General features: G+C 37.5%; 1 long non-coding RNA gene across 1 annotated transcript; it reads left to right on the top strand.

The window, feature by feature from the left end:
• The first annotated feature begins 39,834 nt into the window (after positions 1–39,834).
• On the top strand, positions 39,835–67,934 carry LOC131485066 (uncharacterized). The gene is made up of 4 exons (XR_009248615.1): positions 39,835–40,741; positions 45,557–45,685; positions 65,679–65,739; positions 67,855–67,934. It is a non-coding gene; the product is annotated as an uncharacterized LOC131485066 (long non-coding RNA).
• Positions 67,935–72,089: the final 4,155 nt, after the last annotated feature.

The following is a 72,089-nucleotide window of genomic DNA, read 5'->3' as shown; positions in this document are numbered from 1 at the left end:
ACTCTTTTGTGAAATGTCTGTTCAATTGCTTTGTACAGCAATTGGATGGTATGTCTTTTTTTTAACTGAGGTGAAATTCATATAATATGAAACTAACCATTTTAAAGCAAACAATTCAGTGATATTTAGTACATTCCCAATGTTGTGCAGCCACACCTCTATCTAGTTCCAAAACATTTCCTTTGCCCCCCCTCCCCACACACCCAAGCCCTGTATCTATTAAGCAGTTATTCCCCATTTCTCCTTCTCCCTAGTCTTTGGCAACCACCAATCTTCTTTCTGTCAGTATGGATTTACCTATTCTGGATATTTCATACAAACGGAATCACACAATATGTGACCTTTTGTGTCTGGCTCCTTCCACGTAGTATAATGTTTTCGAGGTGCATCAGCGTGAGTGGTAGATTTTTTTTTGCTATCAATTTGAAAAGCTATTTGTGAACTCTAGATTTTAAAACTTTTATGTCACCTGGATTGCAAAATCTTAATATATTATCTGCCAATGGATTTTGTGTACAGAAAGAATCATTTGTCGTTCAAAAATTGTAATTTTTACATATTTGCATGTATCTTGCTTTCCTTTAATCTCTGCGTTGGAAATTCAGCCCTTAAAGTTTCTTCTAATATTTTTATTCATTTAGGTTTACATTTAAATTTTTAAGCAAACTGGAATTTTAGTATATGATTTTTTTTCCCCTCGGAGGGATAGCTATTGGCAGTGTTGTTATTTTTAAATAAATCATCCTTTCTTGACTAGATTGAAATCGCATTTTCCGTATATTCAATTCCTGCTAGTGACTTTTTCTGATTTCTCTAGTGTGTTCCACTGATATCTCCCACTGTTCCCATTCTGATACCATACTGTTTTGATTACAGTGGTTTGTGTTGTTCATAATTTTCTTTCCCTGCTACATTTTTTTTTCTGGGTTTGTATTAACATACCTAATCTTTTTTTTTTTATCATAGACAAGAAAAGTTACTTTTTTTAATCAATTTTGAAACTTAAAAGCAATACATTTAAGAATTCATTCTGAAATAAATAATTAGATAATTTTCTCATATTTCTGTTGCTAACTCTGTAAATTTTAATCCCGATTAGCAAGAAAAGATTGCTATTCGACTGGGCTTCTTCTTAGGGAAGATACAAAGATAAGACCCTTCCCATCAGGTCTTCTATAAGTCACAAGTGTTTCATACTCGGGTCCAGCACCACTGCATTAATCTGTGAGGAAAGCAAGTACGGAGTGATATATAAGCTTCCCTGGGAAAGCTGTGTGTAATCTGCTTATTAGCGATTCCTTGCAGAGCCTGTCACTATGACTTTTTGCCCCATGATTACCAAAGACCATTGAACTCTTCATTCATAAAGCATTTGTAGGCAACCATTGTGTACCCATTACTGGGTAAGACCTAGAAAAGAAGACATTACTTGTTTCAGCTTTGAAAAACAAACATAATTTTTACTTCACTAAAAGAAGACACAATCTCTACCCTTGCAAAAAATCACAGCACAGTTGGGAAAATATAAATATTTATAATTATATCTAAATACATCTTCAAATCAACATTTATACACACATATACACACATATCCCAGTAATAACTTACATTTGTATAGCATAGCTCTTTATAGCTTAGAAAGTGTGTTCATCAAAATTGTTTTATTAGAATACCCTACAAATGTGAACAATGTCCAGTAGCTATTTGTACCCCTGATTTACTGATGCTCAAAATAAGATGTGTAAGGATGAGCAAGGTCAAACACCTTTCAGAGAAGATGGTTTAGTTCCTGCTATTCTTTACTCAGGTTTGTTCTTCGGTGGAGCCATCCTGGGCTCCCAGCACCAAAGCTATGGAACATTTTTTCTCCCAGGAGTGGAGGTATTCTATTCCAGTTTGGTGGGCATTTATATTATGTAGTGTGAACTGTTCTTATAGCTGGGAGATCCGGTAGAGAACAAGACTTCCATGGTCCCTGCCTAACAAAGTTGATGTATGTAATGTGTTTTGGGAGTGACCGACATGTAGAGCAGGGGAGACAAGGATAATAAACATATAAACAAATAATTAGGATTATGATAATTATATAATGGACTGATATATGATAGACATATTTGACCTGACAGAGCTGGATAGCAAGCAAACTTTTGTAAGCAAGAGATAGTTAAACTGAGTATGCCATAATTTGGGGAAAAGCATTGAAGAAGAGGGAAAGCCTGAAGGTCGGAAGGAGAATAGAACATCAAAGGATCTGAAATAGGTGGGAAAGGCTGGATTATGAACAGCAAAGTTGGATAGAAATAAAGCCAGAGAGTGAGGCAAGATTCTAAAGGACTGGTAGGTCCAAGTGAAGATTTTGGAAGTTATCCCTGCAGCAGTGAGAAGTTCCAGAGAGACATGGTTATGTTGGAATGCTCTGACTGGTTCCGAGTAGGGCATCAGAAGAGAGAGCAGTGAAAAGCCTGTTGACAAAGTGTGGTGCGAAATGGGGGCGACTTGGACTGAGATGTTGGTAGAGATGGAGAGAAGCAAACATATTTGAGAAGCATGGAAATAAGATTCGCAGGTCTGGGTAAATGATTCCTGGTGTAGGGAGGGTGTCAAGAGTATCTCCCAAGCTTTAACCTGGGCTTGAGGGAAAGATGATGTGAATTTAAAATGACAATTCAATTGAGGGGTCTTGAAAATTGTTTTGGTTCTTTCTTCGTTGGTGCAAAAGGAGGAAAAAAAAAAAAAAAGAATGTGCCCTTGTAGGAATTGGAGCCCCAATGACACACCAAACATTTGTTTTAACTACAGAAGCTACAGTTGTACAGAGCTGAAGTGAATGTGATACACTAGTGATAATAAAACTGAGGTCCTGCCCTCTATAAAAGTTAAACTAATTATTATACACTTGCATGTTCACTCATGTTATTTATTATTTTCTATTTAAAACTATTATTTTTATTGCAAAAGAGGCATAATTTTACTCTCAGCCTATAAACCTTACTATAACTTATCTGTATCTCCTAAGCACAGAGCCATTTTTGTCCCTTTAATAAGTGTAGTAATTTACATTGGCTAATGGTACAACTATGATAATTAGCATAATGTAGTTGTATTCTTAACCACTGCCTTATTACAACAATTTTAAATCTTGCTATTTTTTCCTGGTGGAGTGGAGTTTATGATTACCCATGATTTTTTTTTTAAACTATGTATAAAAAAAAACAACAACTTTGCTTCCTTTATTTCACTTCTATCTGAATCTGGTCAGCAGAATTTTACATGTGGTTTGGGGATTTTAATCACTGTTGAGTGAAATTGAATACTTTGTACTTTTTTTTCTTGGTTCTAGATTTATTTGGGTTTTCTTCCTAGGTCTTTTGCTTCCAGGCTAGTGTATGCAGTTTTTCATGACCAAAAGGAAATTTAGTCATTTTTTTCAACTACGCCATGATAGATAGTTGCGGAGAGGAAAGTTTAATGTTAATGATTAAAATTCTGAATAAAAATTAAAGTGCACTCTTTTATCTGGCATTATTATAAAATAAAATACTTTGTTTAACCAAATATTCATATACAAACTCCATAAAATTTATAGAAATTATTAATTTCTAATAATCAGAGCCAAATTAACTTGCCTAAAACCGAAATCAAGTTTAATTGTATTTTTGGCCTTTGGAGAGTCAGAAGGTTTTTCTAATCCTGAAAGTTTTTCTAATTCTGACCAGCACATGAGTGGCAGCCATCAGCTCTGTTATGCTTACTCCAGAAAGTTGCAAAAGTTAAGAGTAATAGAACATTTTGAGTATTCCAAAAGATCTTTATTATCTATTTCCAAGATATGGGAAACTTCTCAACTTTTTAATAAAGCATTTTCTAAAGTCTTAAAATAAAGCATTAGAGCTAGAGAGGCCAGGTCTAGGAGGTAAGGTAAGGCATAGTTAAGATAATCGACATGCAAAGTTTTAAATTTTGATATTATTTAAAATTCCAATAATCTGGATCCTAATTCAAGAGAACCATTAATTAAGTGGATTTATTTTTCAGCATTGGCCTCTCCCTCCTTTAGTGTTGAGGTTGTTGAACTCAGTCTCATCATCCACCTGCAACCCCAGGTCACCAATGATCAGAAGACCTTTCAAGCTGCAAATTATGAAAAAATATTAAATTATGCTTACTATGCCCAAGTTAATCTGAAAACTTACTAATCAAATATCTTGAATATTTCTAATATTTCCAATCAAATACCTTGAATATTTCCATGTAATAATATCTCCATTATTTAATTTGAAGAATTTGGTAACAGAAACAGACAAGAGCAAAACTCAGTGTTTCAACAACCTATGAAATTCAGAAAATAAGGAGACCTTTTTTTTTTTCCTTTTTAATTACCCAGAATCAACTTATGTTCCTCCTCTTTTGACTCATAAAGCTCAACCTAACATGGGTATTCCAGGGGACAACAACAAGGATACTTGCTGCATTACTCTTCTGGTGCAAAGTGTGTCAGTCTGTATCACTTATTAAAGATTTTTTTTAGTGGAATGAGATTTTACATAGATCAAATAATTGCATCCATTTTCTTCCTTGTTTATCTCCCTGAAGTTGCTTAATGAAAGGTCAATACAAGTGCTATTAACAGCAAGAAATGAGGCCAGAGATATGAAACACCTTTGTAAACTGTAAACTGCTCACAGATATATGATGATGAGACAATGATAACAGTGGGTGTTTTGAACAAGGCTGACAGTTGAATAGTCCCTACGCAGTGACTGGGAACCAGGGAAGCAGGTTTCCTGGAGGAGACTTTAGTATGTTAGCTTCTGCATTAATTTGAATCCGTTCATCTGCTCTGCTGAGATCTTGCACATTGTTTGGCCCATTTCACTCTCTAATGACAGGTCTGGTGCATTTTGATGGAGAACTTGCCAAACATGTCAGATTTCAGACCAACAGGTAACCAGCCAACCCTGTCTCTGAGACATCCTTTCTACATGTTGATTTCATTTGTTTTGCCTCCTTCTACACAGTCCGACCCCAGGCTGATTTCTTTCAGAAGGCCATTTCTTCACTATTCTTACATGAAAGGCCTTTGCCTTGGGGGTACTTAATATTTGAACTCTTATTTTGACAACAAATTTATTATCAATATTGTGACATCTCTCCTTTGGCCTTCTGGAATCCTTACTTCAACCCATGTATTTTCGGGTAAATTTCATGTGTATGTGCTTTATATTCCCTTTCATAACGTAAAACTATATATAGTATATTGTATAGTATGGTTTTGAGGTATGTTTTCATGTCCAAAACCATGCTCTTATATCTCTTTAGATGCTTCACAGTGCTCAGGATTCATGAAAATATATGAGTTCAGTTTTTGTTGATAATGATTTTCATGTCCAAAGAAATATTTATAAAACTTCTTGTGCTTAGGAAATATATTTGATTTGTTTTATTTTTAAAAAAGACACTTTTTCATAAAAAGGGCTGTATGGGGTATGGATGAAGGAAAGATACAAAAGCATTTTTTTCGGCAGTTCTATCTTTGGTTGATTCAGTTAGATCAAGGATACTTAACATAGATGGGATTCATAGGGTCCTTAAACTGCCTGAAATTGTATGAATATTATTTTGTGTTTGGGGCCGTTTTTCCCCTGTGGGGAAGAGTGCAACGTTAATGCATGTATAAAATACTCAATACAAAAAAATGCAAATTTATAAGTTGGATGTTCATTTTATAAAATGATTAGATAGGATTTTGTTTACTAAGCTCTCTTCAACATTTGAAATTATTCCGTTTACCTGTCACTTTTCAGAAACCCATGTTCTTTGCTCTGGACAAAGTACACCAGGAATTCTCCAATTTACAGTGGAATAAATAATTCCACAAATGTACTGCATCTTTCCGTGAGACAGACATAATTTGGAAATGTGAGTCTCATGGAAGTGAAGGTGTTTCTTCATTTGTTTGTTTTTGTTGTTTGATTGATTCTGTATGAGACCTCACATGAGACACAACACCGGCCTCGCAGTTGGTGGCTGAATAAAATTGATGTCATGGATTGAATAGCTCTGTTTGTGTATTAGTCACATAAATGAGTTTTTTTAATACCCCAGCCTCCACGTTCCTTGAACTCCTCTCCGACAGCAATCTTGTTTTTCCGCCCTACCTCACCCATGATCACACACCAGACCAGTGGTTCTCAAACTGTGGGCCCCAGACCAGGAGACTCAGCATCACCTGGGACTTAATAGAAGTGCAAATTTGGGAGTTCAGCCCCAAACCTATGGCATCAGAAACTCTGAGTGAAGTCCAACGGTTCCTTTACCCAGCCTTCCTGGGGATTCTGAGAGCTGCTGCCCTAGACCTTGCCAAACCCAATAACTCAACCTGTTCCATCATCTCAACCTCAAGCTTCTCACTCTCCAGTCACCATTTTTATCTTTCCAGCCCTCTCCCTCTAAATCTCAACTTCCCCTAGGATCCATCATTCTTGTTTACTTTTTCTCGTCACCACCCATTGTCCTTGTTACTCCTCTCCTAATTAGACTCAGTTGTCCATGATTAGAATCATTGTCTCACGCTCCTCCTCTCATCATCTTACCTGGACAAATCCAACCCTTCACTCTGCACCCTCACGACTGACTGGAGGAAAACTCACAACATTGTTGGTGATCCCACTTTACCACTATCTGAACTGGGTCTTTAGTGCTCCCTGGAAATCATAGTACATTTTCCTGGTCCGGTCACTTTCATATTCTTTTAGAAGAGTATTTTCACATTCTGCCTTTTACGTGGATCTTCCTGTGGATAAACTTTGCCCTTCCCAAGGCCAGCTTCTACATTGGATTTTGTCCCTTCTCCCCGATGAAAGGAAATTGTTCCAGCAACTCTTTCTCTCTGCTGCACCTTCATTTGTTCCTATTGGGTCACTCCCATCAGCAAAATAAACAGCAAAATAAAAATGCTGTCGTATAATGTGACATTAAAAAAATTCTCCTACCTGCAAATGCCCTGCTCCCTACTACCCATTTCTCTATTTTAATAGGAATACTCCAAGAAAAAAAAATTGTCCCTAGTCATTTTCTCCCAGCACTCTCTCTTGAACCTATTCCAATAAGACTTTTGTTTCCATTGTTTCACCAAAATAATTCTTGTCAAAATTATCTAGAGCTCCATGGTGCACTTTGCAGGCTTCAGCCATCTTTATCCCTCTCACCCCATTCTCTCAGAGAGCCCAGTGTGGGGCTTGAACTCAGGAACCATGAGATCATGACCTGAGCCAAAGTCAGACGCTTAACCAATTGAGCTACCCAGGCACCCCTCACAGGTTATAATTTTAGGAAGGCATATAAAGATGCGATTAAGAACACGCAAATGTAATCTGAGGAAATATAATCGGGAATCACATTTTTTTTTAAACCACAAAAATTGTGACATCTTGCAAGGTAGTTAAAATTTCTATATCCATTCTTTGAACAAGTTAACTGAGGGGAAGGAGAAAGCAGTACATTTCCAGAGCACAGCACACATTGGGCGAAAGATCCGGGATGAGCGCCCAAATGTCCCATCTTCCTGTCTCATACTTTTGTATTCAAAATATTGCAATCTGTTACCTAGAGGATGATTAGTGTGTAAAACTGAGTGCTTTAATTTTACTGCAGGAAAAAGTAATGTAGAAAGAGCATAGGCTGCGACGGAGACAAAATTTGTCTAAACAAAGATATCTTTGGTTAATTAGTAAAATGGCAAAGACATTTATGAAAAACAAGACAGGCACATAAATCTCTTTCATAAGTGTTAAATATTTCAATATTCACTCATATGAAAATCTTTTAATGTAATTCTCATATATTTGTAGAAATGATTAACACCATGTGTGAAACATAGGTTTTTTTTTTTTTTGCCACTGAGCTAACATTACTTTTTATCATTATATCTTTGAATACCATATTACTTATCTGACCTAGAACATTTCACATGAAAGAAAAGCTAAGCTAGCAAAAGAACAGTTCAGCTCATAAAAAGATGTGGTATGTGTGAAAACAGATATGATTAAAACGGTGTGTGCTGTTTAAGTGAATTAGGAGTCATCATGGACAGCTCTAGGAAGAAGCCTCCCCATCACACATTGGCAGTTAGGAAGGTAAATAGGGCTCCAGGGGGCATTAAATGAGGGAGTAAATACTATGGAAATATTAAGTTGATGTTATATCAAATAATGATACACGTTCATCTAGAATACCAAGGCTAATTTCAGTCAATGCGCCTTAAGACACGTCAAGCAGAGAATGAAAACATCCATAGAAATGGAGAAAAATGAGCAAGTTGGGGATGACTTCATGTAAAGACAATTTATTTCTAAAAATTAAGTTTTCTTAAGTGGGAAGTCACTTGTTTTCACAAACAGCCCAATAAAGGACATTTTGGTAATTGGGTGACTGATGCTTACGATAAAATAAGTAGTGGCAATAAATAAACCTCAACAATAAATAAAAATCAATAGTAGCATCTGAAAAGTGGAATGGTACTTAAAGCCAGCCGTCTGGTAGAAGCAGAACTTCTACGCTCGTGGCTTCATTCTTTAAGTTGTATACTTGCCTCTGTCCAACCAACACAGAACCCACAACAGTAGGTTGAAACCCTTCTGCATTGACACAAAAAGTATAAGATGAAGTCTCTTCTCTTTTTTCCTAATTAACAAAGTTAATTGTATGTGTGTTTTCTCAGAAAAAGAACATAAAAAGGATATTAGTAAATTTGGGAAAGCTAGAAAAAAGGAAAGCATTCTTTCTGTGAACGACAAAAACTGATCAGTTAATGTTTTCCATTTATTTTCATTTTAGCAAAAACATATTCCTCCATTCTAAGCTCTCAGTGATAATTTTGATACTATAATACTGCATCAATAGATGTACTATAATTTATGCAATCATTTCTGTAATACTGATGATCCCGATATTGACAGTTTTGTACTCTGGGTACTAATCAAGTGATTAGTGAATAGGAAATGTTTAATAAAATGATGAACTTAATGATTGTGCATGTTGTAAGAACTAATAGCTCTTACTATTTTTCCCCCTATGTTTATTTTCAGTTACGTGCATTCACAACACTTTAACATTTGCCCTCTAGAGTATAAACATCCATTGGGTTTGTATGATATCCCCATTAGCCCAGTTTCCTATGCAACTGGGCACTTAGTCAATCATTTCTGATAGCAGCTAACAAGGGCTGATCATTCATATCGTGGTCAGAGCCAACTCTAGAGGCAAATACCTGAAGGACAGAGAAATTATGCCAAAGGAATTCCAGGCTTGGAGAATGTAGATTAAATGAAAGTCTTTTTCACTATAAAGGATACTTTGTCCCTATTACCTAGAACTAAAAATAGCTATAGCTCACTACTGGGAAGGTTGCTCTAAGAAAAGAGATGACATCATTTTATTTTTCTTTTAATAATGTTGGGCATTTTATAACATGTCCAATTTATGTAGTTTAACTTGGTATATAAATTTTATGTCATTTTTCCTCATGTGCTTGTTAAGATGACTAACATTATCTTCATTTCACAGTGAAGAAACAGGGTTTATGGTTGGAAGAATAAAAGAGAACTAGGGTTACATCCTAAACCCTTCACCATGTGCCTCATTCATAGTCTTCACAATGGTATTAATTTTTATCATGCAGGTGACAACTATGGGGCAAACTTGATCCCCATGGACCATTGGATAGAATCTGAGATGCCCTTTATTTATTTTCTGTTTGTTCAAACAGGAAACAGTAGTCTCATAAATCTATAGCTAATTTTAACTTTCTTCCAAAATACGAAGCACGCACCATTACTAGAAATTGGATTTACATATAATCGGGATATGTATATATCTGGTTGGATCAGTGCAGATAGTTTTCTTGAATCTCCAACTGCTTTCGATTAAATTATTTGTTAATGCTTTTCCCTTTAAACATCCATAGCTCTGGTCTTCCCAAAGCTCAAATGATTTTCTGCCTTTTCCATAGGTTACTGTTAGGTTCAAAGCTTCTTTGTTCTGTTTTTCAAATCTATAAGGACATTAGTAAAGACCAACGTTTGGGAAATTTGGAGAAACCAAGCTTATTTCAAAGGTAGAGTTAAGAGAATGAACTCAGAAGGTATATTATTTCACTACCAAACAGGAATTTTCAGGGAAGAAAGAGAGAGGGATAGAAATAGAGTGTAAATAGAAGAACCGAATCGTAGAATCTAAACATTTTAGAGCTTTGAGTGGAGCATCCTTTCTTCTCTTATGAAATGTCTTTAAAAATGATTTGGGGTCTTGATTGCATGTTTAGGACGTCAGAGAACTAAACTGGGGAAGGGAAATTCAGGGCCCTATTCTGCCTTTGCTGAATACTGTAGCTTTCTTCCTACGCCCGACTCCCGCCCCCCACCCCCCCATTGCTAATTATAACATTTGGAAAGATGGGGGTGGGTGGAGAGGAGGGTTTTCTTCTTTATTTTTTTTCTTGGAGAATGCTTTTCTTTCAAAGATACTGAGTTTGGAGAAGATCTTTAGACGAAGGGGTACTAGACATAAGAGTCTTTTTAAGTTCTTCTTATCCCAACATTTGAAAAGGCATTTTATTCATAAAGCTTATACTTTTTTTTTTCAAAGGAGCCATTTAATTCATTATGGAGTAGTATGAAGCTGTTGAGAGAGATATAGCAGCTTGATTCATTTGAAATCACAGGACAAATAGACTTTAAAAAGCAAATGCATCCATTTTGACACTAATTATGTGTCTTTTGCACATGCAGTATCTCATGTCACAAATTGCTCTCATTTGCTTCTCACTGCAGAATGTCTCCAAAATGAGATGAGTGGAAATGGCTTAAACAGGTGGATGTGGAACAGGTTGGGGACTTTGGTAGAGGAGGGGTGGGTTGAGAAAGAAAAAATGAAGGTGTCTTAGAAGTCACTAGAATTCATTGGGAATTCATTCAATATGATATTGACCCACATGGTAAGGTGGAACATATGGCTTTCCAAGTATTTTGTATCCTCCTTACAATCATAACAACAACATAACAGAGCCCACTGTATACCAGGCATTCTGCTAAGATTATTTGATTTATACATACTGTCTTTGAACCTTAAAATTAGCTTATGATTATATTCCCAATTTATAGAGGAAACCAAGGAGGTTGAAGAATTTATCAAAGGTATCTCTAATATGTGTGTTTTTCCCAATAGCGCCAAGTCACTAATTCTGACACTAGCTGGAGATAACACCAGGTCCCACTGCCTAAGTGCTCAGTCCCCAAGACTGCCTTCCCTTCAGACGCCAGTTTCACGTCCAGGTTGCACCTGTGCTTATGACCTCCTGGCTATAGATCAGGGGTTCGCACGACCCTCTCTTTGGGTTTGATTAATGTGCTAGAGCAGCTCACAGAACTCACAGAAACATTTGACTTGCTAGATTAGGGGGTTTTGATGAAAGGATATAACTCAGGAACATCCAGAGGGAAGAGATGCGTAGGGCAAGGAGTGTGAGAAGAGGGCAGAGTCTCCAAGGTCTCCCCAGATGAGCTATTCTCCCAGCCCCTCCACTTGGAAGCTCATCAAATCTTGTTGCTCAGCAGCTTTTATAGTTTACTCTGTAGCCCCTGCCTTCCCACCCCCTTCCCAGAGGTCTCCAGATGGGACTGGAAGTTCTAACCCTCTGAGCAATTGGTCTTTCTCTTGACCAGACTCAACCTGAAGCTACCTAGGGGCCTCACCCACCCTAAAGTCACCTCAGGAGCATAAGCCCAAAAGGGGCTCCTTTGTAAATGATGAAAACACTCGTATCACTCTGGAAATTCCAAGAGTTTGAGCAGCTTTATGCCAGGGATTGGGGACAAAGACCAAATATGTTGCCTGTTACACCACAATATCATAAATAATACCTGGGGGACTGAAGCCCAGACAGTCTGCTTCCAGAGCCTCCAGGAGCTCTCTGGCCACCTTTGTATCTGGACCCCCCATCCTGCACTTCCCCCACCCCCACTCTCCTGGTTTGCTGCCCCTGAATTCTGTAGAATGCTTTATGACAAACAGAAAGTTTACTGAAGTCTACAGAATTAACCTGAGTTTGGCATCTTGCAATCCACTCTTGGATCTATTTAGCACAGGAGGAGAGCTTTATAAATGATGCAAGAGTTTCTTAGAGTTCTTTATAGAACAATTCAAATAGGGCTAAAAACAACCAAGAGGAGAGAGAAGTACACATTCATTTTCCCTGAATATGAACAAAAACAAAAGCATTTGCTACATGGTGTGAATTGGAGGAATCTTATATTATTGAGCTGGTGCTTGTTGCCTGATAATGGAAAAGATTAGCGTCACTTTTCTGTAACTAAGCCTGTAATGGTGTCACAGCCTATTTGATGCCAATTGGTGTTCCTGGGGTCCTTGGTATAAAGCAACCTTTGCAAATGAGTAGTCAAAATGGTTGGAATAAGGAATAAAACCAGAGAGTAAAAAATGAATAGCTAATTCAACACTTAATTTCTTTTAATTTTGAGAGTCTTACATATGTGCTGCAACTATTAATGGGTGGGATGCTGATGATAGGGGAAGAGTTTTAAACTGTAAATTTATTTTCACCTGAGCTGCAGAACTCAAACCTGGCATGCCTTACACGTAATGCAGTTTGACAGTTCATTTGAAATAAATGTGCCGATAACCCTTAAAAGTGGTAATAAAATACTCTTTGCTCTACTGTACAGATGATTAATACCACTAAAGTAATTAAATTCCATTAGGCTGAGGTTCACATACCCAAGGAATTGGTGCCAGGATTTAGCCGTTCTCTAGTGAGGACAAAAGACTAATGCCTTTTAAAGCCGTGTTTCACCAGGAAAATCCCAGGGAAGTCTATATTAACTTAGGACATCTGCTTGTTGTGATTGTTTGAGGTATTGATGCATTGGATCATTAGCAGGGTAGCGTGAACTAGTGTTTTCCTGTTGACAAGGATCTCTCACCAGGAGCTGCTAGCTTTCTGCAAGGGGAGAGAGAAAGCAAAGCAGGGCGGCCAAGTTGAGTCCTGTGAATGGCTTTGACTTACAGAATTATTGCTAACTGTATAGTCTCTGATGGTAGGAAACAGCATTTTGCCCCCAGCCATTTTTCCCAAGATCAAAGCCAAAGTAACTCTGTCTCCTGCTGTTTTGTAGCTGTAGATTCTTAAAGACTGGCATTATTGTCATCGATGAACAGTTTGCCCCCTTTCAGATGGCGGCAGTAATGACCCACGGGGGAGGCAGTGGTTAGGCAGTGCTGACAATGTGACCAGGTGCTGCAGCATAAGCGTTTCATTAAATATTGAAGCAATGGTTTTCAGTTACAGTGGCAAAAAGGGAATTTGGTCTATGTCCAAATATGTGGCTATTTTTTTCCTTCAACCTCTTCTAATCACATTATTTTTTGCATGACCTTTCTGCTGAAATTAGCTGCTGTCCCGAAAAGCATCGTGTGTAATATATCTAAGGTAATTCCGTATTCCACTTTACGTGCTAGTAATCATTCTTAATGGGTGAATGATTTATTTACCATTTTTTTTCTTAAAATATGCAAACCATAAAAAAATAAACCTTATGATTTTTTCAGTTTTCAGAGGTACCAAATGAAAGAATCCTGAAGGATTCAAGCGAAGGATAGTTTGCAGACACTGAGAACAGGATGCAAGCGCATTTAAGAGTTAGTTTTTTTTTTTTTTATGTGTATCATGTGAGAAACAGTTTTAGAGCCTCAACATTCTGTTTCCATTTGGAGACCACGTTAAACTTGTCTGTATAATTTGTTAAATGAATTCACAAGAGAAAAACTATGGTCATTTTGAAAGGAATGTAGCTGCCACTTTATTAGAGTGGGATCTGTTCCTCCACTTACTGTGTGTGCAAGGTAACTAACAAACCGTAACAACGGCATGGGTGTAGAGGCCGTGAGTCCTCTGACAACCTGCCATGTGATTTCCTGATCCTCTGATTCCAGAATCCTCTAAGAGAATCCGCTGATTCTTCTCTAAGAGAAACGGGACAAACCTTTATGAATAATAATCGAACACCACAGAAAACTCACTTAAAACTTTTAGAGGAAAACATGGCTCCTGTTAGAGGATGTGAAAGGTGAACTGAGACCACAATGTACCATGAAACGAAACAAAACAAACAAAACAGAAGCTCCATCTAGGAAAGGACACAGGATCTAAATATTTTCTCCCCACTTATCCCTACCTTGGAAATCCCACTTAGTGATAAATAGCTATTTTAAACTTTCAAATTTTCTGAAAAACCAAATAGAGTTTCTGCATGTTAATTGCAGTTTGCTGGGTTTCCATATTTAAATCAGCTTCCTCTCCTCCTTCAACAAAACTTTGGCACTTCCCTACCAAATATAAATATGGTTTGGATTAAGATTACCATCCATCTGAGAAACAAACCAAACTTTTATTATTTTCGTGGTTATTCTGTACCAACGCACCACCAGATTTGCCCCTGAGATCACCAGCACTATGTAATAATCCTCCTGAAATGAGATCCTGTTGTTAATTTTCACTCTTTTGGTTTGTTTGTATGTAGTTAGGAAGAACTGAATTAAAATGTCGTTATAACCAAACCATTACTCTTCCTCTTCCTCCCTTGTCTCATCTTTATTCCTTTGCTCTTTTTTCTTAAGTTCATAGATGTTAAAAATGGGTGTACCTATAAGGAAAAAAAACTTACTGAAAAATGACTATTACCCAAATAGGATTCTGTATTATGACCAGCATTAGTAAAATATAAAACAACTTTTAAAAGAGATATGAGAAAAATTTCAACCATTGAGGTTTATTGCTATCATTTCCTTTTGGTTGTGCTGTTTGGAACACTTCAGGAAATGACTGACTTCTTTTCTTTGATGAATCCTACAAAATATAGAGGTTTATGTAGAATAGAAAAAAAATGGAAGCTGCTCTAGACAAAGCAAATAATGAAAGGAGAAGAAAACAGAGGGAGACTTGTCTAAAGATGTAACTGCTATAACAAGTTTGTTTAAACCTATCCAAGCTTAGTTGAAGGTATTATCACCTAGCTAGTATTTTCATGTTGAAAATTGTCTGTAGTCCAGTGACTGTTTTAAGAGATGACAATAGGGCCAAATTCTAGGGTTGTACAGTGAATACAAAAATGGATACAAATGTGTCTCTTGTCAGAACCATTCGTATAGCAGGGATAGGCAAAATAATTTCTAAAAAAATGTTATGATATTCCTCAAAAGAATATATTTATCTATTTTCAAGTGCTAGGTAGGATATTTTCTCTGCTTCAAGAGTTTTCACAAGCAGTGTGACATCTTCAAAGTTCAGTCTAGTGCGATAGAAATATTTTTCGAGAAGTCAGTAGGCATTGAAAACTATTCCTTTCTTTTTTTATTGTAATGTGAACATTCTGTTTTGACATAATTTCCTTTTCATTTCTTCATGACAATTTGCATGCACCATTTAAATTACTCCCCATTATTCAACTGTATTCTTTGGGTTTCTTTGAAACACATAAATATTAAGGATAGATTAATGCCAGAAAGCATGTCCAAAATGTTACTTGCAAGTCTAACATGCGATCAAGAAAGAGCTATTTTTGGTGGCTAGAAGAAAGACTGAGATTCAGTTAGGTGGGAAAGGGTAGGGATTTTTTCTTGACTAGAAAATAAATGGCCTCTGTTTAGAAAAAGATTTTATTTTGATAATATATTAAAGGGTTTTTTCTTCTTTAAGCTTTCTTTTTATGAGGAGATAAGTATAACTTTCACATTCTTTCATGGGATTCCTAATTTTGTGATATACAGCCTTAAAGATTCTAAAATTATCTACATTAGGAGAAATTCCTCAATTTCAGAATGTTCTATATGTTGTGAAGTGATTTAATACTATAATGTTTGTTTGTTTGTTTGTTTGTTTGTTTGTTTGTTTTGAGAGAGAAACAGAGCATGAGCAGGGGTGGGCAGAGAGAGAGAGGAGACACAGAATTCGAAGTGGGGTCCAGGCTCTTCATTATCAGCACAAAGCCCAACGCGGGGCTCAAACCCACGAACTGCTGTGAGATCATGACCTGAGTCAGACGCTTAGCTGACTGAGGCCCAGACGCTTAACCCAGGCGCCTCGGAGATTTAGTACTATAAATCGTCAAACATTTATTAAGTAAGTGTAAGCACGTATCCCAGGAAATACTTTGTGTAGGGCATTTGAGATCTGATCTTATGCATTTAATTTATAGAGATTGACTGGTGGCGGCGCTCTCCTTGAGAACTCTGTATGTTCTTTTAAGGTTAAGTCATGGCTAACCCTGTATTTGGTAGAATACTGGCATCCTGTGAAAAACAACAAAGGGATTCTATGCAAAATGGAAAACCGATGCTTTTCCCACTTCATGTAACCTAAACTAATTTTCTAATAAAAATATTTCCATTTTAACTCTTCTCTTAGGACTGCCCCCTTTTTAGATGCTGACTTCCTTTTTAGGCTTCTGAGCTATGCAGCATTGCGAGAGAGAGCCAGAATTTGACCAGCACAGAGAGATTGCAAAGCATACTCAAGCAAAACTTAGGGTGCTAGGGTCATTAAAAATTGGGAACTTCAAAGGATTCAGTAAAATAGAGGTAGAAGAGATATTATGGACTACATACTTGTGTCCTCCCCAAATTCGTGGGTTAAGGCCCTAATCTACAGTGGGATGGTATTAGGAGGCAGGGTCTTTGAGAAGTAATTAGATCATGAGGGTGGAGTGCTTATGGTGGGATAGGATCCTTATAAGAAGAAACAGGAGATGGGGCACCTGGGTGGCTCAGTCCATTAAGTGTCCAACTCTTGATTTTGGCTCAGGTCATGATCTCGAGCTTCATGAGATTGAGCCGCGCATGGGATTCTCTCTGTTCCACTCTGTCTGCCCCTCCCTTGCTCATGCTCTCTGTCTCTCTCAAAATAGATAAATAAACTTAAAAAAAAGGAAGAAATAGGAGACAGCTTGCATCCTGCCTCCGTTTCCCTCTACCTCTCCATCTCTATGTCTCTGCCACATGAGAACAAAGCAAGAAGATGACCATCTATGAACCAGGAAGAGGGTTCTTACCACAACCCAGTCTTGCTGGCACTCTGATCTCAGACTTCCCAGCCTCTAGAACTGTGAAAAATAAAGTCAGTGGGGACACAAGCATTGAAAATTCTGGGGGTATATGTAGCTGAGCCACGTGAGAATACAATGAAGGAAGGAGTAAGGGAGGAGCAAGACATATTTGCTAAAAGTAACAATTTTCCCCTCCAGTTTCAGAGAATGAGTTGAAGGGACAATCTAGCAAAAGCAAAGGAAAAATTCAGAAATGAGTTCATGGAGCTGTGTACAGTTATACCTGAGGAGGACAGTTTTGTTTCTCCTTTCTTTAGAGCTGGCGCTTAGTGAAAGTTAAGGATGATGGACATGTTGATGTCCTGCAACATAAAGAGTCTAAAATTGGCATGGAAAGCAACCTAGAGCTTTCTCTTTATGTTTTGTCTTCTTCTGGGGCCTCTTTAATCATTATGGTGTCATAGAAGTAACATAGGGGAGGTGCCTGATATATTTAAGACTGAAGCATTGTTCCCAGTACTCCACATATAGCATGTTATTTAATAATCTCAAAACCATGCCAGATAGCTCCAGTCAGTGGAACCTTGGATTTATAAGTGAGACACTCACAGTGATGACTCCTCATGAGTCACCCAAATGTCTGCTATATGTAGGATTTTTAATTATACTGAAAAAAGAGTCTAAATTGCTCTGTGAGGCTAATATGCAGGGGTAGGTTCTAGATAGTGAATGCACCTGGCTAATCTTCTAACATCCACACCTTCACATGTCTTTGTTTTCTCATCACTGAGAAGTTTTGTACTTTAAATACTATTGTTTACTGTTGTATGTGTGGGGAAAATAATGCCTAGAGAAAGCCAGGGGCTAGCGATGGGAGTGAAGAAGTCTAGGAAAATTATGTCTCTTAGAACTTCTGGGTACATTTAAAAATACAGTGCTGCATTGGGCTCTGGTTCAAATCTGTAACTGAAGAATCCACTATATGCATTGAAAAGGCAGAAGAAAAAGTGACTCACGAAGCTGTTTCAAAGAGTCAAAAGTTGTTCTTTAAATAAAAGAGGAAACTTGTGAAAATTACAGTTGGTAGAATTTATTTTAATAGCTTCATAAATGACTTAAAACCTGTACTTGTAAGATCATTAAGGATCCTAGGGAGTGGCCTAATTTTTTTTCCCACTTACCACTTACATTATTGCATTTCATGAGGGCAATTATATAATATTGTGGTATCTGAAAATGTAAGGATTTGAGAAAGACTGTGGTTATAGTCCTTATAATTGTCCATAGCATAATCTATTTTGAGCGTCATTTATAAATGAGGTAACTAAGGCATAAAAAAGTTAAAACAAATAAACCAAGGGCACACAAATAGCAAAGGAGAGCTGAGATAAACTTGGGTTTGTCTGACTCAGATGCCTTTCCCACATCAAAACTTTTAGATAAAAACCTGAATATTTGCACCAGACTGGTTGAGTCATGTAACAATCAAGTTACATATGACTTTTCAGAATTTTCAGCATGCTTGGATATTTACTCAAGACAGATCCCACTGGTATAAGGTCTGGGAAAGTCTTCACTGATTTGCAAATCCGTTGTAACCCGTGACGCAATGTCAACTTGGCTCCCAGTGTTAAAGGAAAAACACCCAGTGGATGTGCTGGAGACTGGTTCTGGCTCCCACAAGCCAATTTTTAGATTGTCAGGAATTTTGTAAGTCTGTTGTTTAACACAGTCATGATTAAAAATTAAATTATTACACTTGAAGTCAAATTAATTATATTTAAAATAAAAGGAATAGCCTTTCAAGACTCATCGCTTTGTAATGACTTTATAACAGTTTTCCTATTGTCTGTGGTCTTGAAGTCATTCACATCTGTTGTATTTTCATGGTGGAAATACTATATAATGGTGTGCTACTGCACATCTTTTCCCATACTCTCCATCTAGTATCATCGTGTTGGTAATGTGAAATCAGCCATGGTGGCAGTATTTACACCAGGAGAATTGGCAAATGCTACAGTCCGAGCTATTTTTTCCTCCCTGAGAACTAGCTGTTAAATATTTACTAACGCGCCTCTACCTACAGCTTTGCAAGTGTTTAATTGTAATTCTCTTGCTCGTTCCTTCCATAAAATGAACCTCAACCACACTGAATGTAAGTGGCTCCAATCACTTGTTCATATTGTCTTCATAGGTTGAGAGATTAGGATTGAGGGGAGGTTTGGAGGAGCAAAACATCCTGCTCAAAACTAGTTCTAGTTAAAGGGAATGAAGCGAGGAAATCTTGGCAAACTCTCTTATTTCTAAGACACAGGTTTGCTTGGAATTTTGCCCGAATGTCACATGGAAAGAAATCGAGATTGTATTTTTTTTTCGCCTATTGGGGAAATCAACACGTATGTATTAAAACAGAGGGTAAGAAAGCTCATTTACAATGAATTTAACCAATTGTGGTTCTAAGGGTAAAAACTGTTCTTCTCTAAACTGCCGATGCTTAAAAACAAACGTGGGAATGAAAAGGGCACAAAACAGGCATGTAATTCAGGACAACACTTAATAGCATGTCAATAGTTTTTCAAAGGGAAATGTGAGGAGGGCAGGATCATCTTCCTAGGATTCATTCTGCCTTACCCTGGGTTCTTGGACCTTTCTAGCTCCACTAAAGCATGTTTTAACATTGATGAGCTATGGGCACAAGAGAGAGAGGAATTTTTTTTTTTTTTTTGTCTCAGGGTGCACATTTGCAGCTTTGAAATTCTTTTACATTTTTATTCTTCATGCTGATGAGTCAGTGCAGATTTATATTACCAAGTTATTATGGGTAGTAGAGACTGTGTCTCCTTGAAAGTAATGGCATGTGATTGCTTACTCCATTACTTTCAATGGGACTCAGTCGTTGCCATCCTTAGGGACGCAATCCCATTGAAAGTAATAGTCTGAGACTGCCCACATTGTTACCGGGCTTTAAATTGGATTGAATTTATACTGATCGGTAGGGGCTAGCCACAGAAGTCTCACTTTTAAAAGATGTAGACTTGATAAAGTTTTTTGGCCAGCAGTTGAAAAGTTCTGCCTGCCTGGAGAATGTATTTTTACTGTTTAAAACATTCACTTCTTAATGTTGAAGTGTTTTCACATTTAGCCTCTGAACTATTAGAGAAATTCATAACATTTCAGGAAAATTGTTTTCAAACGTTAATTCTTTCCTAACTATGCTATATTCAGGCATTTCAGGAAAGAAGACACTCTTGCTTGGATGTTAATTACTTTCTTGTTCTTAGAATAATTATATTTTTAGAACTGGAAAGAAACTTCACAGTATCACATTTTAGGTGAGGAAACTGAGGTTCAAGGTAATTTGCCATGGTCAAGGTCACAAGGCAAGTTTTGTCCCAGAGTGAAGACAGTACAGTTCTATTTAGGATTACCCAATCCCATTTAAATCTTTGGAATTAGTCTAATTTTATACTTAGATAACATACTATGTTATTTCCGGATATATTATACATTGCTGTTTACACTTAAATAATAACATGTTTTAATTTTTCTTCATAAAACAAACATTTGCAGATCCTGTAAGTATAAAGTACCTTTCAGGTGAAAACACTCACTGTTGGGGTTGGTGGGAGGTATTACATAGGAGGCCGTATAAAATGGTGCTCGAATATTGCTCCACAGGGCGCCTGGGTGGCTCAGTCGGTTCAACGTCCGACTTCGGCTCAGGTCACGATCTCACAGTCCGTGAGTTTGAGCCCTGCGTCGGGCTCTGGGCTGATGGCTCAGAGCCTGGAGCCTGTTTCCGATTCTGTGTCTCCCTCTCTCTCTGCCCCTCCCCCATTCATGCTCTGTCTCTCTCTGTCTCAAAAATAAATAAAACGTTAAAAAAAAAAAAGAAAAGAAAATTGCTCCACATCTTACCTTTTGTCTAACTTGGCTCCTGTTATTTGTATCATAGTTTGGAAATGCAGCACATAGTTCTTCGATTTCTGCTCTGTTATTAGATTGTTAAAAATGCCCAGTCTTGGTGTATTGCCATAAAAAAAAAGTTTTGTTGTAACTTCAGTTAAATTAGCAAAGTGTTGGGTGCCTGTCTGGGTGGCTCAGTTGGTTAAGTGTCTGACTTGTGGTTGGGGCTGTGGTCATGATCTCACAGTTCATGAGTTTGAGCCCCACATTGGGCTCTGGCTAACGGTGCAGAGCTTGCTTGGGATTCTCTCTCCCTCTCTCTCTGCCTCTCCCTCTCTCTCAAAAATAATAAATAAACATTAAAAAAAATAGCAAAGTGTTATTTTACATTTGGTTAATATTACAACTAAAACATAGATATACCTTGATATGTATAGCAAAAATAATAGTTAATAAAATCATTAAATATTCAGTTTTCACCTTATCATGAAGGCTAATCATTTGTGAGTTGTTGCAAAAATCTTCATTTTCATTAGCAGTGCCAATAGTTGGAAGTATTGGCCAGTCCTAGATGTTCTTATAAAAGAATTCAATGCTTTGTCAATCATGTAATGAAAATGAGGGCGATATTAGCTTTGCAAATAATAGCATAACCAAAAATTTAATTTATTATTTTACTCACTGTCAATATTAGTGTTGACGTATAGATTTTGACCACCTGCATATGTGCATAATGCTTATCTAACTAATATTTGGATAGACAATTGAATTATAAACATATTAGTTATGTTACTCTGAGACTCTGGTGTAGTATGAGGGTGTAAATGTGGATGTTCTCTACAATCTCTTACATTTCTAGAGTCGATGATTATGTGATTTCAAAACTATAATTTTCAGTTATAGCATCTAATTGTCTTTTTTATTGTACAAGCATACTTTATCCTACAATGTTGTCTTTGTTATTTTTAAAAAGTAAACTATCATACCAAAAGAAAAAAAAACACAGCCTATTAATCTGGGTATTTAGAAGTCAGAGTAGTAGCTACCCTTGGAATAGGGGGAGTGGTGGTGATAGTGGCTGACAGGTGAGGAGCATGGGGAGCTTCTGAATGCTGATAATGTTCTGTTTCTTGATCTGAGTGCTGGTTATACAATTGTATTTGGTTCGTGAATATTCATCAAATTGTATACTTTCTGTATGTATGTACTTGAATAAAAAGTTTACAAATGGCATTCAAATATAAGGACTATGGTCAGTTTATGTTTAAAAATCCGATATTTCAAGAGACTTACCTTATTTTTTTAAGTTTATTTATTTATTTTTGAAAGAGGGAGAAATTGCGAGTGGAGGATGAGCAGAGGGAAAGAGAGAATCCCAAGCAGGCCCCACACTGTCAGCAGGCTCGAACCTATGAACTGTGAGATCGTGACCTGAGCCAGTATCAAGAGTTGGGCGCTTAACCGACTGAGCCATCCAGGCACCCTGAGATTTACCTTCTTTAACAAATCCCTCCTAGGGTTTTTTTGTTTATGTTATTCTGTAATAGTAGAAGACAGAGGTCAACATACTATGTCCTCTGGGCCAAACCTGGTTCTCCACCTGTTTTTCTTTAGCCTGTGAGTGAAGATTGGTTCTTACATTTTTAAGTGATTGAAACAAAATCAAAATAAGGATATTTAATGACACATGGAAATGATATGAGGTTCAAATTGCAGTGTCCAAAAATAAAGTTTTATTAGAATGCAGCCACATTCATTCATTTCTGTATTATCCGCTCTTTTTTGTTGTCTGTTCTGCATTACAGCTGCTTCGTCTCACAATGGCAGTTTAGTAGTTGTAACAGAGATCGTAGGATCTGCAAACCTAAAATATTTACTATCTCAACTTTTAAGAAAAAGTTTACTGGGGGGCGCCTGGGTGGCTCAGTCGGTGAAGCGTCTGACTTCAGCTCAGATCGTGATCTTGCAGTTTGTGAGGTTGAGCCCCGTGTCAGGCTCTGTGCTGACAGCTCAGAGCCTGAAGACTGCTTTTGATTCTGTGTCTCCCTCTTTCTCTGCCCCTCCCCTTTCACTCTGTCTTTATAAAAAATAAATAAATATATATTTTTTAATTTAAAAGAAAAAAAGAAAACGTTTACTGGGGCACCTGGGTGGCTCAGTTGATTAAGCGACTGACTTCGGCTCAGGTCATGATCTCACGGTTCCTGAGTCTGAGCCCCGCGTTGAGCTCTGTGTTGACAGCTCAGAGCCTGGAGCCTGCTTTAGACACTCTCTCTCTCTCTCTCTCTCTCTCTCTCTCTCTCTGTCTCTCTGTACCTCCCCTGCTCGCACTATGTTTCTTTCTCAAAAATAAAGAAACATTTAAAAAAAGAAAAAAAAAAAGAAAAAGTTTACTGACTCAGGGAAAGGGTCAGCCTAGGTGTCAAAGGTAGATTAATACTATTACAATCTAAATGGTGTATGAAATTATGATATCAGCTAACTCAGATATTATCCATACTCACTCAGATAGTTCTTTTTGCAGCCTACATTCGGTGTTCATCAAATCCTATACATGAATGGGAAAGGCAAAAGCAGCACAGCCAGCAACTGCATTGAAAAAATATTTTCTCTGAGGTATTGCTACTTTCCCTCATTCCTTTATCATACCAGATTTCACCACCATCATTGCAACATTCCTGCAGACACAATCAGAGTGCTTAGGCTGGTAATCTGGTTATGATTTTGCAACTGTGGGGGAGAAAAACTTTTTCTTCTTCACTTCTAGGTTCTTTGGCTGGCCTAATAATTAAATTGACATAAAAGAGATTAGCAGGAGAAGAACAAATTTAATTTCTTATGTATGGGAGCCCCACAAAATCATGAGAGGCTCTCAGTCATTCATTCAATTGAGGCATATACGCCATCTGGAGCTAAGAAGAAGAGGGTAAGTGTCTGAGACTTCAAAGGGAAGGAAGACAATTCTTGGAAGATGGGAAGAGCAAATGTTTGGTAAACAAATGTTTGCTATGCCACAGATTAGTCTTTCTGATACACACACACAAAAAAGGCTATCTCTTATAATAGGTCTCTTCTTGGCATAGGCCCCCTATCTCAATCCTTTTAGGCAGTTAAAGGAAAGGTAAAAAGCTCTTTTTGAGTCTGTTGGGCTTTGTCTTCAGCCCAGAGTAATCCATATGCCAAAATGGCACATTCTGGGATTGCCTGCCCTGAACCCCCATCACAATCTTCAGTAGGAATGACACCTGCCTTTGTCTTCAAGAAGTGAGGTGCTATTTACCACAAGCATTTTTTTTAAGTTTATTTATTTTTTAAGTGGGGGGGGGGTGGTGTGACAGACGGAGAGAGAGGGAATCCCAAGGTGGCAGAGCAGAGCCCTAGGCCATTTGATCTCATGAACGATGAGATCATGACCTGAGCCAAGATCAAGAGTCGGAAACTTAACTTAGCCACTCAGGTGTCCCTACCACAAGCATTTTTGACCCTCAAATATTTGTCGAACGTTTCTTTACTTAATTGTTTGTGTTTTTTAGGGACCTTTTTTTCAACTGGTATTAGCCATGTTTTGAAAGTCACACACACACACACACACACACACACAGGTGTCCATGTAGCCCTGTAGGCAATTGTTCATATATCATATCTCCTTGATCTAATATACACTTAAAGTTTCCTCACAATGGTCAAAGGTAGCAACCTAACTAATATTCATTGTCCTGTTGCTGATAAGAATCTTTTTGAGAAATAGCCGTGAGTGCTCAAATACAGCTACGGCCTGAGGAAGTCAAACATCATAAGGTGCCAGAAGCTGGAGTACCTTTGTTTGCTACAAACAAAGCAAACTTTTATGCAGCGTGGTGAGAGGGTGAGAAGGAGCTTGTAGTTCCGACCCATCTAAAACAGGGAAATTGGTAAACCAAGCACCCCAAACTGGAGCTGAGCCATGATTCTATAAGTCCTTCTCCTTTTATTTTTTCTCCCATGTATTCCATATACACACATGGAATGAGGGCCTGTGGCCATTGGATAATCTGAAGGTGGCCACTGTGCACAGGAGAATATGGGTGACAGCGTGTTTTGCGATGTTACAAGCATGGTCTCTGTAGCTGGAGTCTCAGGATTCAAACCCAGCTCTGCTACTTGCTGGCTGTATGTTCCTGGACAGGCAACACATCCATCCGCTCAGTACTTCCATTTCATTATCTTCAAGACAGTGGTTAAATGAGTTAATGGAAGTGCTTTGAAAGGTGCTCAGTTAATATCATCTATTATTGTTTCACAGTCATATCTCAGAAGCTAGAGAAGAGTCCTCAATAGGATACTGGAGGCCAGTTTAGCAATAAAGCGGCATCATGATGTATGAAATAACCCTGAACAGAGTTTTTATTTTATCTGAAACTCAACTATTTTCCAACATCTAAAATAAAATTGTTTGTCTTTGTGGATAACATCATGCTCAGAATTTTCAGTCTGAAATATTTAGACCTTACTCAACATCTTGTATTTCCTCATTAATGGAACAAATAGCTACTGAGTACAGGTACTGTGCCAGGCCCTGGGGATACATCAGTGAGGAAGATTCACATAGTTCTAGAGGGGAAGAGAACAGGCAAACAAAAGCAAATAAAACATCTGTGACAGGAAGAAGCATGGTGTTCAAGTGCTGAGAGTGAAAAAGTGAGTGTTGACCTCGAGATGTGCAAGAAGAAATACCCTATTGACAGGGTGGTCAGAGCCAGCAGGGGAAACTCTTTGAGGGATAATTAAGCCTAGATTTGAAGGTTAAAAAGGAAGCTGCTAGGCTGACTCTGGAAAGGAGAGGGTTCCAGGCATACTGCACAGCACTTCCAGAAGTCTTGCGCTAGAAACTGTGTGTCCTGTTGAGAAGAACCCAAAGGGAGTTGAAAGTTGGTTCACAGGGTGGAGACGGGGAATGATGATAGGAGTGGGGAATAGACCAGGGACAGATGTTGAAGGTCAGGATGCAATCTGATTTCTGGTGTGCTTCAAGGAGGTCCAACTGGCTGCTGTGAGGAGAATTGTGGGCAAGGGTGGAACTCAGGATTACAGTTAGAAGGCTGACCAAGAGGTTCCCATGGTTCCTGTTTACAGCAGGAGGACCCATGACATGTTCGTGCATGTGTGCATTGGGGTAAGGGGTGGCTGGGAGTGCATATATGTCATGATCCTCAGTAAATCATGCAGGGAATTAAAAATCTGTATCACTGTGAATGAGGCAATGAGCTTATATAGAATATATATCTAAAATAAATATTATGAGCCACATATTCATATGGCTTTATAAAAGATGAAATGTTTTAAATTTAAAATTCTATGATCTAACTTAATGTGAATACAGTTTAGGATTATTATTTAGCTTGTTAATAATATTTACTTTCATGTTTTTAAAAATCATTTCCAGGAAAAGAAAGTATTTATTTGGTCCCACCAAACCTGTATTTCCATTAAAAAAAAAAAAAAAAGACCTTCTTTGTTTTCTTTATGTACGTGAAAATTCACATTAATAAGCATAAAGGTGAGATTTTAAAATGTAACAGGGATAGTTGTTACTGAAATGAACGTTGGGGAGACCTGGGTGAAAATGGCCCAGGTGGAAACACCTTAGCTATATTCTGCTCAGGCTGTATGATTCTATTGAAATTTCAGGTCTCTCTGGGGTTTGTTTCCAATCAGCCTCCTGGCTTAGAAACTCATGATGTGAATTTTTGATGGCAAAATTAGAAAATAGAGTGCCTTCTCTTTTAAAAATAAATTTTGAATTCAAGAAGTGATCTGGCTAGACACTTGTATAAACTAACTTTACATTCGTGATAAATGAATATAACGTGGACAAGAAGTTTCACCTGGTTTCTCATTAATATGATTATATCCTGAGTTGGTGATGAGGTGGGACAGGTTCTGAACTTGCCTATTCTAACTAATTTATTCCAGAATGAGAACCAAGTCAAGTGCATCCACATGAGAGCCTGCCATGCCATCTAGGAAAACTGCGTAATTACCCTGAAATAGCCCCTTACCTTAGGAATGGGGCACAGATTCCAATGTGAGTCAAGTTATTCAACCTGGAGTTAGCTATCCCCCAGCCCCTCCCTCCTTTGTCCAGGGCTAATGCAGACAAATGCTCTAATCCTCCCATCCTGAGGCTGGCAGTTTGCCAGCTGCAGGGACATTAGCTCCTCATTAGCACCTTGTCATCTGCCCACAAATCCACATCCTACCCAGGACAAAACATAGAGTGGTCTGGCTCATTTGAAGCTTTGACCACTGAAAGAAGGAATGACAGTCCATGGGGTTTCTTATGGTTTTATGAGCTAGGAGTAAAAGAGAAATTCATATGTTATTTAGGATCAAGAGATTAATGGGCATGTTGATCAACAAATCATTTAATCATGTGAGACATATCTTGGTACACTTTTTATAAATTCAGATTCCAGCACTGACCTCTTGTATCCAAATCAATTAGAGATAGTCTTTTCTTTTTCCTCTAGAATATCGTCTTTGTTGTTGTTGATGATGACCTCGGTTTTTTGACAAGGTAGCATTACAAAGTTGCAGAGTAACAAAAAGGAGAGATACATGTTCTGAGAAGTGATTTTGAGATGTTGTGGGCAAACAGAAGAGTTTAGGTTGTTCTAAAATTTTTTGTAGGGGAGCCTGGATGGCTCCGTAGGTTAAGTCGGTTAAGTCGACTCAGGTCAAGATCTCATAGCTTGTGAGTCTGAGGCCCACGTTGAGCTCAGTGCTGACAGCTCAGAGCCTGGAGCCTGCTTCAGATCCTGTGTCTCCCTCTCTCTCTCTGCCCCTTCCCCACTCGTCCTCTGTCTCTCTGTCTCTCACAAATAAATAAACATTAAAAATAATTCTTTGCAATATTGAATAGGTAAAGACCATTTGATAAAGAAGCAATTCCATTAACAGCAACTCTTGCCCTTGTTTTTTCTTCTTGTTTTTGTTTTTTTGTCCACAGGTCCTGTGTCAGTCAATCTGTGGTTGTAAAATGTGTATATCTGAACATGTGCATCAGTAGAAGCTTTGCAGATAAATATTCCCAAATCTGTCTTTGTGGTCATTTCAGCCACCTGTGCCATCAATTTTCGTCACCACATAAATTAATCCTCTGGAATCCATGCACAGCTAACTGAAAACAAGACTTGAGAATTTCTAATTGAGTGTCTTGCATTGGAGTTTGTCCCTGGGTATAGAATGGCTGGGAAACATCTTTGTTTAGATGTCAGGTTTTCACCTTTATTTCCACCCCACACAATATCTGAGAATTAGGCAATTAGGAAAGTAACAGTTAGTTGTTATATTTTGTAATATCCAAGTTAGTTTAAATTCTGGCCTGCAAGCAAGCTTAGTTTCTTTTAGGGCTGATCTGATTTCAGTAGTTTGGGTGTATGTTAGTCTGTGCTTTCAGACCCAATAATATAAAGTTGATCCTATAAGAAATGATGAGGTTGGTCAGTGTCTCCAAACAAGCAGCTTGCTTTGTTGGGATGGAAATTTTAAGGGTTGTATTATCTTTCTAAGATGGCCTCATACCTTGCAGATCACCACAAGATTTTAGGGTGCATAACAGATTCATTTGGGATATGGAGTGTTGAAGATGGGAAGATGTCACATTTTCAGAAAGGAGCTAACTCTCCAAATATATTGTTTCCATCTCTGAAAATATTCAGACGGGAAAAATAAACCTGTCAGTTGAGATAGTTTTATTTTCCCTCCTAGATACCAAAAGGATGCCTCTAATCACTACTTAAACTCACTTCCAGCTCTGTGTAATCCATAAGGCTCCACGACTCTTACCTAATGTTCAGGATTTGCCCTGTGTATGTGTGTAAGTATAAAAGCGTGTGTGTAGAGATAGGTTCTGTATTGGTACCTGTCCTATCTCTTTCTATTTTGCATAGTGTTTTTATGCTGACAGATCAAACCCAAGCCTCTGACTGTATGAGTCTCTAACTGCAGCTGCTATCTGAGTTCCTTTTGGACATAGTCCATTAATCTATGGCACAAATTATGTTTTAATAAAATATATTTTTCCAAAATTAATTAAAAAATAATTTCATGACATGTATCAGGTTCACTGAATAAATGATGGTTATGTGATAACCAACAGCATCCAAACAAAATCTAGTCCTCAGATGTTTAACTGTATTGTTTTTCTACAGGCACAGATTCTTTGGTATCAAACTTTGAAAGAATATTATGATCCGGTTATCTAGTTTCTGTTTCGGTACATATATTGACAAGAAAACCAAAATATATAGCATTCACAATCCGGGCTTTCAAATTCAGAAGTATAGTTATCACAAACATACCTCACAACTCAGCAATGCATAAAAAGTGTTTAAATAATAGATCGAGATGACAGATGTCATAAACATATATGAAATGGATATAGTCAAACCTGGCAAATTTTGAGATGTGGTTTCAATCACAGTATTTTTTGTTGATTTTTATATATGATCCGAGGCAATTTTGAATTAAGGCAGGTGTCACCTTTAATTTATTGTCAGGTGGAAAGCACACTTATTTTGTACTCTAAGGATTTATTCAACTTAACTCTGTAATTGCTAGCAATATACAAGCTCATTATATCACAATTTAGTATATTTGATGCCAGCTGTTATGGAGTTAATGGTAAAGTCGAAAGAAATGACATAAAACACACTCTCCTGTTTAGTGCAACCATCATAATATTACCATTAAAAATCGCCAGTCGGCCTGGGTGTTCACTTTAGTATTGTTTCTAATGTCGTAAGTGAAAAAATAAGAATTTTTTTCATCAAGTGTTGCATTTGATATTTTGCTGAACATTAAACTTTCAGTCTCTCTTTAACGTCTGAAAAACCTCTTGCACCTACTTGCTTTTTCCGAAAGTTATTTTTAGCAAAGCTGCAATTTAAAAACCTATTTTCTCTTCATTGGAATGGGGTTTGAGAGGTGTCTGTATAAAAACTAAGAAGCAAATAGGCTTTTAATTGGGTTATGTGCCACTCAGTATTTTTTCCTCCTGGATGTAAGTTGATTATTTCCTACTTATATTTTAATAGAGCCTGTGTTTCTTAGGGGAACAATTTCGAGATTAAAACAGTATAACAACTCAATAGGAATGCAGCAGCAAAATTCTGAGATTAGGGAAAAAAGATTTTCCTATATTATAAGGAATTATGTGTATATATATTATTTATAAGATATTTGTTTATACTGTTAATAGCTACAATGATTACTATGATAATTTTCACAATTCTGATACAACGTATCAGTCATTACACTCTACAGCATCCCCATATAAAGCTAGTGGTATATTTGTGTCACCTTTGGTACACATGTAAAATTGATCATTGTAGCAAAATTTTCTTAATTTGGGATCATGTAGCTTCTTTTTTTCTAAATATAGTATTTCATATGTGCACAAAAGGCGACATTTCAGGTATTCTTAAAACTGAACAGATGTTAAAATAAGAAATAAGATGACATACTACACTTTAATTCTAGGAATACTTAAAAATATTCCCCCACCCTCTTGTTACCTGATATATTTAAGCCAATAATCATACACATTTTGTGAATTTGTGTATTTAACTTGGGAAAACTCACTCTTCTTCACTGTGTGACACATAAAAAGAGAAAATGCATTTCTAGGAAACAATCCACTTGTAATTTAGTCCAGCTATTTTCAGTACTTAACTTTTGTGTTTTTTCCTTAAGTTCACCATGATATGACATTTCATTATTAGATTTTTTTTTTTTAAATAGTCACTCATCAGATATTAAAGGATGCAATTGGTTTCAGTTCAGGCAGGTTTTAACTGCGTTTTAATTAGCTTAAAACATATGCTTCCATTTATCGTATTACGTGAAGTACATCCTATTCCATTTAGCTGAGTATTGAGGACTATTGTACAATATTGTGCTCAGGCTAAAACAATGAAATACTAATTGGATCCAGTAAAATAACTGTAACATTTCCGATTCCTATTAGGCAGGTTACGTAAATTAGGCTAATATAAAATGGTGCTTAATAGAATTGCAAATATGGTGTGATGATACATTCAGACAGGAAAGACAGTGAAAGGGGATTTTGGAGGAAATCAAATACATTTGCATTACAATAAAACATTTCCTGCTGTGAGGGCTCTAGCAATGCTGGAAAAAACAACACTCCAGCACCACTCCCTCTTATTTACATAGGAATGTCATCTCTACCTCTTTCAGCTCCTAGGAACAGTTGTCTGTCTGTAACAGAGAATAACGTGCAGTGCAGTTTTAAGACTGTTGATGAATATAGTCGTTTTATTATTTCATTGGGCATCACATCTGAGATCTTTATACTGCAATGAGGGAGCATTTCTCTTCATGTACAGTATGTCTTTTTACGATGAGAATGTGCTTTCCAGGCTTGAAAAACTGACTGCAATCATTGCATTGGATTGATATCTCCTATTTGAGCTACTAAGTGTCTTGTGTTTATTTCCTTCTCTTCTTTTAATTACTAGCCACTGGGGTGGATAGCTGTGACATTTCTGTATACTTTAATTATCCTAAAGTGGATTAGACAAGAAGGTCAGGGTATTCCTTTCCTTCAATGTCTTGCCCTCCTCGGACTTTGCTGTAAGCTTGAATAACAGCCATGTGTATTATTTTAAATAAAGAAATTCGAGAAACTGACAACAGGATGGGAGAAAGGTAGAATGATCCTTTTTCTAAAAATCCTTCTAAACCAACACTAATTTTGTCTTTGTTCATTAGCAGTCCCCATGGTGAGTTTCTTCTCTGTTTTTGAGGAATCCAGAGCACTTTCTGGGCTGAAAGGTGTTCCGGGGAGATTTTTGAAGCTGTCCCTCAAAGGAAAAGTTGCCCAATGAAGTGGGGAAAGGACTACATTTTTCCCTTGCAAATACACTGATAAAAGAGCTTTATGCTGAACTCACAAGCACCCTTGAACCTTTCAGTTTGCTCCCAGCGTTCAGATCCCAGTGTTTCTGTGAAATGGCAGAGAGAGAGAGAAGACCATTCTAGGGCCTAGCATGCAAATGAGCAAACCACGTAAAGGAAAAGAAAATTTAAATCTCGTCTATTGTATTCTAAGCAGGTTGCTAGCAAGCCTTTGTGGAGCTGGTGTAAAAATGAATCTCATCTTCTTCCTGCCATGAAAACTAAAAACATACTTTATTTCCTCACTCACATCAGCAATTTTTATGCAGTTTTATCTTCAAAAAGGTTTTGTTTTTCCTGGGAATTTAGTGTGTAACATTTTCATTCATGATACAAATTATTTTGTCTGCATCTGTGCTTCTGATTTAGACCTTAATCTCCCTGAGATCTTTAGTTGTGGAATTTGTCACTTTATTTATATTCACAGGTAGCTCTCCCCCTCCTTTAAAAAGTGTTGGAATTAATACTGTTTGCTCAAAGGAACAGCAATTTTTAAAAGGTACTATATCGTATGGAGCATGCTTTCCTAGTGAAGCAAAGCAAGTTAAAATCCTCTAGCTTCAAATTCCCTTCTCTTTCAGATTTCAGCTGTGAAGAAAAGGATTTTCATCTAGATGTAAAAGATGGTAATTGTACAATAAGGGAAAGGTTCTGGCCAATAGAAACGTGCCTGGGGGATGTGAAAAGAAGAGCAAAGAAATAGTCATCAGGCCTTGCAGGCTGGACTTATGGGAAAGGAATGCTTGACAACCCACATGAAGCAAAATGGTCAGTCAGCTAGTCAACTTTGTCCACCAAGCCAAATAATCCGTTTGGCTAGTTCCCTGCCCCCATTCCCACCTCCCACTCTATTTACTAAAGAAAATTAAGCTGATTTGTTTCAGCCTCATTTCATATAGAGAGTGTGTTAATCCTTAGATCTATGTGTTTGTTTACCTATTTACCATTATTTTCTTTTTCTCTGTCAGTTTTCTAAAAATTGGGATACGCTATAATTTCATGTCAGGTAGGTAGAGGTAGAGGAGCCAATCCATTGCCCATGGAAGATCTCTGTTCTCAAATAAGCCTTTTTAAAAAACAACAACAACAACAACAAACTTACTTTGAGATAATAATTGATTCATGGAAGTTGCAAAACGGATAGAGAGATGCCATGTGTCCTTTGCTCAGTTCCCTTCCCTGGTAACCTCTGACATAATTATATATGGTAGGGTACCGATACCAGGAAAATGAGATTGATACCATTCCTTGACCTTGCTCAGATTTTACATGCATTCATTTGTGTATTTGTGTGTGTGTGTGTGTAGTTCTAAGCAATTGTATCAAATAACTTTTTTTTTTTGTTCTTAGCCTAGTCATGTTTTGTAAAGAAATAGCTAAGTAACTTAAACAACTGATGATGTTTTACTAAATCTCTCATTATTTCAACATTAAATGGTAGCCAAAACTAAATCTTGTTGCTTTGGTTGCTTTGTAGTTTGATAAGTGAACTCTTCATAGACACAGGAACATAAAATGTTTAGATTCGTAAGTGAAGTGCTGTATTTGCAAAGTAGATTATAACCAAAAGAAAAGCCCAGATCGGTAATTAATATGATTTTTATCACAACTGGGACATTAACGTTTAATTATCTCTAGAATTATAATTTTTAACCTTTCACATACATACACATGTGTATACATACAGCTAGAAGCTTGTATATATGCAACCCTACTTTTGTCTCGTTGATCATTACTTTTTATGTGTGTGCATACATACACTTAACTACAGACTCTAATTGCCTTATAGAGTACAAATGCCTTAAATCAGGGGTCAGCAATCTATCTGAAAAGAGTCAGATAGGAACTATTTTAGACTTTGCAGGCCGGTGTCTGTTAAAAGTTCTGAACTCTGTCCTTGTAGTAGAAAAGCAGCCACAGAGGATACATAAACGAATGAACTTGGCTACATTACCATAAAACTTTATTTATGGGCACTGAAATTTGAATTTCACATAATTTCATGTATCACAAAACGTTATTTTTGTTTTGATTTTTATTCCAACATTTAAAAATGTAAAAATTATTCTCAATTCACAGGCCTTACAAAAACAGTCCGTGGGCTGGATTTGGCCAGCGGGCTGTAGTTTTCTGACCCTTGAGCTGCACAATATATGGAATTTGGGGTCATGTTTTCGTGGGTGTGTGCACATGCAAAAGTTTTCTCCATTATAATCTCTAATTTTATTCTCATCGCCACTTGAGAAGCCACAGACAAGTTATAGGGAAGGAGCAGTTATGTTAACATGAAACATAATAATGTATGTAATACATACAATACATACATAATAATGTAGTCCAGTAGCAATAGCTTCCTTTTTTTCCCTCTTTCTGTCTTTCTCTCTCTCCTTTCTTTCTCTTTCATCTTTCTTTCTTCTTTCTTTCTTTCTTTCTTTCTTTCTTTCTTTCTTTCTTTCTTTCTTTCCTTCCTTCCTTCCTTCCTTTCTTTCTTTCTTTCTTTCTTTCTTTCTTTCTTTCTTTCTTTCTTTCTTTCTTTCTTTCTTTCTTCTTCTGTAGTTTACCATAGCATTAAAAGGAACAACTCAAGTTTTTAATTTTTTTCCTATTTTCTTGTCATGGATATATTAGCAGTACATGATGCATACTAATTATAAAGTTGGCTGTAACAAGAGTTCCTCTTGTGAATCCATTTAAGAACTGATTGTTTACTATCTTTTTCTGTAAGTATAAAATTTTAATTATGCCACTGACAGGAACTGTGCGTGATACAGTGCTCTACATTTATCACTGGGAGAGGGCCAGTTGCAGAGCTGTTTGACTTTGGAGAAATCCTGATGCGTTTGCAATGTTGAGCAGCAGGTGCCACATTATTATGTACAGAAAAGCAATTAGGAAGCATATTGGATGAATGGGGAGTGCATTAATATTAGCAAGTACATTTGTCAGTGGTTTTGATGCGAGTCTTTTTCTTTCCTTTATGCAACATTAAGATTGTGGCTCTCATAAATTCTCCCCTTAAATTGCCATCTGTTCCCTTGTCAGGCAGTAGTGAGGTAGAGAAAAGTTTTCTTGACAAAATGAAAGGAATTTCTTTTATTTAAAGTAGAAGCAAAAGAGCCTATAGAAAGTTGCAGAATTGTAGGTTGTACAGCTCAGCTTTGCATGTGTTAAGTAATTACCTTTGAATGTAACATTAACTATGGAAACCCTTTGATTTTTACAAGTTGCTATTTTTTTTCCAGTCATTTCATGTATTTTAAAATTCAATAGGAAAGAGTTATAATTAGATTAACGCAGTGACAGCCAGCAATTGGCCACTGGATTAGGAAGTTTGAGGAAGAAATTGCTGATTTTTTATTGCGATGCATCTTTTCCATTTTGCTGGCCCAGGGCCATGTTCCCATCCTGAAAGGATTTAAGATTAATCACTAGCATGTCACCCCTCTTTAACTCCAGACTATTTCTGAAATAAGCAGCACTCAATACAATAACAATTGAAAGAGATTCTCTGCACACCATGTACTATAACAACTGGATATTATCTTCATGACAAACTCTGATGGATAATTATTGTTAAATTTTCCAAAATCTTCATGAACTGAAAAAGCACAGTGAATAAGTGACTTTGGTTAATTGAGTTTTCTAGTTAATCGAAAGGTAATATAATTCCTTTAACTCCAGCTACCTTAATTGAAATGTTTTTTCTTGAATGCATTTGTTTACTTTTTAACTAGTAATAGAGTGTCTACAATATCATTAAATATATGCTTTTATGTACTTCCTCATCATTTATTATCTTCAGCATTTTCAGAAAGGCCTTAGGAAGAGGGAAGAATTAGGCTAAATTTGTACCTAGCCTAGAGCATAACCTAATTTAAAAAGTGGTTGGTGTTGCCAACATACCTTTTTCTTCTTTTTCCAAAATTCTTTTTTTTAAAGTTTATTTTATTTATTTTGAGAGAGAGAAAGAGCACACATGCGCACAGGAGATGGGGAGAGAGGGAGAGATAGAGAATCCCAATCCACACTGACAGTACAGAGTCCAACTCAGGGCTCCAACTCAGGAACCATGAGATCATGACCTGAGCCAAAATCAAGAGTCAGACGCTTAAGGGACTGAACCACCCAGGTGTCCCCCCAGTCCAAATTATTTTCCAAAGGAAATCAAGTTAGCATATTTTCTGGTTGACTTAATTATCTCATTGATTATAAGCAAACAGGGAGCTTTTTTAAGTAACATGAGGATTCTCTCAGGTCTGTACCTTGCTATTTGTAGTGTCCTCACCACCGCCACCTGTTGACAGGTGAGGTCTTATAATTTCTTTCCTTCTCTGTTCTTGGAGTAACTAAGGTCAGGGGAACTAACAACTTGTGACCCCAGCTCACATGAAACTAATATAATAATTAATGCTTGTTTACTGTATTCACTAAAAACAAAGCTATGTATTGTGTCCACTGGTCGGCTGCTCCTTCCATGCAGGTAAGTCTTGTTTAAAAGCAAATGTTTAGGGGTACCTGGGTGGCTCTTGATTTCCTCTCAGGTCATGATCTCACAGTTTCTGGGATTGAGCCCCACATCGTGGTCTGGTAAGAGCCTGGAGCCTGCCTGGGATTCTCTCTCTCTTCCCCTCGCCTGCTCTCTTTCACGTGTATGTGTGTGCATACTCTCTATCTCAAAATAAATAAATAAACATTAAAAAAAGCAAATGTTTCAATACCAGTCTTTGTTGGTAAGCTAGGCCTCAGAGTTAGTGTATTAATCTGGATCTTAAGAGCTAGTGTCCTTAAGTTCTTTCTTCTTTCTTTCTTCTTTCTTTCTTTCTTTCTTTCATGTTTATTTTTGAGAGACAGAGACAGACATGGGCGGGGGAGGGGCAAAGAAAGAGGCACAGAATCTGAAACAGGTTCCAGGTTCTGAGCTGTCAACACAAAGTCCCCTGCAGGGCTGGAACTTGCAAACCAAGAGATCATGACCGGAGCCAAAGTTGGACACTCAACTGACTGAGGCACCCAGGTGCCCTTAGTGTCCTCAAGTTCTGATAGCCTTGTGGATTTGTCTCCATTCATGGAGTCCAGATGTTTAAGTATCCTATATCCTGCACAGGGCTGGAGATACGTTGATAAACAGTTTGTTTTGTTTTGTTTTGTTTTCAATTTTGTTTTTAATTTTTAAATTAATTTTTAAAAAATTTTTAGAGAGAGAGCACGAGTGGGGAAGAAGGGCAGAGGGAGAGAAAGAGATTCTTAAGCATGTTCCATGCTCAGTGTGGAGCCCAATGTGGGGCTCCATCCCATGACCCTGGGATCATGACCTGAGCTGAAATCAAGAGTTGAACACTCAACCAGCTGAGCCACCCAGACACCCCACCTTGATAAACTCTTAGTTTGAGAATGCATTTATTTATTTATTTATTTATTTATTTATTTATTTATGCCTCTTTGGTTTTAGCTCTATTAGTAATATCCACTTTCTTTGAAACTTGGATATGCCTAAATTTTCTTCATCATACGTGACTGAACAATCTCTTATGTGACTTTATTCCTAGGTGTCTAACCTAATTAATTGGACATTGTTTTAAAACCATCCATAGGGAATTCTAGTCCTACATTTGGGTATCCATGGACTCACTATCTTGTGTGAGGCACGTGGGTGGAAAAGGACAATTTTAAGGTGTAATCTGGGAGTGACTATGCCATGCCTTTCATCCTCACACTAGATAGCTAACCTTGGCCACACAAACAAAAACAAAAATGAAGTGAAAGGAAGGAATATTATCTAGGTAATCAGGAAGCAAACCATGACATTAAGGATGAAAATGTCTTATTATCATTTGTGATGAATTTCCATACCCATTCTCTCATTACCTTCTCTAACAACCCAATGAAGTTCACATTGTTCACACAGCATATTACAAATGAAGAAACTGACCCTCTGCCAGGCTTTCAGAATCCTTCTGTAGGGAGAGGCAGGGGTAGGAGATAAATGAGGACCTATAAATTCTGGATCTGGTGCTTCTTCCTACCTCTCAGCCTTCGTCAGCTTTTCCTATTTTACAAGGAGAAGTTTTTTAACTATAGTTAATCTATTTGCAGGTCTGGTCTCATTGGTTTAGATCTCCAATTTACTTTATCAGGGTAAGTGGTTCTAAACCTGCCTCCCTAAGTTCTTGAGTTTTTTGTTTAAACGAGGCTAAATGGAAGGAAATGTCACGGTGGGTGGAAAATAACATGGGGCTGAGAATTGGGAGAACAGATTTTTACATGAATTTGAGAGATAATTTTGGGCCATTCAATCAAATTTTATCTTATCTGTAAATTGAGGGAGTTGGCCATAGATATCGTCTAAGCCCCCTTCTGGGGATTTTTTGGTCTGTGTCATAAATTCCAGAAATTTCCTGAGCTCCTCAGTGTTCAAGGAGACCAATTCTCTGTTTCTGAGTGTGACCCTCTGGACACACTTCGGGTGCCTAGATTCCAGTCCCACTGGAGCAGTGCCCCAGCTCTGTCACCAAAAGCTAAGCAGGTAGAACCTCTGAGCTCCTGCCTTGTTCACACAATGAGGATGCTCATTTTTGCTCTGCTGGCTTCACAGGGTGGTCTGAGGATCAAATGAGATGATAGTTGTGAAAACATTTTTTTAAAAAGTCCATGAACTTAAGTAATTAGTCTTTGTCTTAATCATCACCTTCCTATAGCAGCTATCCTTCCCTCTATCTTCTTGTTCACCGGGCTTATCTGAAGGCTAATGAGGAGCGCTGAAAGGCTAGTGGTGAGCAGCCTCAGTTGGGGATGTCAGAGCTACATTTCTCTAGGGCATTAGGTCTGTAGGAGTCTAGGTACTCCTCAAACCCTGCTCATTCCTGAAGCTAAAGGAAGGTCTATGAGAAGACTCATGCACAACTAAATCATGTAGAAGGGAAGAAAAAAACAATACTATCCCTTAAAAAAATGTTTTGAAGTGTGAATGCCAGGCAGCCTGGGCATCTAATGGTGGCAAGAGAAAATGACCCTTGAGCTTAATAATTAGATGGCTGTCACTGCCTTTCAGCCATCCAGGCAGGGCAATTCCAAACCTACTCTCTGTCTCTCACTACAGTGAGATCTGGAGCCAAGCTTGTAACCCTTCTTGGCATGTCATTCGGATCTTTTCTCAGTTCCTTAATTATTTATTTATTATTATGAAGACATCACTTTGAATCTGGGCATGAGTACAAAACAGAAGGGGGAAAAAAGCTAAAAATCAGAACCACAAAGGTTAGCCAAGTAAAGAGGTCTCCAAGTACCTTTCCCTCCATTTCCTCACTAGCCTCCCCTTCCTTCTTCCTTCTTTTGTCCACATTATGCACCCTGCAAATCTCAGAGCCACTACCCATCCATAATCAGACCTATTTGCAGGAGTTTAATTCAATGCACTTAATGGCCACGTTTAAAATGCAGCTGAATTTTGTTTTGGACCAATTGCCCATTTTTTTTCTCTCTTATCCTTAGTGACCCAGTCTGTTGAGTCTAATCTTGGTAGAACTTGTCAGAACTCCCTTTTTCAAAACTCAAGCACGACTTAAGCTTATTATGCAGTTCTGTTTTGGATTGTTAATCTTTTGTATTTATTTGTGTTGGATGGGTTTTGTATTTATCTAAATCCTATGTATGGATATTTTCGTATTTGCCTGACTCTTATATATCAGGGACAGTGACATAGGTTGGTTCACTGGTGACCCAGGTTCCTCCTAATGCAGGATCACATTTGTCTATAGTTTCACAAGGCACTTCCCAGAAGGCATATTTGATATGAACAAGATAAATCATTCCTTTGACACATAGATATCAATGTAAGTGTCCCATGTGCCCTTAGGAATTATTAACTTAATTCATTTCCATGGGTATTTTAAAGAACCCCAATATTTATTGAACCTCTCAACAGTGTGCAAGTTACTGGGAGAAGGGAAAAGAAATATGGGAGATGATACCTCTTCTAAAGAGAGTTAACAGTTTGGGAGAAGAGGAGTCTTAACATACACAGATTTTTAGAGAAACAGACAATCAAATTGTGAATTTAGATGCAGAAATTCAGGGATAATAAATAGATCAATCAACTAGAGTGAATGGAGGAGGCTTTATTGAAAAGGAAGGATGTGACTAGGACTATAAAGCATAGATTGAGTTTGAAAAGAAGGGGAGAAAAATACACAATGAGGGAAGGGTATGACAGGAACAAAGTTGTAGAGGTAGGAAGACACATGGTACAATACAGAAACCTGTGGCATTGGGCTCCAAATGGGGTACGGCAGGAGATAAGAGATGTGAGGGAGGCTGGGACCTTATTACCACAGGTTTGTGGCTGCAGTTAGAAGGGGCAGAGGTTTGAAACAAGAGCACAATACGTGGTTTTAGGAAGTCGAAAGTAGCTAGTGGTACACAGGGTAGATGAAAGAGAATAAATGGAACCAGACTGGATCAGCACATTTAAGTTCAGTAGGGAACGTGTCGGAGGAGGTAGGAGACAAGATGATGGCGACAACCTGCTCCCCGCTGGACCCAAAGTGGAGGCTCCCCGTCCCTCCCGCGTACGTGGAATAAAGGTTCCGCACACCTTTCCCGCAGCCGGAGCCCTTTCAAAGGGGCAACCTTGAGAGAGCAACGTGTGGTATGGGTGGTACACGTGACTGAGCCGTGCTAAGGCCTCTTCCTAAACTTTAAGATTCTGGCGGGTGAGTGCGGAGATTTACTGCCCCTCTGGCCAAGGAATACAAGCCTCCTAAGTAAGTTCTATTGATTATTAAACCGCCACTTCTGCATTTTCTCCCTGCCCTCCCTCCCCTGGGTGCCGGTTTCCGATTTCCCCTGGGGAAACTCCTGAGGCTGGGAACCAGCAGAGTCACTCTGTTTTACATCCGTTAAAAGATAAACTGAGGTATACAGTATTACAAATTTTAAGAGTTTGAGTAAAAATCAGTTTGATTTTGGCTGCGCGTCAAACCGGAAGTGGCTAGGGGCGCTCCAGCGGCGGTGGCGGCGGCGGCGACAGCGACAGAAACCCTGAGAATGACTTTTATAGAGAAGATGCGATGCAAAGCCAGGACATTTTTTGATTGGCTGTAGCTTAAGCAGTTGCCTTATTTGGCAAAGCCTAGTTGGCGGTTTGTGATTGGTTACCTTTAGGTTTCGGATTTCTTCACTTGGAGGCATCATAGGCTTAAATCTTGGTTTAAGGTTTAAACCATGGGCTGCTAAGGTATCAGAGCTCCCTCAGTCTAATGACCTCCTTGTTCAGTTAATTTAACACAATGTTGCAGGTTTTGTTTTTGTTTTTTTTTTTTGCTAACATTATCTTGTGTGAGACTGGAAATAACCCAAGAAGGTAAATAGAGCGTGCCATGTTATTCCATTCTCTGTATATAGAAAGTATTGACTCAGTGATGTCAAATATTGTGCCCAAAGAGTGGCACTTCAGAAGTGATGGAATTGGGACTTGAATATGGGGATTCTGATTTTGTAACTGGACGCATGCTGTGTTATTGGGAATCAAAGAAATGCTGCCTTTTTTTTTTTTTTTTGGCTCATAAAATTGGTGAGAAGGAAGTTGGACAAGCAGAACGTTTTTACTCCTGAACTCAGTTCACTCCAGTTGTGCAGACTCAGCTTCACACATTGCAGAGTCAGTTTCCCTGTGCATATCCATTGCCCAGTTTCTTAGAATTCAAACAGGTATCTCTTAAGATGCTTTTTAAGACTTTACCTATTGACCAAGTATGGGTTGTTCTCAAGCCTTTGTGATAATTGAATTTTTTCTTTTCTTTTTTTCTTTTTTTACAACCTAGGATGTCATTACCTGTTTTTATTTTGAGCCTCATTCTTAAATACCCTAGCAAGGATAAACTCAAGGTTTTAGGACCATTGACCATGACTGATGACTTTTTGTTCTTTAGAAAACTTTTTATAGAAGAGTAGTATTCTTCTATAAAGATGCACAAATCATAATTGTACAGCTCAGTGAATTGTTACATGTTGAATATACCCTGATCAAGACACTAAACATAGCAGTAATCCTAGAAGGACCCCCTCATGTCTCCTCCTAGTTGGTGGAGAGTTTATTAAATTGCTTATTCTTTCTTTCTTACTGTTTTGAACTTTATATACTAGTGATTTTTAAAATTTATTTATTTACTAATTTATATTATTATTTTTTTAAGGAAGGTCTGTGCCCAATGTGGGACTTGAATTCATGACCCCAAGATTAAGAGTTGTATGCTCTACTTACTGAGCCAGCCAGGTGCTCCTAGAAATACTAATTTTTAGATATATTATTGTTTTTATATTTGGTATACATATTTTAATGTCTTGAAGAGAAGGGCTCAAATTCTTTGATTCCTTTTAATATTAGTGTTTCCATATTTTTAGTCTTACATGTAAATATTTACTGAGTATGGTCTCTAGCATTATTATAGAGAGTATTGTCAGATTTAGGTAACCTGGAATAATTTTTATATAGCCTAATTTCAATTTTCAATGCTTTATGTACTTTAACAGTTGCTATTTGATTTCAGAGTTTCACTGCCTTAGACATTTTTCAGCTGTTTTTTCCTCTTTCATTCCAAACACAGTCTATAGACCTTATGATCATTATCACCTAGAGGGTTCTCATTCAGTTTGCTTTGCTAGACCTGTCATCTCCGTTAATCCAAGTCAAGGGAATTGATTATTTTTTTTCTAATTCAACATTTATATGTCAATAGCAAGCTCAGTGCTTGATTTCCTGTATTTAGGGTATATCCGTTAATGTCCAATTATAATCCTTTGTTACTACCGGCACAAAGCTTGTTTTTACTTTCACAAGGCTTGTGGAGTTTGTTACCTTCTTTGTACTATGAAATGTCTTTACAAAATACATCTTAGAACAGTACCTGTGTGAATTAACTAGCTTTGTTCTTTTAGCTCTCATAATTAAACCCATGCATATGGAGATATTATTGTTCTATTGGTGGTGACCTGATTCTGTGGTCCCGACCTTGAAGACAGTGAATCTGAGTCCGGAGTCTTCTATAACCATTGTGTTTGACATTTTTAAAAATCTTGGTTCAGATGGCTGATTCTGACATCACTTCCTTTATTCTAAATGTTTTCCCCAAATTCTGCCCTGATCTTGACCTGTGGCTGTTTTGAGTAAGGGCTTGATTTGATACCTATGATCTTAGCTTTCTTCTTCCCTAACTATGATTAACCCACTGTACAGACTCAGTAGCAAAACCCTGGGAACTTCCCGTACAATATCCATATGTAGGACTTCTGTTTTGCTTATGTGAACAGTCCAATTCTCATTCCTTTCTGACCAATGTGTGCATTTCAAGGCAAGCATACTCAAATTAAGGATTCCTTGTAATAAGGTTCACTTTTCTTCTGACCTAAAGAAGGAATGCTCCCTGAAAAAGGGAGAGGGGAGGCCCCTTTCTGCATGTCTTCCCACGTTCTCTCCAGGAAGGAGCAAGAGAGTCTTCAGGGACTTATTTCTAAGTGCAACACCTAGGTGTTGCCTGTGAGGAGTTAACAGTCCACTATCAGGAAGGAAAAATAAATCTTACCATTAGATGTTGAAGAATATAAACACTGGGAGGCTTGCTCTTTTTTCTCTTTCCTTTTTCTACGTAGAGTCTTTCTGTTGTTTTTTGTTTATGTTTCTGCTTCTCTCCAGAGTTCTTTTTCCTAGTCAATATGTTTCTTGATTTTCCCCCTCGATATAGCCAGCTAGATGGCAGTAGCAGGGGCCACATGAGTATTCTTAGTGTCCCTTTGAAAAGGCTTAAAAACTCACTGCAGCTGATAGGGAGGCCAGGAGGAGCCTTGGTACCTCGGGACGTTGGAAGGGTGGGCTGGGAGCTATCAGCAGATGTGGATTGGCTATAGTTAGAAGGCAAGCCCCTGCTAGCTGAGTCACTACTGTGGCTTGGTGAAAGTCTGCCTCCTGCAGGTTTACAGGCACCCTGGAGAGACCTTCATGGACTTGGTGATTCTGTGTCCTCCTGACAAGCATGTGTGCTTTTGCAAAACAGGGCGAGCTTTTCTTCTTTGGGAATGAAGAAAAAATTACATTTTTTGGGTGAGACATTTGGTACTTTAGGTAGAAAGTCATAGTTGCATTCAAATCCTTTTCCTCTTTTGTCTAGTGGACATCCCTATCTTAAGATAAGGCACTTTCCATCAGTTTCTTGCCCACACAACAGACCCTACTCCTAGGAGAAGCACAAGACTTTTCACATAGCTAAGTGCAGAGCTCTAGGGTCCTTTTCCTTATAGCCAGAGAAAGCAGTTTTCCACAGTTGTGCACAAGCATTATCATTGAGAGTGGTTCATTGATCTATTAAAATAACTTATGTTTTAACTTTCTTTGGCAATAACTACAGTCTGAATTCTCTGCACTGGGAGTTGTGACCAACAGTTGGTATTTGCAAAATGGCATCATTTACATGTGCTCATTTTCAGGACCTCTGTCAAATGATTAGTTCACAGGTTCTATTTTTGTTTTGAACTTAGGAAAGATTAAGTTTGAGAGTGTTTATTGTTTTCTAATGCATATTTTTTTTATCAAAGATTTCTTAAAGTTTTTTGGTTACATTTAATTATTATGTGACATTTGGGGTTGAGTTAGTATTTCTAATCTTTGATCTTATTTTAAGAGTTGCTCTATAGATATAGAGCAGACTAATTCTTCATCTAAAATTCCAAAAAAGACAAAATTTTACATTTCCTTACATAACTGTTAAGGAGGCAATACCATTTGGTCCCAGGGTTTTTAGGGGGCAGAGACGGGCTTGCCTTGGAGAGAGTTCATACCGCACATTTACTCAAGAAGGTAGTGGACAGATGAATGTTAAGATCCCAATCTCCAGTATTTATTGAATAGGTTCTGGGGAATTAGTACCTCACTCCACAGCATGTGCGTGCGCATGCAAATACACACCACACACACACACACACACACACACACACACACTCACACACGGAGACTTCAAGCTCTAGCTGAATCTGGTAGCATCTCTCTTCATGTTCTCTCCTTGAAAAGGAGTTTGCCTGTGACAGTTTCTTCTTTCTAATATTCATATAAAAACATTTCTGTTGAGGAAGGGACTAGAAGAAGATTAGGGTACTTCTACAAACCAAGATTTCCTCTTTTGCTCCAGAGTCATCCACATCCTATTTGATTCTGGTTTTGATAAAATACCAAAGCGAAAATGATTTATTTTAAAGATCATTTGATTTTGATTGCCAGTACACTCCTCCACTTGGTAATACTCAGCCTAATACCTTAATCGATTTTAATTCCAGGCTCCTCTGCCCTGTGCATGTCCTCTTGGAAGGGCGTACCCACTGACCTCAGCACAAGATGAGCAACAGGGTTGCAGTGACTGGCCTATGTAGTGACTTACTATGTCTGTATAGGCAAACCAATCCAATTGCATGGTGATATTTGCTTGCCTCAAAAGGGAAATTTTGAAACAAAAGAGGGAAATAAACGTGGGATAAAATTGGTTTTTACTTATTTCATGATTAATTTGTTGATTCTTACCAATAACAATTATTAGGAACATTCAGTGCTCCTGGTGCTGGGATTATGAAGGCAAAGGAGATACACTCCTGCCATCCGTTTGCGTACTCCAGGCAAGAGAGGAAAATGGGTTCATAAAGAGATGATGAGAATCATATGCATTAAGGTTAGTGCTGGACACCCAGGGGCTTATGGGAGCATGGGAAAGGGGTCTGTAACCCTGCCTGAGGTTAATGGTAGAGGGGATGCGTGGGGAAGGCTTCTTGTAGCAGCTGACTCATAAGTTTAATATAAAAAGATGAATTTGAGTGAAAGAGATGAATGAATCAAGGTGGGGAGAGAGGAGAGAATGGTATTATTGGCAGAGGGTACAGTATTAGCAAAGCTTTGGAGTTCGGAAAGTGCACATGCATATGGAGGGAATATCAAGCAGTTTAATGTTGCTTAAGGATAAAGCAGGGAGAGGGAAGGATGAGAGATGAGGCCAGATAATTAGGCCGGGTGTTGTCTGCCATTTTAAGGAGTTTGGACCTTTTTCTGTAGCTGGTCGGGTGCCAGGAAAGTTTAAAAGGGGACACGGCTGGGCTCTTCTTCTAATCTGATCATAACTTCAGTTCCTTCCTGCTTTGAGGAACTGCTGGGTATTTGTCAACCCAATGGTGTTGGAGGTATTTTTCCCCTGATGAGTGGACAAGCCGAATTCTTCAGAGAGATGCTGCCTGACCCATATGGCCCACTGACAGTTTGACAGTTGACAGCTTTTAGTCAGACTAGACTCACTTAAGCTGCTTACCCATCCTGAGGCGTGCATGCGGCCAGAGCCCGGACTTCACATCATTCTGGCTGTCTTAATTGGGCACTAATTAAATGTTTTGGCTGGAAACCTCTCCTTGCCATGGCTGAATGGACTCATTTGAGGCCAATATTTCAGGGAAACATCTTGTTAGGCAGATCTGATTCCCTGTTTAAAAAGAAAATGCACATATTCAGTTGTTTCTTCTTATTTTTCTTCTTTTAGAAAAAAACTAAAAGTTTAAAAGGATGTGTGTATATATGGATATCTATCTATCCATCTATCTCTGTGAGTGTGCATGTGTATATTCACATGTATATGTACATACATATTCACGTATAGATAATATATATAACATATATATGTATGTATATACATATATTATATATATTACATATATATTATATATAACATATACATACACACACATACACACATATGTGTCAGAATAGGAACTTATAGAAAGAACAACTTTGCAGTTAGGAGGCTAGAGGTCACATCTAAATTTTATTTGAGATTTAGTCTAGGCTAAAAGTAGTTAATCTGTTTATGGCTTAGTTTCTGTATTTGTGACAGAGTTGTGAAAAAGACACATGAGAATTTTATCATAATATTTAAGAATGAAATCTGAGGGTGCAGATGATTCATCTCTAATCCTAGGAGATGGGGGAGCCTGGCTTGCTCAGTTGGTGAGGCATGCAACTCTTGATCTTGGGGTTGTGAGTTCAAGCCCCACACTGGGGGGGGGGTACAGATTACTTAAAAGGAAATTAATCCTAGGAGATGGATGGATGGACCAAGATCTGTTTTCTACCTTTTCTTAGCTATTACATGCTGACAAGGATTTCTTTCTCAAATCATTCCAAAAGCAGAGTAGATAGCCAGTGTCTGGGGTTCAAAGGGCCACTTTTCAGTCTACACTGTGAAGTATGCCAAGAATGCCTGCAGTGTCCACAAGAAGAGCAGTAGGTGCAGCAAAATACATTGAAGGAAAAACAATGAGTAGACCATCCGTCTGTGGACCTTCAGGAGCTGGTTATACTGCTATTGAAGGTATTGGCATGGACTATTGATTTGAAATAGGTATCATTATTTGTTGAGAAATCCTTCCACTTGCTGAAACTAAGCTGCTCATGAATTTTGCTTTTCTGGTAAAATAAACCTTGTATTATAATAATTTTTTTTTCTAAAATAATGATGGTATTATTGTATTAAACAATGACTAATGTGAACATGGGGATTTTCAGAGGTTAAAATTAATTCCTAAATTATAATTTTCTATGAAGAAATAGAATTAGATAATAGGGTTGGAAGATGATTTCTCGTCTGGAAAGGAAAAATAAAATGTGCTCCAGTTCGTGTGTCTTCACTCTTTCAGTTAGCTTAATATTTATTAATGTATATTGTATCTGGTAAGTATAGGTTTATAAACCAAAACTTCATCAATTAGCTATTCTTGAATTCATTTGCATTTGATTACTAAGAAGTAACTTGTTCACAATCAACAATTGTAAAACAGCACAGTATAGCACTGCCTGAACTAAAGTAGATCTTCAAAACTTCTTTGATGTGTGTGCTTCTTTAGGTCTTAAGGACACATTAAAGTGTATGTTGAGCTTTCTAGAATTCACTTTATTTAATGAGAAATGTTTTCCTTCTTGTTTTGCCACTACCTTCCTCCTCCATATCCACTCCCCCTCCCTTTTTTGTTCTGAGCAATGATTCTGTGTGTTCTTTTCCTATTTAAAATTTAAAGAGTTACATTTGGGAGAGGAACAATGTAGGGAAAGGAAACCCCTGGAGTGTGTCTGATGTGATCGTTCTCCTCTGTGCCACCATTTTTCCTCCCGCTGTGGGAGCGCTAAATGATAATGCCTGATACCTTCCTGAATAAAGCCTGACACGGTTTCCAGCTGTGAGCATGTGATCAGTTTTTATGTTTGATTTTTGCACACAAGTATACTACTGCAAGCATGTCCACAAACTACTTCACAAATGCTTCAGGGAGGAATTGCTATTGAGTGAATCAAACATTAAACAAACACTGAGTGATTGCATTACAAAACTACATTTATTTTAGAAAACCATGTTTCTGTTCGAACCTAGAATCTTTAAAAATTAATTTCTATAAAATGGTCAGGTATAACCAGACAAGTAACCCTCAATAAATTTGCTTTCAGTGTGAGATTCCAGTGTGAGATGAGTTGTCCAATAGAAAAAAAGATTATGCTGCTCCCTATACTTTGCTATAATGATTAAATTTGATTATAATTATGCAATGGGTTGATTCATTTGTGAGAAACATTGACTAATATATTATGTCATCTTAAAATGGAGTCTCATAGGCTGTAATTTTTAAATCCATATTTTTCTTGAAGCAGGATATTGGATACATATGATCCTCGGTTTAGTGACATATTTTGGCAGTATTATAGTTTTATATTTCAAACATTGTATTTTAACATCTTTTGTATGACAGACAATATATATTTCTTGTTGTTATTTATGAAGTTTGTGGTATGCCATCATGCTTGTTAAGCACTAAAATTTACCATATACTTCTTCCTGGCTCACTGATCAGTATAGGAAAAAAGGGGAAGAGGGTCCTGAAGGAATACACTAGCAGACAAAAAAGAAGCTATTTTACTTTTAGTGATAAGAAAGTTCAAACACTGGTTCCAGTTTAATAGTTTGGACATGGAGGGGAAGCACATAATTTATAAATTAATGATAAGTACCTATAGTATCCACTCTCATGCCAAATTCTTGGTTTTCTAAATCGCACTGCTTGACCTCATGCAAGCACAAGGTCAGGTTTGGGGGCTACTCCTTGTGTATCAGGTGTAATACTAGATTCTGAGGAAGGAATATTACATTTAGAGAGAGTCAAAATATCAAAACTAAAAAAACAATCAAGCATTCTGTTCCAAACTTCAACTTTTTAAGGTGTGGTTGAAATGAATCTTTGCAACATGAAGAAAATGGCGACAGTCTGGCGATAGTTCTGGAATGACTCTGTTAGTGACTACATTTTGTTTGTTTTTAACTTCATATACATCTACTTTAAACTCCAACTGAACATTTCTAGTGATGATTACTTGTTTTCTATTATCGTAGAAATCTGGCATTTCCTGATTAGCCTAATAATTGACAGTTTCTAGTTACGTCTTTACTGTGGGTGACAGCATTAAATCACCGTAGACATTTAGTCATCATCTTCAGGGTGAGTCATTACAGTTCCAAAGAAGGTAGATAAATAAAGGAGAAAAATTGCAGTTAGTCATTAAAACTTCTGCAGAGATAAGGAAACTACGTACCGACATAAGGAAACTACGTACCGACATTGCTTTCATGAATTTTCCTTACTAACGTGCTGGCAAAAGAACAATGCTAGTCATTCACACAAACACTGAATCTATGAATTTCTGGCAATTGAGGATTGTTTCCAGTCTTGTTTTGGATTTCCGTAAGCTATTAACTATTCTCTGTCTCTCAATTCCTCTCTCTGTAGACACATTACACATGCTCACACATGTACAGTATATATGAAAAATATACATATGTAAAAATGCATGTTAAGTATATTTGTTGAATGTACATACATTAAATGAATGTGACATATATTAACATAAATATATTCAATGTATGTTAAATATGTGTATATGTGAGATATTTATTCATCTATCTCTCCACCCATTTATCCCTGTGATTAGCAAATGGACATCTTTCTTCTAATTAGTACTTAGAATTTAAAAATATGTATATGGTGTTTGGGGAATGATGGGACATTGGTGTATGCATTTGCCAAGATTAAAACTTTCAGGACTGGTTGGAATATGGGTAATGGGAGGAGGGAAGGGGCAGTAGAGAATCACCAGATAATTTACAGTAACTGAGGCAGTCTGTACATGAGCAGATTGGACTCTGTCTAGTCATTCTACATTTGGACACTTCAGTCTTTTTCTTCTATTCATGCAGATAATAATATTTCTTATCCCATATATGCCAAGCTGCCATTCCCAGACAGCTGCCAGAGACCAGATATCTTGCAGTTTATAACATGCATAGGCGGAAAAAGGGAATGTCCCTGTTTTATGTACCATTTAAAGAGGGGAAAAGCTCTGCCTGAACCTACCCCCTCTATTCTTCCCCTCATGTTTCATTGGCCAGAGCTGTGGCACTTGACCTGTGTTTCAACCAATTACTTATGGTACACATGACTCTTTTCTGAGGCAGCAAAATAGAGGACTGTGGTCAGTTCAGAACAGGAAAGACAGTCATCTAGAGCTTTTCTTAGTTTAAAATAAGAAAGAACCTTTTTGTCCCATCAGGGTTTAGCATTTTATGGTGCCATTGCAAATATCTAAGTCCTGTCTGATTTAGAAAGAAGACAGTGGCTTTTAGAAATTTTTATTTTAAGTCATTCAGAAGTTCTTTTGAAGTATAAATTAATAAAATATAAACAGTTTACCACCTTATATTTTAGGTAAATCTAGATTCGTAATCTGCTCCTACCACCACTGTTTCCCAATTAAACAGCCAAAAGAGTCAGTCCTTAGAATGGATTAATGACCTGCAAAATTCCATTTAAACATAGCCATTCTTGAGTTTTATTAGTGGAAAAATACAAACTGGTCTGTGGTCATGGATTATTACAGATTCACTCCAGACTGCTGAATTGAACTCTGATGAACCTGTGACACTCTCCATTAAACCTCAAAATGAGCTTTCTCTTAATTGGGGAGTAGGAAGGGAAAAGTAAACTAGTGGCTGGTAAATGCCAGACTTGTGAATCATTGCTTTATTTTGGACAGAGTGTTGAAACATTTTTAGATGTGCATGGAGGTAAAGGAGAGGGAGTGGGGAAAGAAGTTTATTCATTTATTAAGCCCAGCTCTGTTCTAGGCAATAGTATTTAAAAAAATTAAATATAATATGAAAAGAAGGTAGTATTATAGTCATTTTTAGATGATAAGATTGGCTTTAGAAAGGTTAAGTGACTTGTGCCAGACTAAGTAACTAGAGGTGGATCTAGGATTAAAACAGAAGTATTCCATAGATATTTATTGACCTAAGCTCTCGAATTTAGTAGTGAAGAAACCAGATGTGATCTTTGCCCTTCTGGGGCCCACAGTCTAGGTGGCAGAGACCAATATTTTTAAAAAGTCATTAAAAATGTACATGATTATAAATTGTGATAAAGCTTACGAAGAAAAAGTGCAGGGTATTCTCACAGGGGGACATAATTTCCATTGGTGTTTCCATTGGAACATGTAAGTGGAGACCTGAAAATTGAGATGATATCACATAAGTGAAGAATGGAGGCAGTTCTCTTCTCTGTGAATAATTGGCCTATGTTAGGGCCCTAGGTGGGAGCTGACAACTGGCCAGTGTGACCAGGTCATAGTAACTGAGGGCTGGTGAGATGAAGCTTGAAAATAGGCAGGACCAGCTTTTTGTAGAGCTTTGTAAAAAGCCATGATAGGGATTTAGATTTTTACCTTAAATTCAGAGGAATATCATTGAATCAGGGGATGTTATAATGAGATTTACAAAATCATTCCTGATGCCATGTAGGAAACGGATTGGAGAGATTTCTTTCATATCTAGGTAATTTCAGTAAATATTTAAAGTTATATATGTCATAACTACTTGTGTCTAATTAGTGTTAGTTAAATGAATGAATGAATAAATGAATTTCCGGACCAAATGTGGAACAATGCTTTAAAGATAAAAAACTGAAGAAAGAATTACCTCCTAAAATGGCTCTGAGAAATTATTACTACACAGTTCTACTGACAAAATGAAATTTACCTATTTTAATTTTTTTCTACTCTGTTATGCTTTTATACTTTAAGAGATTGAGCTTTCCAGAACTGTCTGCTTAAATTAAATTTGTTTGTTTTTTTGGAAACCTTGGCTTTCTTTAAATTAAAGTTTCCTAATGCTAAATACCTAGCAAGCTGCCAAGTAATTTTAGAGTAGAAGAAACTAGCAGCCCAAAATGTGCCTACAGTTTTTAGAATTCAAAATTATAACTGATTGGTCTGTATTTGTGTCTTTTAAGATATAGAAGATGTATTTAGAAGTTTCCTAGTTCCTTTTCCTTTAAGTGGAGATATTAATGAGCTTATCAGGGATGTAGCAGTGTTTTATGAAGAAATTATTACCAGGGGAATATGCATATTCATGTGTACATAAAAAACCAGCACCGACCCTGAAGGTGTCCAGTACATTTTAAGCGCTTTTGGCAGTTGTGTGATCCACAAATGAACTATCCATATCCTTTAAAAAACAAAAATGAAATAAAAAGCAGAATTGGAAAGCCTACACAAAAGATCATGTAACCCACCCATGTTTATATTGCAAGCAGATCATCACCTAAACTTTTTGAAGCAGGTGAGCTCATTTTCAAGGAGGGACAATGTCTCTCCCCACTGGACATGCAAATATGCTAAATCCAGATCATAGAGCGCCTGTGATAATCTCCTTGTGAGAAGATCTAAAGCAAGTGACTGTGTGGGCTTTGTACTCCCAGGTACCCCCAGGTTCAGACATTTAAATATGCTGTCCTCTCTGTTTGGAATGTCTCCTCTCCACCTTATATTTACCCTTCAAAATGCAGTGATGCTACCTTTTCAGGGTAGCCTCCCTTGAATTTTCCTTTAGGTTAAATTAGATTACGTTCCCTTGTTATGGACTCTCTGAGCACCATGGCATTTATCACAGCTGAAATTGTACAAGTATTTGCTTAGTTATTTGATTAATATCTAGTTTGTGAGCTCAGTAAGGTTAACGACAGTGTCTGTTTTTGCTCAATGGCATCTGGTATATGTGAGTGTTACCAAGGTGAAGGCAATTGCTATCTCCATCAGTGTTGTAATAAAGTAGTGTTTTCAAGATATTTCTCACCAAGATTAAGTTTATTATGAAATATGTCTCATTACTTTTTAGAACTCCATACCAGTTCCTTCTCCTTTTTCAAATAAATCAACCAAAATCATGACTTTTGAAAGCTTTTAAGCAGTGTTTGTGACCTATGCATAGAAATTCATTTACATCATGACCCATACCTGTATGCATCATGCATGTGAATAAAAGCTTCACACAAAACTTCTGTTCTGCTGCAAAAACTTTTAGTCCATTCTTAAAAAAAAAAAAAAGAAAACAAAACAAAAAAGAAAAAGGATGCTGATTGTAAACCAAAAAACTGATTGTATCTTTCACTAACAGGTTGTGAGGCAATACTAGAAAAGCACTAAACTGTTGATCCAATTAGGGTTCTCTCTATTACAAAATAAATGACTCGAAATTAAAATTTTCTATCCATTGATAGTATTACACATGCTTCTGATTTTTCTCCTTTATTCTGCGTCATCCACATTTTTGTTTTACAATCAAGCATATTGCATTTGTCATCAGAAAAAGATTAGTAAAGGGGCGCCTGGGTGGCGCAGTCGGTTAAGCGTCCGACTTCAGCCAGGTCACGATCTCGTGGTCCGTGAGTTCGAGCCCCGCGTCAGGCTCTGGGCTGATGGCTCGGAGCCTGGAGCCTGTTTCCGATTCTGTGTCTCCCTCTCTCTCTGCCCCTCCCCCGTTCATGCTCTGTCTCTCTCTGTCCCAAAAATAAATAAAAAATGTTGAAAAAAAAAAAAAAAAAAAAAAAAAAAAAAAGAAAAAGATTAGTAAAATAAAATTGGTGTCCAGTTGTTTTGTCACTGATATAATATATACTTTGATATTCTAAAATTCTAAATCTTCTAACTTCTCAATTCACATTCGTCCCATCTTACCAGGATTTCTCTTCTTCAAATCTTCATACAATCCTTCAACTTTCAATTTGTACTCTGAAGAGCTATTATGTAAAACTGGTTTCCCAGCCCTTCTTTGCAAAGTCTCACCCACTCACATCCAATATATAGATGCTCTGAAGACAAGTACTGTGGGTGTCGCTTACAATTTAGATGATCAGCTTCTACCCAGGAAATACACTTATTCCAGTATTCCAGTCTGCATGTATAGTACAAAGTACATTGTGTTGTTTGTGTTTAACATTGTTTGTTAGTATCATTATCAACATAGTAATGTTATTAATAGTATTGTCAGAAACAACAGCAATCACCAAGATAACAGCCTTAACAACAGTGGCATTTACAGTATGCCATTATATTAATTATCACAATGGATCTGACAGGCTGCTCTGAAGAATTCACATTAGTGAGTAGTTTATGATTTTAAACTCAAGAGGAAAACTAGAAGCTACATCAATCCTAATATACCCTTGTCTTCATGTACCTCCCACTTTTTCTAAGTTTAAAAAAACAAAGAGGAAAATGATAAAAACTATTACCAGACCAAATTTATTAATGGAATTAAATAACTTGTTAGCTCTGTAATAAAGGAATATGACAAAGAGTGGTTTTTTTTTGTTTTGTTTTTTTCCTCTCCATAATTTGATCAGTGTCATTGTCTGGATACAAGCAGTTCATCAGAAGGGAATGTGCATGGGGCACCTGGGTGGCTTAGTTGATTAAGCGTCTGACTCTTGATTTTAGCTCAGGCCTTGATCTTAGGGTCATTAGTTCAAGTCCTGAATTGGGCTCCATGTTGGATGTGGCCTACTTATAAAAAAAAAGGGAATATTCATACTCAACAAGGGGAAGCCATGAAAGGTAGGTTCTTGCAAATTTAATATTTCTAAATATAATTAAGTTGAGAAAATATTTTCCTCTGTTGGAGAAAAGACTGGCCTGTTACCTATAAGTTAGTTTTATAATTTTGCTTGCTGTGGATTTTGTAGTCCTGAACATTAGAAATGGGATAAAAGTCATTATCAGTGGAATGTCTTCCTGATCTAAATAGTAGAACTGAACTTCACAAAGGAATTTTATTCCTTTTGTGTAAATGAAAAGGTGATTGTAGTTTATGAAATGAACTTCTAATCCTGATTCTGAAAGCTTGTTCATTTACCCATCAGTAATTTACTTATTAATTTCTGTGGCACTGGACAGATATGAATACTTAGTAATTAAAGTGTCCTAGTGATTAGAGGTTCCTAGAAAGCATGAAGTTATCTGGTTGATTATTTACAGATTTGGTTACCATAGAGGCAGTTGTCTTTACTCTTTCTTATCTGAGATAATTATTAGATCAAAATAGACAAAATTTACCAGCTGTCTTCTTTGATGGTCTGCTATTCAACTAGCTTTTTTTTTTTTTTTTTTTTTTTAAGTGAGCACTGTGCCCAATGTAGGGCTTGAACTCAAGAGTTGCTTACTCCAACAACTGAGCTAGCCAGGCACCCCTCAACTAGTTTCTATCAGAAGCCTGCATCACTGACGGCCTTTTGAAGGCAATGAGTATGTGATATTAAATGCTAGAAATAATTACGGTTAAGCAGCAGTCTAAAGTACATGACACATAGCCATTTCTAATTTCTAATAGGATAATCTTATTTTGTATTTGTTTTTGGTGTCATAAGAATTAAAATTGGTTAAATAAACTTTATTTGTATTGCTAGGTTTTTGTTTTTAGTTGTGTCTTGTATTTATTTATTTAAGGTATAATATATAATTGCATTGGATTTGTTGAAGATACTTAACCTAGGGCTAACTCATATTATGGCTAATTTGTAACACATGGTTAGTGAGGCAAACGACCTTTATCTCAGATCTTAGGAACTAAGTAAGATTCGGCATATTTAATACTGTGCTTGAATTGTAAAAAAAGTACTTAGATAACTAAATTAAAACACAAATGCAGGTTCTTTGTCAAATCAATATGCAAGAGTTGCATCCAGCTGAAATGCTTTTTAGGCAAGATGGCTGTCCATAGTCATTGGCCTTATATGAAAGGAAAAACAGTCACTGATAAGCTAAAATAAGTCATTCTTCTGAATCTATTAGAAGCAAATGGTGAAGAGACTTTTCATTAGACATTTTTAAATTTTTTTTAACATTTATTTATTTTTGAAGGAGAGTGAGAGACAGAGCGTGGGCCGGGAGGGGTAGGGAGAGAGGGAGACACAGAATCCAAAGCAGGCTCCAGGCTCTGAGCTGTTAGCACAGAGCCTGATGTGGGGCTCGAACTCAAACCGTGAGATTATGACCTGAGCTGAAGTCAGACACCCAACCGGTTGAGCCACCCAGGCACCCCAGACATTTTTAATAAAAGTGAGCAGCTCTTGGAAAACTCCAAAGGAAATATGCACATAGCATCAGATGGAATGCACATTATAGATGGCTGTGCCAACTTTACTGGTTCAAAGACGGCAAAATGTTAACAGAAACTATCATCTCAAGTCAAACGTTGAGGCCTAGTAGTTAGTGCTTTAACATAAAAAAAGATTTCTAGACTTCCTCTTATTTTCAGCTCTTTCTTGGGGAGACTCGGGAATCATAGTGATGCTCCTCTTCCCTTAAAATATTGGAGGGGGGACACCTGGCTGGCTCAGTCGGTTTAACGTCTGACTCTTGATTTACGCCCTGGTCATGATCTCACAGTTTGTGAGTTTGAGCTCTGCTTTGGGCTCTGTGCTGACAGCGTGCAGCCTGCCTGGGATTCTGTCTCCCTCTCTTTCTGCCCCACCCCCCTGTTTGTTCCCTCTCTCTCTCTCTCTCTCTCTCTCTCTCAAATAAATAGAAACATTAAAAATAATATTAAGGGAATTTGAGGCTTAGGTGTGTTCACATGTCTCTCCCAGTATGACAGAACTGGGCTGAGAACTCAGGTGTCCCCACTTCCAGTTCTGGCCTTCACCCATTATGTCACACAGCATCTAACATTTATTTGCAACCTCTGTTTGTGTGTTTGTTCCATTAAAGCACTTTGCTGACTGTGGGGATTCAAAAGATGAAATGAAAAGTGGAATTGTGGTAAGTGAACCCGAGGGACAACATCCTGTGTTCACTTTGGTCTAAAATTCTTGAATTTATGGGAAGGAACTTAGATAATTCTAATGAGTACTTACACCTTTTTATCTTTTTAAAAACTGTGCTTTCATAATGTGTAATAGAATCTGTTTTTTGAGACATCTTCTTTGAGAGAAAACCCAGATTCTCCCCAAATCCTCTGAAACCTTTCTCTCAGTGTTCGGTCACTGCTATTAAGTAAAATGTACTTTAGTCTAAAGAACTGGGCAGATGTTAAAGACTTTCGTGGTCCCCACCAGCCAGGGGGTTCCTCTGTTTGTTATTTCCCGGCTGCTTGGCACGTTCTTGTGACATACAACAAACCTCCATTATAAAGGATTATATGATGAGTCAACAAGCATGTGAAAGATAGCAACCAAATGGTGACTCCCAATTACATGAAAAATTACTATAATCACCCCTGCTGTAACACCCGTCTGTTGGCAAAGTAGTTGATCCCCTTGAAAAGCTTTAAAAGAAGGCCCAGCGCATTAAATAAAAATCTCAGTTCTGTGTGTAATCATAAAAATTAACACTGTCACTTTAAAAAAAAATCTAATTGGTGTCCTAAAGGGAAACCTACTAGGCTATGTAAAGTAGCTATTATGAAAATGTTTAGCCTTTGGAATGTATTTCAGACAGCGTTTGTGTTGCCAGATTTGTCAGCCAAAAATTCACTAAGCAGATTTGTCAGGGGTTGAGGCCATAATCTGTAAAAAAGACATTGGCATAGAGATTAAAGATCAAGAGAATTATATAGGTTTGTTACCATATGCCAAGATTCCTTTTTAAAAATAAGTTTATTTATTGTGTGGGCTGTAACCAGAAGCAAGAGCTATCTTTGTTTGATATTTAAAACAGTAGCATGTCCTGCTGGGGAAGGAACAAAACTGTTTCATTCACATGCTTGTATGTGGTACTAGAGGTGGTTGGGAGGGGGCAGGATGTTTCTGACATTCCTCCCCTCGGTTCCTTTCTCTCTTTCTGCCCTATAAATCTTGTATCAGAGTTGCAAATGAAAAATCAAGGGAAGGAGGGCTGTTGAGTCTACTGTCATAATCTTCCTGGGTGGGTGCCATAGGACCTGGCTGGACACCTTCACCTTTCAGGGAATATGTCCCCAACACAGAGGGTACAAATATTGTAATCAGGCTTCTCTTTTCCTGCCACAGGTGATATATTCACATCTGTGAAGTTCCCACTCCGCACTCTTACACTTAGAAGCATCAGTGACCAAAAATGACTGGGTGCGGGACTTCTGGGTTCCTGCTCTAGCCTTCTGACAACCTTGCCATGTGGCTCTGAGCAAATCATGAAATCACTCTGAACTCCCCATTCCTTTATAAGGGTCTGAATTAGGTGGTCTCTGAGGAGCCTTGCCCTTTAAAATTCTGTGAATCTGTAAAGAATCCCATCTCATGTAGGTTGCAGCCTACCCAGGTGCAGCAGGAAAACGTGCTTTTACATATTGCTGTAATATATGCTTCAAGGTTTAATAGAATGGTGGAGTGCTTCCCCAGAACAACTGGTGTGAAAGCATTGTGCTAGAAAAGCTAGGAAAATAGCCAGTGTCTCTTGAAGTTCCAGTAAGTCACGTATAAGGATGCTTTTCCTAGAATGGTGCACACTGGGACAGTTTGGGGTGTTTATAACAGCCAAACATAGTAATGGCATTCTGGCACATTTACACTTTTGAGATGATCATGGATAAAACTCCCGGTAACACTTCATAATTTTAACAATGTTTTAACAGAGAGGGCCTAGTCCATAGATGACTCTGGGACACACAGAAAATTAATTTACCTACATGGAAAGGGAATCACATACAATTTTTGTGGGAACTTTCAAAGGTGCTTACACTAAAGCTTTTCCATGCCACTTTTAAATTATATCTTCATCATACAAATGAAATACTGCTCAAAGAACCGCTGACTGAGAGAAGTAGCAAGCAGTTTTTCCCAGACTTTATTCAGTATTCACATCCAATCACATTGGTAAACATAAATACATCACAGAACTTATTCAAACACTCACAAGTTATCTATATAAAGACAAACTACCACATATTCTCTGAAATAGATTTTTCCTCCATTTCTCTTTTGCATTTTTCATTCTGTATATTAGCTGTGAAATTCATCTTTTTTGGGGGGGGGGAGCAAATTATAGACCCGTCCTGGTTCCACCCATAATTTTCCACATTTTCTTGACACAAAGTCTGCCACATTCAGACAAAGTTAATGGCAAGCAGAAATTCCAGAAGTATCCAAAAGGGGTTTTGAGTCTGATACCTTGATTCCTGACCTGAGAAGAAAACAGATTCCCCACCAGGCTGGAGTCCTGGGTCTTTAGGAGCCAGACTTGTCATTCTTCAATGTAGCAGGAAAGGAAGGGATACCTGTGAGATGTTTTCATGCGCACATAGACACTAGGGGGTGTCCAAGGACTAAATGTGTTTCTCCTTCCCTTCAGATTTGTCTCGTCGGTACTCCTAGGTCCAGCTAACTTAAAGTCCAGGAGCTGAGGGAAAATCCATCCAATTAATTCCTGTCTTGTGCTGAAATGAATAATGTGGGGTCAGTTTCATCATCAGGCCCCGATTCCCTTGGATCTCTGGCAGCAATTGTAATCTCAGGGTTCAGAACCAGGGACCATCCCATAATATAAGCTACAGGTGATGGGGAGCAAGGTGCTCTGTTATCAAATGCTCTTTATCGCTGTGTTCTCCAGAATTTGCATGTACTTGAAAAGGAGTCACCAATTTTTCTTTACTTCAGTTAGTTTCAGTTTTGATCTGTCCACCCTGAACTGGAGGCAGGAGCATTGTGAGAAGGTAGAACTCTGACTTCTCATTCTTGTGAGGTCTGGTTTGTTTTTTAATGTAGATTATTTGTTGATTATTACATATTAGAAAACATTTGCCCTTGCTGTTGTAGACATCTTCAGGCCTTTGGGCATGGGTCTCTTTATGAATACCTATTACTTCTTAATTATGATGGTTTAATAAGATATGTCTTTCATTTTCATCTCCTATCTCTCTTCTCCTGTGATTCTTCTCCCTTCACTATTGGTCCCTAAGGGCATGTTACTGGCTCCTTTTCTTTATTGCTCCCGTCTTCTCTTCGCCCCTCCTGGCGAATTAAAAAAATAAATAGAATGCATTTTAAGGATGACAACGGTAATAATAAAGTCAGGAATTGCTTTCCAGCTAAATGCACTGATTGGAAGTGCCTATTGAAAATAGCATAAACCTAATTGAAGTAGTCAGCCCCTCCCATACAGGTCATTCTGTGCTCTATTAAAATGAAGGTAAAACAAAGCTTGTGACATTTCTGCATTTCCCAGACTCACTTTTCCTAAGACATATCAATAGTATTGACAATAGTATTGCATTGTGCTCCCCAGTGACCTGGGCTGTCATCTTATGGTCCTGGATAATTCTTTCATAATGGAACCTTATTGTATACTTTCCCTGTAACAATCAACAGAAAAATAATTATGTTTCAACATGTAAGATTTGAAAATTTGAAGCAAATCAAAATTGTAGTGATCAGCCTAGAACACTGATCATTTAGATCATGTGGATACTCACTACCACCTAATGTACCTGTTAAAGATGCTGATACATTTCCTAAACTTAAGAAAATAAATAAATTGCTAAAGAAATGTTGAAAGTGAAATTATCAGAAGAGTTGGGATTATATCTAAGGATGTGTTATTTCATTGCATTTTGAACAGTTTAAGCAGACTCCTCAAGAGTCATTAGTGGGTTCTAAGCTTTATTACTAAAGTCTCTTGTATTAGATAGAACTATCAGATTTGATGGCAAAGCAGTAGCAGCTGGGAAACTGCTCTTTCTCTCCCCTCTCATTTCCCAAACAATGTTTGCACTGATTAATACTATGCAACAAGACATGACGCAGAGATTGTGTTGGCATTGTGTTCTGATGACCCCACACATTGTGTGCGCTCTGTGGTTCCTTTTGCTGTTCATAGTTATACGGGTTTATCAGAAATTACATGTCAGACTCCCAATGAGTGTAATTGTATACTGATTGTGTATAGTTTTTTAAACCTCATTATTAGCCTTGTATGCAAACCAAATAAAAGGAAAGTTTAAAAAAGGAAAAAGAAAATAGCCTCCACCGGACGTCATGTCAGAGCCCAGGTGTTTGAGCCTGGATGCAGGGGGGAAACAAAATGTTCTCTCGGGGACATCTGCTGTAGCCATGTGCTTGAAAAAGGCCCTAATGAATGGAGGGGAAGGAGCAGAGTGGCGAGGGTGTTGGGGAAGAGCTCTGTGGCTCTGCTTTCTTCTTGCTCTGTTCTCCTTGCATGCACGATTCATTTAATAACGAGGCAGGAGGACACTGAGGGATGCAGTGTGCATGTCCCCATTCATGTCAACTTTCATTAATTGGTGCCCCCATGGCAATTTCTCTGCATTCTGACCCTCTCCTTAGAATCACTCTTTTAACAGAAAAACAAAAATAAAAATACCTCAACTCTGTAGCCACAAAGTCAGGGGGAAGTAGACACAGGAAGAGTGATGAAATGAACAGTGCTTTCTTTCCCTTCCTAGGGCTCTGCCCTTCTGCCCACTTATACCTGAGCATTTGTTGGACATTTCTAAGACAGTTATTACCCTGGGTATGCGTTCGTTGGATTCACGAGCAGGAATCTCAGCAGGGAATCTTGAAGTATTACATACCAAGGACGAGGGCCATTAGAATTAGACTCATCCCTAATGTGGGAAGTACTTAGTTCTCTTTTAAAAACCTTTAATCAGTATACAGTGGTTCAGTACACAGATGTTAGCACCAGTGTGAGGGCTCTCTAATTGTAATTTAAGTTATCCCTGCCTAAGGGCTCCCAATCAAATTATTAGACTGTTGCAGTGAGTCTGTGGCTCTTGGTTGCACTTTGCAAGGGGGTATTTTCTGGAATGATGAGAAACAGTGGTTTCTCCTGGGAAGCAAATGTACCATTATGGACTTATTAGGTCCTTGATTAGATCCACAGCTGATAAGTGAGTAGACTTTTCAAGAGAAAATATTGCAGTTTATTTCAGTCTGCCTTATTCAGCCATTGGGTAGTGGAAAGGAGGTAAATGAAATAGAACTAAATGAAACATGCATGCAATTTTCTTAAAAGTTGTGGTAAAATGGGGCGCCTGGGTGGCTCAGTCGGTTAAGCAGCCGACTTCGGCTCAGGTCATGATCTCGCGGTCCGTGAGTTCAAGCCCCGCCTCGGGCTCTGTGCTGACAGCTCAGAGCCTGGAGCCTGTTTCAGATTCTGTGTCTCCCTCTCTCTGACCCTCCCCCATTCATGCTCTGTCTCTGTCTCAAAAATAAATAAACGTTAAAAAAAAAAATTAAAAAAAAAAGTTGTGGTAAATTTATTAATCAATTTTTATAATTGCCATTACCCCTTTAGGCATTGGAAGTAGAGGCTTTTTGAATTTGTTTGTTTTCTTGCTTTTTCTCCAATGCCCAGACGAGCTTCCTATTGGCAATTTTCTGACTGGACTGCCCAGGATTAAAGAGTTAAACATTTGGAGCGACAATTAATTAATTAAGAGGTCGTAGAAAGTTAACCTCTCAAGTTTCTTTCCTGAAATGCATGTTTATCTGATTTGCTTTAATAAGTGACTTGCTATTGAACTAGTTTTATATACTTTAATTTGAAGATAATTATAGTACTATAATTCATATTTCAGATGCATATTAACTTTTCAGAAGATATCCAGCTAGCTGCTTCTACCTAGCATTGTGCTTATTTTAGTAAAGTATAACCCAAAGAATAATTGACTGGTTGTAGTAATATCTTTTAAGTCTTTCTATTACTAGGCATTTATTTGATTTTAATTGTGGAACCATTGGTCATATTGAGTTCATTTCCTGTTCATGTTGATTTCATGAGTCTCTCCATTAGTATTCAATTGCACAGTAATTAGTCATTAGTTCACCGTGATGTCTTCAAGCATGTGTACACTTATATTCTCATTTTCCACTCAGTTTCTGCAGTCGTATTTGAATTCTCTCTTTCTTAAAGAGACGAAGGCCACGATAAGGAAGATAAAATGCTAGATCATGAATTTATTAGACTACATATTTTGCCAAAAGGCTCACAGTTAAGGCATGCAAAACTTGATGCATTGAAAATGAAATAAATGGCAGCTGCCTAACCACAATACTGAAGTCACTGAGATGTCAAAGCCTGGGATCTGAAGCATTTATGATCAGAGGCGAGATAGAAGCTATTTAGCGAAACTTCAGGATGGCGCTTGACCCCAGTATGCACCTGGCTAATTCTGATTAGAGCATCTTCAATTTCTGAAGAAAGGTCAAATTCCCAACTCATTACTAAGCTCCAATAATGTATTGGATTTTGCCATTTTAAATAACTGTTTGGCCTTGCAGATTTATTTTCCTTTACAAGAGAAAGTGTTCTTTAAAAATATATTATCAATGGTTTCATTAATTTCAAATTTGCTGTGTTTTTAGCACATTTTATCTAACATATTCGTTTAGCTTGTATGAAAAGTAAATATGTCATCTGTCATAGTCTGTCACAAGCTCGTAATTTAAATCCATTAGAAAATTGTCCCTGCTTTTTATTTGAGCTGGCTTCACATTGTTGTCCTAATTAAATTGGAATCTTATATCATTTAAATGTTAGACTTGAGAATGAAGTTATTTTTATTCAGTGATAATGGTGGTCTTCTTCACAGAGCTCAGAAACTGCTTTCAGGTTAGTTGAGTCAACGTTCAAGAAGTCATAACTGCTGATATAGGTTCCCGATTAACATTTACTCTTTACACAAAATGAGAAGCAGAAGAAATGGGGTCCTCAAGATAGAGTCTCTTCTCTTCCTCTGAATATATCACTGCTATGATAGCTTATTCCTATGCCCATGTTTTTTCATTGTCCAAAGGTAGTTTAATTCTTCTAACTAAGCAAAAATATTTTGCTCAATAGTGTGCATAAATGCTTCTCAAATTTTAATGTGCATATGCATCTCTTGGGGACCCTGATAAAACTCAGAATCTGACTCAATAGCTTTGGGATGGCTTCAAGATACTGCATTGCTCATAAGTTCCCAGGTGAAGCAGAGGCAGCTGGTCCATGCTTTTCACTTTGTGTAGCAAGAGTGTTAAAATGCTAGGAGGCAAACAGGGGATGAATCAGAATTAATATGTTTTCATCTAACCCTTTTTGAGAATTGAAAAATCGTTCTCAAATTTTAGAAGTAGAAATGCCAGTTGTTATTTTGACTTAAAATTTACTAAAGTACTGCTTGCTTGCTTGCTTGCTTATTTATTTATTTATTTATTTATTTTTAAGTGTTAACATCTATGTTTGATCCCTTTAGAAGCAACTGGCTTTTGTAAGAGGAATATGTGTGGCTTCAAATTCACCCTCCTGACTTAAACATACCCATTGGAGTATGTGTTTTCATATAATTAAACTTAATATTTAGAAGTTAGTGGAAGGTATGTTATTTCTGTATCTTTTTTTTTTAATTTTTTTTTAACGTTTATTTAGTTTTGAGACCAAGAGAGACAGAGCATGAACAGGGGAGGAGCAGAGAGAGAGGGAGACACAGAATCCGAAACAGGCTCCAGGCTCTGAGCTGCCAGCACAGAGCCCGACGCGGGGCTCGAACTCACGGATCGTGAGATCATGACCTGAGCCAAAGTCGGACGCTTAACCGACCAAGCCACCCAGGCGCCCCCTGTATCTTTTTTATATTAAAAATTATCTTTAATTTTGTTTAAACATCTAAGAATGAGGAATTTTCATGTCTAAATTTAATAGGGTGAATCTTTCTATAGAAAATAATATCCAATACTAATAAAAAGGGATGCCAATTTCAGAATCACAAATAACTGTGGAAATCTGCAGATGTTCAGAGTGGCTTAATTAAGGTAGATGCCCACAGTGTGTGTGTGTGTGTGTGTGTGTGTGTGTGTGTGTGTGTGTGTGTATGCTTGTGCCTTCTTTGGAAACAAATCAGATCGACAAAACTTAGTTTATTTCATTTCTGTGGGCACAGGGTATGAATTTCTTGGCTTTTGGGTTCTCTTCACATAGTCTCAATTACAAACTCTTCTCTCGACTGAATTATAGTCTGTAAAGGTCCCCACATCTATTTGAAGAACTCTTCAAATTTTCTCTAAATTTTGGTATACAGATTTGAATGAGGATGACTGTTACCCATTTATGAAGTGAAACACTCTTGATCTTCAGCCCTTTTTCTCCAGCCCTTTTTGTCTCTCCATCCATCCTTTCCTCCCTTCTTGTCCCTTGTTTGTTTTTTCTTTTAATGTACCTATTGGATGAAAAATGAATGATTAGTGCAAAGAGAATAGATTTTCTTCTATTATGATAGAATTATGATCTATGATCATATTATCAGTCCATGAAACTTATTTTCTGAACTTTTTTTCTTATAGCATGAAACCAAAGGAAACATTTTAAAATATCAGACATGCTCTAGGAAGTTGGTTCACATCAGTAAGTAATTCTGTTCCTTGTTGGATAATGTGTAAACTTTGAAGAAAATACTTTTAAAAGTTTGATGTAATACTATTTTAATTTTTAAATAAAATAGTTTTTAAAATTCACGTAAGCCCAAGGAACTCAACAGAATGGATTCGGGAAGGGCAAAAATAAAACAACAATAAAATACTTAACTCATCTCAGACTTTAGAGCCCAAGTGGGCTTTAAGTAAATTATGTGTGATTTCTTTTATGTAAAGGCAGATGATGTGATGGAAACAACAAGATGTCACAAAAGGCAGACCAAAACTTTTGTCCATCTTCTTTTTCCCACCTTTGCTACTTGGAATATTACTTATTCTTTCTAAGCTTCAGTTATTTTTCAACTAATATATGACAATGCTGGTAATTCTTCACTCAAAAGATCCATTTGAATTAAATAATATAATAGAGTCCTCCCAAGTGTTGTGGATTTCTTGGCTCTGAAAATAAAGCAGAAAACAAAATAAGAAAAAATGATCCCTCATATAGCTTACATTCTAAAGGGGGAGCTCGGACAATAAAGAAACTAAATGACAAATGTAATATGTGCTATGGAGAAAAGTAGGTCAGAAAAGAAGGGGATAGAGAATGCTAGGGCAAGAAGTAGAAAGATGGCAATTTTAAAAAAGGTCATCAGAAAAGATGGCATTTGAATAAAAGTCTCACTGAGGAGAATGTTGTAGGCAGGGCAAACAGCAGGTACAGAAGCCCCGAGGCAGCAGTATGCCTCTGGTGTAAGAAGAAATGCAGAGACTGGTGTAGCCAGAGAAGAGTGAGTGAGTGGGGAGAGGTGGGAGAAGATCCAGTCAGGGAGGGAACTGTGAGGCCAGATCATACAGGGCCTGGTGGGATATTGTCAGGACCCTGGTTTTTATCCTGGGTGTGATTGGAGGTTTTGAGCAGGACAATGACGTAATCTAGGTTTTTAAAAGGAGGACTCCCCCTAGAGTCTGGTGTCAGTGGAGGTGTGAGCAGTTAGAATCTGCATATACTCTCCAGGTAGAGCTGACAGGATTTGTTGTTGGATGTGGATGTGAGAAAAGATGAGAGTCAAGAAGGATCAACTATTTTGACCTGAGAATCTGGTAAGAGAGAGTTGTTAACTGGCTAAGGCAGTCTGTGGCAGAAACAGGTGTTGAGGAGGCAGGAGGATCCCCAGTTAACATGTCCTAAAATTTGAGAAGCTTTTAGGACATCCCAGGGAAGCTATGAGCTGGTACTTGTGCAAACACTTTGGTCAGAGGCTAAGTGTGGCAGAATTCCAGGCTGGATATGGAGAACCGTGAGAGGTCACTGGTACCCTTGAAAAGACACCTTTCCATGGGGAGATGGGAATGAGAGCACTGTTCACATAGTAGGTGCTCAAGAAACAGGAGTTGCCCTACTTTTATTTTTCTTTCACCTTCTATCTCATACTGTTTTTATGTATAACTAGATATAAATAGAGTCCAGGTGGCAAATTACTTGTTGTATGCATGTTGTTTGTATGTTTTCTTCATTTATTCTGAAGAATGTCACTCTATATCAGTTGGCTGTAGGCTCTGCTTCTTGGTTTAAATTACTTTTAATGCTTACCTTCATTTGAACTAAGCCATATGTCTTTGTCCTTTCTTGCTGGTGAGCATACCATAATATTTATCTTCATAAGTATTTGTTAATAGACCATCTGAATTGTGGGGTGCTACCTTGTAAAGCAAGTTGAATAAAATTTTGAATGGACCTTTAGGCCCTTACTTTGGAAAGCCTCAACCTCATGCTAATAAACCATAACCAATAAAGGCTATTTGGGTGCTTTAAAAAACACTGAGAAAATGCACACAGATTATAAATGATGTTTTATATTATGCCCGATATTGACAGGTGCAGTTGATATTTTAAGATTTTTTTAATGTGTTCATCAAAATAGCAACTGATAGAATATTAGACCATCTGGAGATTCTTTACCTACTGAATTATTAGAAATGTAATACAATTCAATTTTGTTTCTCCTCTCTATTGACATTGCTTTCCCATGTGGCATCCTACATTGTTCAATGACTTAGGGGGTCCATAACATATTTATGCTTCTATTTTATTTGTTGATTTTAGAGTTTTGTGTTCAGTGTGTCCCTTTATCCATCCTTTACATGAGGCCCACCGACAGCTCCCAGTTCAAAAGTAGCACAAAGGTAGGGATGTCTTGATTATTCGTTAATGAAGCATTTTGGCTGGAAATTTGCCCTCAGGAAAGCAGAACACGCTGATTAGAAACATGTGTTTTGATGAAACCTTTTGTTCAGTGAATCTAATTTCTCTATAATGAACATCTATAAGTATTGGTTTAATTCTTTCTCAAGAGTTAATTTTCCTGTCCTGTAGTTATTCAGGGCAGTACTTAAAAGCATAATATATAGTCATATGTTTTTAGTGATGATTTTTTATTTTAGAAAATACCTACAGTACTAAGTTTTCGCTAATGCTATGGTGTTGATCATATTGTAATATATACATATATCAAATCAACACATTATACACCTTAAACTTAGACTATATTATGTATCAACTTTCAATGTAAAACAAATTAAAAATAAAAGCCATGTATAAAAACAGAAAACACACATTACACTAGAGAAAACTCCTTTGTTGAAAGAATCTTGCAGAACTGTATTATCTTAGTCAAATTTCATTTAAAATTAAAAAAAAATAATTTCAGGGCATCTTTTTTTTTTCTGACACAAATCAAATTAATTATGTCTAGAATTATATTTCCAGTAAGAGGAAGTTTTTCAGAAAAACAAAAACTACCCACCTTTCACGATGACCGAGTTCTACTCAGGATGGGCTAACAGTTGTAACAGAAAGTCCAAATTCTCAGTGGCGTGATACAACAAAGTTTTCTTTTTCCTTCTTGACACCGTCTAATTAGGATGGGAGGGGTACTTTACTTCACACAGTCATTTAGGGACCTATGTTCTTTCCACGCAGTGGCCCTCCCCATCCTGTCTCCAGAAGACTCAGTGTCCTTGGTGGGTTCATTCCTATCCAGACAGAGAGGGTAGAGGACAAAGAAATAGCATGGCAGATTGGTAGGAGTTTTTAGAGACCAGGTCTAGAAATAGCATGTATCACTTCTATCTATCCAGTTATCTGTCTATCTAGCCAGAACTCAGTTACATGGCTCCATCTAACTGCAGAATAGCTCAGAAAAAAAGGTTTAGCTGGGTGCCAAGAAAAAGTGAATACAGATATGCCTTGGTTTTAGCAATCTGCCAAAGACCCTGTTAAGTTAGAAACCAACACACTCACAGTAGTGGGCTTCTCCTCATCCCGCAGCCTCTCTTGATGCTACCGCTTTCCCCACCTACTCTTCTCTTCTGGTGTTTACCAAATTGTGGAAACTGAGATGGGAGGGAATTGCACACTAAACTTAAAACCGATGAAGAAAATTGAGTTATTTTTCTTATTTAAAGGCATATTTATAATTAACTTGTGCCAGTGTCTTTTGTCATTAGCTCTCAACACTACCCTTCTCGGTATTTAGCTTGCTTTTTCCTATATCAGAGGCTGACATCTATTAAAAATGAACTGCAGCGTGCCATGCAGGCTTGCAGATTATGAGGAGACTCTGGTATATGGTTGGGTTATGTTCCTGCACAGAAATAGCCCTGGATTTAACATTTATTGAACACCTACTATGTAGCCGTGCTAAACCACTTAAAAGTATTCATTTCACTTAATCATCAGAACTACTGTGTGAGTCAGGACTATCCTTATTTGGAAGGACTGCTTTGATTAAAATTCAGACCTCTTTGACTCTAAAAGCCAGGCACTCTCCACATCAGGCGGTCCATTTACCGGCCCTCCCCTGTCTCACCCTGACTCCGCAGGCTTCTTTAAGGACAGAAGGCCCTGTGTAAGTCTCATCATGTTTGACCATGTAGACAGGAGTAATTGCTTATCAAAACAGGCAAATCTGTTGTGTGTATAGACATAGGCTGAGCCTGTAATCAGACCTGTGTACTCAAACCAGGGATTAGGAAACTAACTTAAAGAGACGTCTCTAAGTCATGTGAATATAGTGAGAAAGAGATTACAGATATTCTGCATATGGATTAAAAAAAAAAGATTTAAGAAAATGAATGAGAAAAATGAACTTAATGCTTATTTCCCTAAATTTGAGGTTATTTTCCAATATATTTTTTCTCTCATTTTATCTCCATCTTTCTCTGTCTCTCTGATTCATATTCTCTACCACTGCTGACAAAGGAAACCAAAGGAAAAAAGAAAAGATTACTTTTTCCTTTTCTGTGGACTCCAAATAAAATGGACATGGTATCCTCTCCTATGATCTTTGCTTCCATCTGCACATCTGACCTAATTATACTAATAAAATGAGGAGGCAAAGGGAGATATTATACTAACAAGTGCAGTTTTTAACTTGCACAAGAAACATTTCTAATCCTTTTGCCCTCCACTCTCCTTTAAACAGTGATTTCGCATCCCTTGATGCTCAGCAGGGGGGAGTGGCATTTGCCGCCCCATGGCAAAATGGATCTGCATGCGTTTAGGTAAAATTGGTCCACGTGTGAATTAGCTTGGAGTTGTATTGTGTTTCTTATACTAATATAATATTGTTCTAGTGCTTGCCCCTGATTAAAGAAATACATAAATAAATAATTTATAATTTAATTAATAAGGTATAATATGCAAAGCACAGTAATTTCAAACAGCTTGTAATGTCTCTAATGTACTTTCAATTTTTTATTTTACATAAGGGCTATATTCATTATGTGGTTATGATAAACATACTAATGAATTTTATTACAGGAACAAATTTAAACATGTAAATGAGATCAAATAGTATTAAAATGCAAACGATGGTGAAACTTATTACAAACTAACCTTGCCAACATACATCGAATGATGTTATTTTAAAACTTTGCAAGTTGTATCACTTAAACAAAGGCAGTGCTTTTTACAATGTCTCTGAACATAAGAATTTGTGAACTGTAAGCTTTAAGCTTTATTCTCACATGAACCCCTCAACCAAAAAAAAAAAAAAAAAAGAAGAAGTTAACTGGAATCCAGGGTTTGCATGTAACTTTGGATGACAATTAAAATCCCTTTTCTTGTTCCAGTGAACAGTAATCTGTGCATAATTACATTCAAATGAGATATTAGCATTTTTTGTGCTTACTCTTTGTTAATTGCAGAGTTCACTCACCATGGTGATGCTTTTGATGGAATCAGGCAACCTTATTGACCTGATGCCGTAAGGCGTGTTGGGAAATTCTGCTGTATTCTTCATTTTTTTTTTTATTTTGGCATTTTGAGGAGTCCTGCTGCTTTTATTACATTCCTGACACTTTTGTTAATAAATCATTGCAAAGTTAATGAAAATTGCATTCAGGCATATCCAAAATAATTGTGTCCTTTGTCATGCTAATAAATTGAAAGATGTTGATCCAATGGGCGAACGCATGCCCATGATGGAGAAGTTTGTGATATGGGTGCCTGTTGCACTCACACTGTTTCCTTGGCGCATCATTCCATGTAAAATGTGAAAGAGGGGAACAAACCTCAATATGTTTTATTTCATACTTTATACAGTGAGCCTTTAATTAAGTCAGCAAATGGGCGAATTATATCTACACAGAGAGAAGTATTTGTGTTATGATTTATGAAAGGTTGTTAATATCAATAGGAATCTGCAACAGTCTAATATCAGACTCATGAAAATATGAAAACCATGTTTAACTGACCTTTCTCTCATGCCTGGGGATTGTTCCACATTTATATATGACCCATCTGATTTAAAAATGACAATGATAATAACTCAACATTTGTTTCCCAAGGCTTCTCCTGTACTAATTCAGAAGGAAAGTGAAGAAACGTGATTAAAAAATTTGCCTTTTTTGGCAAAGCCTCAGATTTTTCATTCAGAAAGTCTTAAGGGTACAGGGTATGAGTAAGGTGTGTGTTTGGGGGTAAACACACAGTCATATGCACACACATAGGGAAGCAGGTTTGACAGTTCTAGGTAAGGAAGAGGAGTTTAGAAAAATTTAAACTCATAATAGATTACATATATGTATATTTCAAATTTATCTCAAGGAAGAACTCCAAGTAATTGTTGTCTTGGGGAGTTCTTAATTTATGCACTAGCCCATCATGCTGATTTTAGGTAGGTATTTATTCTGCTATTCAATCAAAAAGCATAGTTTCCATAACAACTGCCACATCCGATGAAACGTACAGCTTGGCATTTGAAATACAGGACTTCTTAGGAGATATGCTTCCTGACATATTGTGTTGAACTTGTGTTCCTTTCATTCTCTTTTAAG

Source organism: Neofelis nebulosa, chromosome 9 (assembly GCF_028018385.1).
Source record: "Neofelis nebulosa isolate mNeoNeb1 chromosome 9, mNeoNeb1.pri, whole genome shotgun sequence".
In the NCBI taxonomy this organism is placed as follows: Eukaryota; Metazoa; Chordata; class Mammalia; order Carnivora; family Felidae; genus Neofelis; species Neofelis nebulosa.
Note: the sequence above shows the minus strand (reverse complement) of the source record. Positions and strands in the feature narration are given on the sequence as shown.